Source organism: Etheostoma spectabile, unplaced genomic scaffold (assembly GCF_008692095.1).
Source record: "Etheostoma spectabile isolate EspeVRDwgs_2016 unplaced genomic scaffold, UIUC_Espe_1.0 scaffold00003985, whole genome shotgun sequence".
Taxonomy (NCBI): Eukaryota; Metazoa; Chordata; class Actinopteri; order Perciformes; family Percidae; genus Etheostoma; species Etheostoma spectabile.
The window spans coordinates 1-60019 of NW_022603096.1; the positions used below are offsets into that span (position 1 = coordinate 1).

The 60019-nt window shown below is 39.4% G+C and overlaps 2 long non-coding RNA genes and 1 pseudogene across 2 annotated transcripts; 1 reads left to right on the plus strand and 2 right to left on the minus strand.

Annotated features, from left to right (window-relative positions):
* The first annotated feature begins 7949 nt into the window (after window positions 1-7949).
* On the plus strand, window positions 7950-49979 carry LOC116676891 (disks large-associated protein 4-like; annotated as a pseudogene).
* LOC116676892 (uncharacterized) lies at window positions 18925-29790 on the minus strand. Its single transcript, XR_004328846.1, has 3 exons — window positions 29601-29790; window positions 19603-19691; window positions 18925-19081 (listed from the first exon to the last, which is right to left on the minus strand). It is a non-coding gene; the product is annotated as an uncharacterized LOC116676892 (long non-coding RNA).
* Window positions 31604-32456, minus strand: LOC116676893 (uncharacterized). Its single transcript, XR_004328847.1, has 3 exons — window positions 32321-32456; window positions 32123-32209; window positions 31604-31689 (listed from the first exon to the last, which is right to left on the minus strand). It is a non-coding gene; the product is annotated as an uncharacterized LOC116676893 (long non-coding RNA).
* Window positions 49980-60019: the final 10040 nt, after the last annotated feature.

A 60019-nucleotide genomic window follows, 5' to 3' on the forward strand; every position in this document is an offset into this window, starting at 1 on the left:
AGCAGCAGCCCCAGATAATGAAAGACAGGCAGAGAGAGAGAGAGGTGTTCCTTCTCTGTTCATGTGTTTGTCATAGGATGCATATTTATGTGTACTTTTGTCCATTTGTTTGTTTTTGTGTATTTTTCTTTAATCAAAGTGTCCATCCGCAAACTTTGATTAAAGAAGTGTGTTAAAGAAGTGTGTTGAAGTAATGTGTGTGTGTTTATGTGTGTGTGTGTGTGAGTGTGAGTGTACGCGCATATTAGCTGAAGGCAGCGCATCTCTCTCTTGAGCCAGCTCCTACAGAGCTAGCGTGCTGCGTTCACAGTTGGCCTGCATTTTACCAGCAGTCTCCGTTTACACCGTCTGCCACTCGACTGTCCACTGCTGAAACATATATGGATTCTCTGGCTTATGTACAACTGAGGGAGTCACACTGCAACATTTATGACATAACATATTTATGTAATACTTATCGTTCAAACTTATATAGAATACAACATACGAGGTGAGTTTCAATATGCAACACACAGAGCAATCCTGTCTCAGAAGGCCAAATAGGAGATCCAGCAGTTGATCTATGTGTGTTTGTAGTATGTTAAATGAACAGCTGAGCCATTTGTAGTATACCTTTTGAGGCTCTGTCTTTTAAAAGCAGCCCACACCTAAACTATACAAACAGTTGAAGTGCATATTGACTCCAGAATGAGATTTGGTAAGCTTGAGTACAAAAGACCAGGGACTGATCTTTCAAAACAAATTTAGTCTAATTAAGTGGTCTCTCTTATTGATTTGGGAAACTAATTGACTGGTCCCTTTTAATTCTGAGAAATAAAATGAACTGTCAACAAGCAGTTTCCCTCATTCTAAGCTTCCTTATCCAATAATAAGGCCAAGAAAAAAAGGTTAGGCTAGTAGGATACAAATTGTGTAGCCTCTGTGAGACTGTAAGATTTACAGACAGATATTGCATCCTCTCTTAATAATAATATTAAAATATTACAGTTGAAGTTACTGCATTGTAAAAGAATGAAGTAATGTGGGTAAAACCAAAATCCTTCACTAATACACCAATGTGGTTATAAATTTGTAAAATGTTATAGTTTAAAATTAAAATAAAGTGATTAAAAAGATAAATCAAAGCCACAAGAGTACCACAAACAATTTGTCAATCATTTAATATCAGTTTTAATCAAAATATATACAAAATATCTGCATTCTATAAATTATAGAATGTGGTCCAGCCCTACTTGTTATGATGTGATACTATTAATAAAATTGAATTGAATTGAATTCCTTAAAGAGTTAATATGTCCTTATCATATTGACACAGGTTAGAATCAAGATAAACACACTTTCAAATTTAAAAATGTCTGTGAATATACAAAAAAATAATTTCTTGATTCATCTGCAGAGGAATTAGACGCCTAGACTAATTAGACTGGCCAACTCAAAATATAAATTAGCTCCTTAGTTACTATTTTTCTACATTAGTTTCTGACCTTGGGTTGTCAGAAAGCTCAAGCACGGTTTGAAATTCAACCGCTGATGAAGAACTGGGTCAACTGAGAGATATATCAAGGGCAGACTTGACACAAGGTTAAAGCAATTATATTCTATATTCAATACTTCTGTCTAGAGGATGTGGCAACATTGATGCATCTGCTGGAATCCAATTTAACCCAAAATACTTGTTTTAGAATAGAAAACTCTGCCTAAAGCAACATGCCACCTTTGAAGTTGTCCATTTGTGAACGGATTACTGTAACATAAAATCTTTAAATATGTATCAGGAGGTCTAAAAGCAAAATGAAAGAAATTTGCAGTTGTCTAAGTACAATATACATAATTGGATATATTTATTTAGATTAGTATTGTATTTATTTGATGATGCATAATGAGTTATAAGGTCAGGGGCCATCAAGAATTATGTTTGGGATACATTACGGTGATGATACTTGAGGAAGCTAGAGAGTAACGAATACTGGTGCTGTTCAATTACTGTATTTGTATAAGTATTGTGTGGTTTGATTCAATATCTAATAAAAAGACAAAGAGAATGCCCAATTGATTGGCTGTAGACATAATGGTTTATTTGGAACTTTTGAAACCAAAGGGCATCTCATTTAAGTTGTAACGGTGGGCGAGAGCAGAAACTTGGCTTCCACAGAAAGAGTTTTGTTTTCTACTTATGCTTGTCTGTGACTTTTTAGCCCTGAGAAGGGCCTGTGCTTGTTGTTACTCCATCCCCTCGCTCATACCATGGAGGAAGTTCAAAGAACGAAAACCAAAATAGTAAGTAGTGTGATCTGCTGCAGAGCACAGGAGTTATGTGCTTTCAGTGACGTGTGATAGCTAGTAGGCTCCAGAAAGTTACAATCAATTTTTTTTTTGTCACTAACTTAACACAAACTGTCTCAGAACCTCTGCCAACAGAAACTTAAATTAAGTGATTCTTACAGTATCTCCCGTTGCTTTATACTATATGAAAACCTTCTGCTTCAGTTTGTTAAATCCCTGCAGCCTTCTAATGGCAGCAGAACACATATGTTGACAAGTCTGCAGCCCCTGATTTGAGAATTACGCACGGCCGTTCACTGTGTTTACCTCAATAAAATCACATGCTAATGACACCAGACTGCTATAAATTAACCCCAAGCCTCTCTATACACATCAGATTGGTGTGTTATAACATATTTTTTTATGCGGGCGGCATTGTATTACAGCAACTTATTAATCCTGTGTGCCATTACATCTGTTCCAAATTCCTTTTTCAGCTAAATTGGTGTTTCATGTTTTATTCTTGAAATGCATAAAGATGCAAACGCTGTTGTGTCAAATTCTACAAATTGATATGACCATTTATGATGTGATATATATATTCATTTATGATCTGAAATATTCCGATTGATGCAATCACACAAACAGCTTCATCAAAATTCACTATATAAATAGTATTAGTAGTAGTATATACAGTATATGTCTGCAGATTTGTGATGCTGTGTGTTCCTGAAAAAGTGTCTTTCCATTTGTTGAGTTATCAACATCATGTGTTGCTTTGATTGGCACAGCTGTTTCATAGCAATAAGACCAATGATGAGACTGGATGAGGGTGTATTTATTAATTCCGCCACCCTCCGCTCTATACTCCACCGCACACAGCCCTTTTGCACTTTGCACTGCTGCACCGACATAAACCAAAATAGGAGCGCTTAGAGGAGCGCTTAGAAATGCTCGCACAGTGCACCCAAGACGTACTTTGCACTTGTTGCACTTGCGAGATGGGGTCCAAAGAGTAAAAGAGAGTGTGTGTAAGAACATTTTGAATATACTGTAGCTCATCTGGGAGATTAAACATGCCGAGGAATTTCAGACTGCATTCCTCAGAATTCAAGATCATGGAAAAGTTGGAGAAAAGAAAGACAATACCACTTATAAATCACAGTGAACAATGCGGCAGCTGTTCACTCAAAGATGTAAAATGCTTTTAAAGAAATGGAAAAAATATTTTTGTGAATAGCTTCCCAGGAAATCAGCAGCAAACTGATTCTAGCTTGTGACAATCTTGTTCTGATCACCAAATGATTAGAACAGATCCTGCTTTTTATGAAATAACAAATGCTCTATTTAAAGCTGGTTGCAAACTGATATTACCAAAACTATCTTTATTTCAAGGTCAAAGGGATTCAAAAGGATCAATTTTAATTAATAATTAATGATCATGTTGGTATACTTTTTGTTGTCATACTGTACACTGTCTTTCTCTCTCAAACACACACACACACACACACATACACACACTCTCGCACAAATTCCATTATTGCAGTGACCACATATAATCCAGTTGCCATATCCGCTTCCAGCTACCGGGTCATTAGCATAATTATAACATGCAGATAATTTTGGAATGAGTGTGTAATTCTGTCCAAAAGAGTTGTCACACTGCCTAACTTGTGGGATCTTCAGTCACACTCAAGTTGCTTCCCATCTGCTCACTGAATAATACAAATTGTATAAGTAGGAAAAGTTCTTGTCCTCATCTTCATGAAATGGCCCAACAGATTTCTAAAAGGACTCTTGTGTCTGTTGGTCTTTTCACCAGCCTTTACCTCCTTACCTGAATATAATGTTTTCAACATTTATGTTGCTGTGAGCAAAATTTACTTTCTGTAGTTAGAGCCTTTGAATAATCAACATTTGCTTGGTTATGCACCTGGACATAGTGACTCTTTAGGTCATGCAGTAACTGGATTTCATGGTTGGTGGTATTACAATGATACTTTGTTGTGTCTCATGTACTTATCACAGTCTTATGTAGGCAGATAGCCCCAAACTGCTTATTTTAAATTATTGTTATTTTATTATATTAAGTCCAACTATAAGGAAAATTAGTATTATACTAGTGGTATCTAGTGAAAAGTTTACTTAGTGAGTTGTGAGTGGGAGAATTTAAGACAAATGGGGTGGGGGGGGGACATATATGTAAGGATAATATATCCTCATATAATGCGTGTTCCGAAGCACAGAGGTACCAACCGCAAGCATGCTTGTGTTTTACCTAACAAAACAATGATAACCTGGTTGGTTCACAGCGACAGAGTTTAGTAACTAATCAGCTACAGTCTAATTTTTTAAATAAAACTCAAATCACCCACAGACTCTTTCAACTGACTGTTTTACCTTTGTTTAAGAACATGCAATCTACTTTGCATGGATTCAGAACAGATAAAAAACATTGGCACACGTTTGTCATGTAAATCAAAAGGAAGGAGGAATTTAGTGCACATCCGAGAAATGAGGAGTTGCTCAACATTTCAATGTATGATATACAGTAGGATCAATAAACCTTGTGGTTTTTTAAAGCAAAACCAAAAGGGCATGTCCTGAACAGAATATTGATTTAAAAGTATACAAGTAAAGGATTAACAATACTCTACTTCCATGCTTGTGTCTCTGTGAGGCTGTACCTAAAATTGAATGGAAATCAATTGAATATTTGTTAAATTTATTACAGCTACAATGTATTGCAAAAAGTTGAATGGACTGCAATAGTTAAGTACCAGTGATGTTGCCAAGTGCACGTCCTGTGTCTCCCAGGAAACGTGATTCCCAAGATCAATCTCTATTGTATTGCGAATCTTTATCAAAGCTCCTTCATTGAACTATATGTTGCTGAAATGTTTGCTAGATAAATGTTCTTTTAACTACTCTTGCACGGCTGAAAGTGGTAAACTTCTGCTGTGGTAAAAACTAATCCTCAATCAATGCATTTAATTTAGCTGCAAATTCTGAAACATCTAATCTAATGTAATTGTTTGTCAATTCAGACCAATTTCTATCACTGAGAAAGAGATTTTCCACAACCAGTCATTCATATTGCATTCCCTAAATGAAGAGCCCAATCAGCAGATCCCTCTGGCCTGATGCCTCAATCTGTTTCCCAATCTCATTTCTAATTTATCTTACTCGCCCCAACCAACCCAGTGCAGTGAAGTGCAGTTTTACATTAGTCCTTTTAATCTACAGTAGGCGATGAAGCGAGAGAAAAGGGGTTTGGCATGAAACCCATTCCCAATTCAATTCCCAAAACTCCATAAAGTGCACTTCATTTGTCTGCAATTCAACTCCATCTGTGCTGTGTGAATGAGTTTAAACTGTTAGAGTTTCTGCTCTCCCAGGAAGTGTAAAGCACCCTGATGTAGCTTCATGCATATACACCTGCAGTCTTACTCCCTTTAAATATTTATATTATAATGAATGTGAGATACATACTGTATATAAATACGGTATATATAGTATATACCGTATATATATGTAATATACAGTATATACAGTATATATATATATATGATTACTACTAACAGGTGATGTTGGACTGGGTTCTTGTTCTTGTCATTCTTCTTCTTGAAGCTGACATAAGATGACCTTTAACCCTGTTAAGAGGTGTTTGTATGTGTGTTTGTGTGCACTTTTTCTTGACATTTTATTGCTAAAGGTCACAACATTTTTGAGTTTGTGTTTGTTGATTATTTCCCAAAAATCAAAGTCAACCACTTTAGTGAAACCGTTTTTTTTATACAATGGTTGTTTATATTCAGGGCAGAATGGTGAGTCTAGACCATTTTGAATGGTCTGGTAAAAAACATGACAGTTTGTACTTCCTCCAACTCTAAAGCTGGCTGATGAGCAGCCGGTTCTTCCTGCAGTATGTTATTAAAGCCAACCAAAGGGACAGCTTTACATTTTACAGCCATCACTGGATCCTGGTTTCATTTTAGTTTTGTACTTTATTTACATTTGCCAATTCTGTTAGCAGTCTGGTTAGACTTAGTTTTGATTTCCCCTTTCATTTTTCCTTTTGCCTTCATGGTTGCTCTATTTAACATGTCCATCAGTTTAATATTGCAGCGCCACAAAATCTCTGAGACAAGAGGACCGGATGGATGGTTGAGTCAAAAACAGTGCATTTTCTCTCCTACCAGATATCGTTTTCTGGTTGTTTTTTATCTTTCTCTTAACCTTAGCCAATTAGTTTTATTGGCCCAAACCTAACCAAACCTTAACCATAGAGGTAGCAGATTTAGAGATTGCAGAGAACTGTTTATTGTAACGGTTTTAGAAGGCACAGGCAAACATCGTCATCTGCCGATGGGGAGTGCAAGATTGAAAAACACTCATACTGAATGGGTGATTTCTGAAGACGGGGAAAAACGATCCATTTAGTGGTTTAGGTTGAAGCACTTGATGCCCCAGCACCCTGTTTATTTTACTGACTTTTTGACCAAACATCCAGCATATTTCAATCCAGCGAATTTCTTTATCCTCATCCCAAAATGTGTGTAGAATTAGAAACACCCCTACTGTTTATCTTTGTTTCATGTGCATATTAAAACAGGAACAGTTCCTATGTGGACATTGTTTTTGTTCTTTTGCATTGAATACGTCTGTTGTTTATGTGCCATCTACTCTCCTTAATATTTTGTATGTTTGCCACCATCAAAGACTACCAACAGATGAATTCCCAAAATATCAAAGAGAATATCCAACAGTTTTCTTGATGTGAGTTGGATATGTGTATAGGAATAAAACAGTAAAACACTGAACACAGCAGCATTTTAATTTTAACATAAAAGGCGTCTTCTCACTGACTTTCCGAGGAAGAGAGGAATCCATAATGCAAAAAAAGAGCACCAGGATGCAGTTTGATGTACAGCATGACCTCAAAAAATCTTTCTCCCACAGATTTAAGATGGCACTTGTCAAAGTATGGGCCTTTTGTAGTTGAGAAGCTTGAAGTACTTCTATTGAAATCATAAAAAGAAAGTGTGTTTTGACAAGGGTGGATTGCACACTTACCATGCAAAAATATATAACAAACAAGCATATACTCACACACAAATAAATACTGAAGATGTCTAAAGACACACCGACACACACATACAGTCTTGTGTCCGAGCACTGATTTAACTCTTCCGTGTGGACTCTGTAGTGTTATCGGACACATGGTAAGTGTACGACTGACAGAGAAGAGCCCTGATCTAACATTGTCATAGCTCCTGTAACACTCTTGGTGTTATAAAAGCGACTGGAATAAGAATGAGTAGGAGACTGCTGTGATTGAAATGTGCTAAAGCGAGTCTGTGCCTTTGTACTATCCTCCAAGGTGTGGAAGAGGAGGAAGAGACAGAGAAAGTGGGACAGAGAAGTGTAAAGTAGACAACAAGATGAAGCTGCTTGCTGATACTTTGCTGGCCTGAGCCTAAACACAAGTTGCCCTCAAGCACTGGTTCCCAATCTGATCATTTTAACCCAATTTGCAATGCTGCATGGCAAAGCCTCACCCTCAGCTATGTGTGGGTGTGTGTCTGTAGCAAAAGATGCTCAGGTTTTCCTTTTGGTTAACAAGTAAAGTATGACACGCTTGTACGGGTTTGTAACACACACAGATGCTGACACAGTTTTCCTCGTATCTTTTTCAGGAATCCTTCTCCAATTCAGATCGAGGCTTCTGAGAAATGAGCTGCAGATGTAAGTCCTTTGCCTGACCTCAGCACTCAACTGTGATGTTGCTTTTAAATTAATTGAACCGACTGAAACACTCATGCAATCACAGTGCCGTAGCCTTGGACCCTTAACCTTTAACTCTGTGCCCCTCGCTAACCATCAGGGACAGGAATCACCACTGACTTTGTTTATTAGCATCCATCCATCCATCCATCTTCATCCGCTTATCCGCTTTGTTTATTAGCAGTTAATTGCTATTCCCTCCAAACACACTATAATCAAAGGACAACTCACTGAAGGACAAGCTAGTCAAATTCAGATTTCAAACACAACCATTCCTTCAGTATTATGAGACAAAGTTTCTATTTCTGATTTCAGTTTGTCATCCCCAGCACAAGGAAGGCTTAAGGCACTATTAATAATGGATGAGGATGTGAGACTTTCCTGCAGGTTTTTTAGAAGCTTCTGTGCATGTATTTAAAACCCAGCAGGAACGGCTCTCTGTGCAACTGGAAACCTGGCTTTCAAGCAGTTCTCAAGGCAGGCTCGTCGGTCAGTGTGGCTTACAGCAAAGATAAGAAGCTGCAGCTTTCAGAGAATCACTGGGGTTAAGATTGTGGGATGTTAGGAACAAGTGTTCAGGAATTTTATAGTGCTTTCACATACAGTAATATGACATTACAGTGGGGGTCAACATTTTGGGCACCCCAGGTAAAACAAAAATTATTATTGTGCATAAAAAAGCCAAGAAAAGATGGAAAAATCTCCAAAAGGCATCAAATGACAGATTAGACATTCGTATAATATGAAACAAAAAGTTAGATTTTATTTCCATCATTTACACTTTCAAAAAAACAAAAAAATGTCGTCTGCAAAAGTTTGGGCACCCTGCAAAGTTAATACCTTGTACTGCCCCCTTTGGCAAGTATCACAGCTTGTAAACACTTCTTGTAGCCAGCCAAGATTCTTTCAATTCTTGTTTGAGGTATCTTCGCCCATTCTTCCTTCCAAAAGTCTTCCAGTTCTTTGAGATTTCTGGGCTGTCTGTCACGCACTCCTCTTTTAAGGTCTATCCATAGATTTTAAATAAGGTTGAGGTCAGGAGATTGTGAAGGCCATGGCAAAACCTTCAGTTTATGCCTCTTGTTGCAATCCATCGTGGATTTTTAGGTGTGTTTAGGATCATTATCCATTTGTAGAAGCCATCCTCTCTTTAACTTCAGCTTTTTCACAGATGGCATCAAGTTAGCGTCCAAAATTTGCTGAAATTTTATTGAACCCATTTTTCCTTCTACTCGTGAAATGTTCCCTGTGCCACTGGCTGCAATACAACCCCAAGGCATGATTGATTCACCCTCATGCTTAAGATTTGGGCAGAGGTTCTTTTCCTTAAATTCTGTGCCCTTTCTTCTCCTAAATGTACCTTTGCTCATTCCGGCCAAAAAAATCGATTTTAACCTCATCGGTCCACAGAAAGTGTTTCCACAATGCATCAGGCTTGTCTATATGTTCATTTGCAAACTTCACACGCTGATTTTTGTGGTGAGGACGTAGAAGAGGTTTTCTTCTGATGACTCTTCCATGAAGACCATATCTGTACAAGTATCTCTTTATAGTGGAATGGTGTAGCACAACTCCAGTGTCTCCCAGGTCTTTCTGGATGGATTGTGCAGTCAAACGTGGCTTTTGACTTGCTTTGCTCACAATCCTGTGAGTTGTTCTGTCTGAGATTTTTCTTGGTCTTCCAGAACTTGCTTTAACTTCCACTGTTCCTGATGATTGATAATTACATTCCGAACAGAGGCTATTGGCATCTGAAAACGCTTTGCTATCTTCTAATAGCCTTCTCCTGCTTTGTGAGCGTCAACTATTTTCAGTTTCAGTTTTCTAGACAACTGCTTAGAAGAAGCCATGTTGTTGATTGTTGGGGCAAGGTCAGATGAGTCGGGGCATTTAAAACCTAAGATTGACATCACCTGGTTTTTCCAGACGATGATTGAGAACAATCCATGACACGGTCAGGTCTCAGCTTTCCAAAGGGAGGTTAGCATGCTGTAAACTCTGCAGGGTGCCCAAATGTTTGCAGACACCATTTTTTTGTTTTCTGTTATTTTGAAAGTGTAAATGATGGACATAAAATCTAACTTTTTGTGACATATTATACAAATGTCTAATCTGTCATTTGATGCCTTTTGGAGATTTTTCCATCTTTTCTTGCCTTCTTTATGCCCATTAATACAACTTTTTTCCTGGGGGACCCAAATTTTTGAGCCCTACAGTACATTATTTGACATGGTGAGTGTGTCTCCTAACTTTCCTATTTACATAAGTAGCAGACGCAGAGCATAACATGAGCGTCATCTGGAGTTTCAATGAGTCCAATATTCACTGTCAACCTGTTTTGGTCTCCCCTTACTTCTGAGGGAAATGTCTGACTCTTTAGGTGGTTACAGCTCCACTATGTTCACCAGCTAGTTGCTTACTGTATATGTCTGCTGTTAAGTGCTGGGCATGTAGCGTTCAGTAGGTTTATCAGAGCTTATTTGCTGAAAAGAATTGAGACTGAATCAAACCTGTAAAACCAAAATATGTACCGTAAAGTTGCTAAAACGTTATTTAGAACTGAGGACAATTTGGCTTACATAATTATTTCTTAAACAAATTAAAAGATTGGCCTTTCAGAAATAATATTTCAGTTAGTGACCAATGCCAATCCACTTGTTGTTGTTGTCTACTGGATCAACCTGCCTTTTTCAGACACTCATGTAGAACATTCTTGTTTTGTAGATGAAACAGGTTGCAATATTCTTTCAACACTGGTGATTTTTTTCATTTGTTTCAAGAATTTACAATTTATAGGTAGTCACAGAATTGACTTGAGAAGATTTTTAGTCCTGGTGTGGAGTCCTTGTACATTGTAACAACGTAATTACAATAAGAAAATAGGGGGGGACATGATAGTAATATTTCACAGATCATTGAACATTGTGTCCGTAGGATTATGTTATGTTTGTTATAGAGGTAGTGAATGTTATTTTTTGTTAGCAGTGAGCACAAGTTATAGAAATCCAAGCCATGAACATGTAGAGCTTCCTTTTGAAAGTGGCTTGGGAGGCCTTATGTATGGCTGTAATTTTAATGGAAATGCGGAACAATATTCATGCTACTGCACCAGTTTCAATTTAAGGATTATATCCACAAACATGACCACTTCTTATATGCGGCCACATATTCAATGTCAAGCCACTGTCCTTCATCAGTTCACAATTCACACACCTATAAATACAATGTTCTGTCTTTGTAGTGTCTCTCAAATATTTGCACCCACACCTCCTATATCACACGTACACTCATGCACTCTGAGGTATGCATTTGCATACAAATATAGTTTTTGACATTCACAAAGGCGCGTACATATGTGCCAGTTTTCTGCAGAAATGGGAATCTGTCTAGCCAGCTATGTTGCTGTGGTTAGGAGATAACAGAAGCCTCCAATTACGGGACTCCCCTCAATCCTTCCCACAAGGCCCCTGATGGGAGTCTCCCTTGTGAGGAGGATGAGAGGGTGTAGCTGACATCACACTCACAATGGGCCATGCTATACGTGTTAAAATAGGATCTGGACGTTGCATTTGACACTGTCTTTTGTACAGTAACCATAGCCAAACTGTGCACCGTAGGTTGATAACTAATTAATCGTACAACTTTCTCTATGGCAGATTAATCTGTGCTTTCCTTTTTAGGTCAAAGTAAGACATGTAGCATTTGCCAGTGAAAAATCAGATCAATAATAGCATTGCAGAGGAAAGACAGAAAGGATACAAATACAATATTGAAACACTGTGATCAAAGCAGAGCTCACTCTGTGAATGAGAATGTAGGTTGGAGAGCAGGGCTGCAAAGGACAGCTGTGATTGATGCATTACTCTCTCTGAGCTATCTGCAGACAAAGAGAGGGAGAATGTGGCAATTTCCCTGAATCACAGTGTACATCTTAATTAGTCTCTTCCCTCCTTCCCTTCTCTCGTTTCTTTATGCACTTGCATTATGAAGTGCTCATCCTGTGCTTTTAAAAAGCCTCTTCTGTGTGCAGAAAGTAGCTGGCAGGGAAACACTTTTTAGTCTGACTAGGATAGCATAGAAGTGCTCTTACTATTCTACGCTTGGAACATAAACTGTGTATCCTTTCTAAACAATAATGAAATGCTTCATTCCATTTGCGGATGCCTTTAATATGCGATGCACAAACATTTATGTTGTTTTACCATTTGTTATTTATGATGTCTAAAAAGCATAGATGAATCGTTGTTTTCCCAGAGATGAGATGAGCTGTTACCTCTGAAATCTGTTTATTGTCAGAAGTTCTAATATACCAGGGTGAAACAAACCGCCTACTCACAATTTAGAAGAAGAAATAACAAAATAAAAAATTACTATGTCAAGGTCAACATCCTCTCTGTCTCCAAAGTCCTATCAGCAAAGAAAATCCACATTCCCTGCTTCAGTGCAGTTTAACAAACTAATAAGTCTCAGTGGTGATATTAAAACCTCAGTGGGAAGGAAACCACATGGGAGCCAGTTGATTAAGCAGACTTATAATGTAGTGAAACCTACACAGCCTTCAATATACAGTGGCTTGAGAATGTTTACACACCCATGCTAAAGTTGATTAAAAAACGGAATAAAAAAACATCTTTTGGAAATTGATCTTAATGCCTTAATTAAAAAAACTTGGGAAAATCCAACCTTTTAAGGACACCAATTGTCTTTGTGAATGCATAATGTATTCTAAATAAATAAATGTTCTTCCTTAAAATACAGGGGGCATAAAATACATACCCCTATGTTAAATTCCCATAGAAGCAGGCACTATTTTATTTTTAAAGGCCAGTTATTTCATGGATTAGCATCCTGATAAAGTTCCCTTGGCCTTTGGAATTAAAATAGCCCCACACTTTGAACTTTCCATAAGATCATCTCTCAGTGCAAATCAAACCAGCTATTAAGATAACTAAAATCAAACCATGTCAATCTCTAGGTAGGGTGAAGAGTATGTGATGGTATGGGGTTAGTTTAATTCCAACTGGCCTTTAAAAATATGCCTGCCTCTATGAGAATTTAACATAGGGGTGTGTATACGTATGCCCCCTGTAGGTAGAACATTTATTTATTTACAATACAGTATTCATTCATAAAGAACATTGGTGTCCTTAAAAGGTTGGCTTGTCCAAACAATCAATTTCCAAAACATTTTTTTTTTTTAATCAAGTTTAGCATGGGTGTGTAAATCAGATCAGAATCAGAATCAGAAATACTTTATTGATCCCCGAAGGGAAACTCTGTGTTGTAGTTGCACAATATTATAAATAGAGTAGAAATACAAGAAATAAAGAAATATAAGGAATTGGATACGTACGGTATTTACATAAAGGAATGTTATTATACATTATTTACATAATTCACATAATTAAGGATTTGAAAAAACTTAGTAAACTTTCTCAAACCACTGTATGAATCACATTATGTAAAATTACAACAGAACAATAGTCATTTATTTTATTGTTCACAGCTGTTAGTTAGTTGTAAATCCAAAAATTGTTGAGTTGGGTAAAATCTCAGCCCTGGGGTAGTGTGTTAGATTCACAATTCCAAGGGTAGTAGAACATGAGAAGAAAAAAGTAAGAGGCCTCGTGTTTTTTACGTAATGGCAGAATGTACTTTGTTCTGGTTTGTATGGCTCTCATGAGCTAAAGGTATTTTGAAACACCATGCAAAGAACTTGAATGGAGAAATGTAAATATATGCCCCACTAACAGAATGGGGAAAAACAATATTTTACTCCTCACATCATGGCCAGGTACTTTTACAATAAATGTAATATTTAACAATCAAAAGAAAAAACACAACTGTCATTGACAGTCTGAACAATGAAACTGAGGAGAAGATTTTTCTAGGTTTGATACTGAACCACAAAAACACCAATCACAGTATTTTATGGTGTCTGAAAGCTGTGTGGTGAATACTTCAGCTACAACAATAATACTGCAGAACCACAGACTCTGGAAAAGTGCACGTAAACTAGCCAGACTACATGTAGTATAATATATTCCATGAGAGCTGAGGGCTGTAGCTTACGTCTCCTAAATGTCAGTGCTCTGTGTGATATGAAATCATATATACACACCATGTCTGCCTATCCAGCTGGCTTTATGACCATTGTCATGGCAACAACTCATCCTTGTTCCGTTGACTGGTTGACAGACAGCCATTAGAGTATTATTTTGACATCATGTGGGGGATTGTGGGGGACTGTGAGGCATGAATGCACGGTTGACCCACTTGGCATCCAGGGGGGACCCTTGTCCTTTCTCCCCCATCACACGATCACCCCTCACATCTCAACAGGAAGTGACTTGACTTTTCACCATTTCCTTTCTCAGAAGGAAGTCTCATTGCACTGCTTCTGCTTCCTTTGTGTGTGCGTGCGTGCGTGCGTGCGTGCGTGCGTGCGTGCATGCGTGCATGCGTGCCTGCTTGTGTGTGTGTGTGTGTGTGTGTGTGTGTGTGTGTGTGTGTGTGTTTGTGTGTGTGTGATGGAGGGCGTTTCAAGGAATGTCAAGGCTGTGTGGATGTGTGGACCAGCTATTGTGTGTGAGGTCAAGGGCATTTTGAAGTGGGTGAGGTTTAAGGCTTATCCTGGTGGGATTTGTGTGTGCTGTGGGTGGCTGCTCGTAGCCCATGCACATACAATGCAACATCTCACAGACCACACAGGACCTCATTGAGCTGAAGTTTAGGAATAGGATTTGAGAGGTTTCAGGTCTTACCAAAGTTTACTCAATATAAAAAAACATCATCCTCTTCATACCCCTTCATTTAACTTTTGTCTTGTATTTTGGAGGTCAACCTCAGTTCAATGAAGAAAGACTTTCATTTAGAGTGAAGAAATACATGTTTTCCATATGTGAAGACTAGAGTTGAGATTTGGATGATAGGATGTGGAGAAGGACTTTGGATTAACACAGTGGAAGGAACCTTGGGCACTGGGTGTGATAAAGAGAGGAGGTGAATGGGGTGCAAGAGGGTTGTATTGGTTCAACAACTCAGCAGCTGAGAGGGGAATAGTTTAAAAGTTTGACAGCAGCAATATGATTGGCTTAGAGAGATTGTGGCAAAACTAGTTTGGTTTAACTCAGAGGGAACGCCCATAGTCAGCAGATAAAGTAGAAGCAGGAGCGACAGAACGAAATTTGTGACTGAATGAGAGCGTAAAGGGAGTCTTTCTGATTGAACTTCCACTAAATTTCACAAAAGACTGAATTCTGCTCTAAAATTCAAATTTTAATGCTCATTGATGTTATCTTTATTGTTTGCAATAGAATGTTATTACGAAGAGTGACTTATTTGATGTGGTGGCTTCAGTATACTAGATCAGGTATTTTAGTCTTTAAAGTGGATCAATACTGTGTGTGGGTCATGGTGTACTTCTCTGTGTGAGAGCATTGTGTGTTTGAATGATGTCCTTGCATTTGTAAAAAAAAAAAAAAAAAAACTCAAAAGCCCACAACCCTATCCCCCAACTGTGCCTTGCTATGTGCAGGACCCAGCAAGAGACACCCACTACTATGTCATTCCCAAATAAAAAAATCACTCTCTTAAAAAGTTGTGCTAAACCATGTCTGGTCACCATGTGTCCAGCTTAAAACTGGGTTCAGATTGCTTATATTATCCTTTCCACTGTGGTGCTGATTCAAGAAGCTAATCTCAATAAACAATCGAGTACTGACTGTCAAGTTACCGTTTAAAAACTATAGATGTTTTTCATTTAGTGTTTCACTCTGTTTACATCATCCCTGATCATGCAATATAAAAAAAAAACCTGTACGATTAGAAATAGAAGTAACAAGGTGAATCCAACTCACTTTGCATCATTATCAGACCTTATTGTTAATCCTCGCAAAGTGACAATAATCTCCGAACCTGAGCCTAAAACAGCACATCATAAGCTTGACTTTACGTTTTTCACTAAAACATGGTAATGTAATTGACTGTGTAATTATTTCTGGTGATTTTGATATTTGTGTTGATAACCCAAATGATAGGAATGCTCAAGAGATTACCACTATCCTTGAAAACTTTGGGCTCTCTCGGTATGTAAAAGAGCTCTTAAAATCTCCAATGTTATGGTCTTTGATGTTGCCCTTTCAGATCATTTCTGTGTTTTGTATGACTGTCAAAGTGGAAATTCACATTAGGTCTGAAAAAATCAAAAAATGATACATTAGTAAACATACAGTAGGAGCGTAGCATATTCTCAGGCAATTGCCATGATACCCTCCTCTCTGTCAACGTCAGTCAATGATCTTCTGGGCAATTTTTATTATAAAATCTTAAATGTCGATGAAATTGCACCAGTTAGAGTTATAGTCACTTCTCCAAAAGACACCGTGGAGGAATAAAAAACAGTGTGTTGGACAGCTGAGCGCATAATGGCTGAAAATGCAGTAATCAAAAAAGTAATAAAAAAGTAAATCATTCCTGTCTCAGATCAATAACTCAGAGAATAATAACACACTTACTTTGTTTGCCACTGTGGATAAACTTACCAAACTACAAGTATCAATTCTTCCTGAACGCATGCAATGACTTTGCTTCTTTTTTTACTGAAAAATCTAAAGATCCTCACTTAAGATAAATAATATGTCTCTCAGCAATTCTAGAACTAATCTGGTAAAGATGACTGATTTTGAAGTAGCAAATTGAAAAACCTTTACACCTTATATTCTTCACGTGCTTCCTTGATTCACTGCCCTCTTTTTTTAAATTCATTTTTAGTTGCCTGGTAACAGAGGCATCACAGCTAGTAAACAGCTCACTGATTTCAGGGGGCTTCCCCAAAGCCCTAAAAACTCCAGTGATCAAGCAAATTAAAAAAGAAAAACGCTAATCTGGATTTATCTGTACTAAACAACTACAGGCCCATATCAAATTTTCCATTTATTAGTACAATTATTGACAAGTTTTCTTTAAACAACTCAGAAACTGGGTGCCTCCCTAGGGGAGGTTTTTCCAGGCAGGTCCAGCTGGGAGGAGGCCTCAGGGAAGACCCAGGACTAGGTGGATAGATTACATCTCCAACCTGGCCTCGGGATCCCCCAGTCGGAGCTGGTTGATGTGGCTCGGGAAAGGGAAGTTTGGGGTCCCCTACTGGAGCTGCTGCCCCCGCGACCCACTACCGGATAAGCGGATGAAGATGGATGGATGGATGGAACTCAGCAACTTTCTGGCAATTAACAACTATGTTGATATTTTCCAGTTTGGATTTAGGCCCCACCACAGTACCAAGACTGCTCTTGTGAAGGTTTTTTTAATTGGGTCAAATCCTACCTTCAAGACAGAAACCATTTTGTATCAATTGGTAGCTGTACATCAGAGTATTTCCCAACAAGTGGAGTGTGGAGTTTCAATCCACAAGGGTCTATTTCTCAGTCTACTGTAATTTAATCTTTACAAGTTTGCGTTGAAGTTTTACAAAAACGTAAGGTTTTACATACATGTACGCAGATGACATCCGCTTATCCATTGTTTATCAATAAATCACTGAACAGTTTATGTCCAAGATATTTAACAAATCTCCTGATCCTAACCTCACTGACCTCCTAGGTCAGCTGTTTTTACATTACTCGCTGTTCCCAGAGTCAAAACTAAACATGCCAAAGCTGCCTTTAGTTTCTATGCTGCTCAAATGTGCAAAAATATGAGCCAAATACTTATTATTATTGATTTTAATTAATCTTCTTTTTATTTTCTCTGTGCAATTGATTGTTTCTTTTGTTTGTGTTTTATTTTGATTTACTCTGTGTAATCTGTAAAGCACATTGGGTTGCCTTTGGGCATGAAATGTGCCATATCAATACAATTGCCTTGCCTTGCCTACTCTTGGTTATTGCAGAATAAATACTTAATTGAAAGGGTCACATTTATTTCAGGTCAATTCAGTTGCATACAATACCCCTAACAACAAAGCATATATGTACATGTAAATAGTTATTAGTTGCTGTAATCAAATCTACTGTGTATACCCTCCTTGAACATTGTTTAAGGCAAAATACCAAATCCACATTCCTCATTTTGTGCAAAAATGCGTTCCAAAATTCTGCTGAAGCTAATATGAGGTTTTAATAGTCTGAATTATCTCTCCTCCAGCTCAGCAAGAAAACACTGTCTGTGGGGAAACACAAAGAGGGAATTTCATGCTCTGTGACTTTGGAAGATACCCACTTGATTTGACTGGCTCATGCTTTTAAATACTTGAAATGCTTGGAAATGTATTTGTTATGGATTTTGTTCCCCAATTCTTACATGGGAGTCATAAAGGGATCATTTTATGGCCGGTATGAAAAGGAGGAATGATTCAGATGAAAAATAATGACCATACTTTATAGACATGTGAGTATTGTATTAGGACAGACTTGAAAATATGTAAATCCTTTAAAGTTCTACTGCTTTTGAAACCTTTCTGAACATTGTATACTGTGGGCATGATATTTATCTGTGACTATTGTGGAGATAAATGGAAAAATATAATATCTGATCATTGACCTCAGCCATATATATTTTATTTTATTGACCTCTTGTCTCTTGACTTTCTCCCCTCCAGGTAGATTAGAGGTCAGAAACAGTGATAGAATAGCAACTGTAAAACTGTGCCCACAAATCAGTTCATATATCTTCAGAGACAAACGTTTATCAATACACAGCCTTGAAGTTTCTAACCCCTGTCAACATTTTACAATGACCACAACTACAAATTCATGAATACTCTGTACACTAGAAGAGCTTTATTTCTTAAATGCAAAACACTCTCAAGATCTCCAGGTGACTCCTAAATGTATCACTGTTTTTCATACTAGGCTTTTCTCATCCAGAAAAAATCCATACCCATTTAATGTACTCACTTCACACACAGACAAATAGTTTTTGAGGTCATGGAAAGTTCCATCACCATCATAAGCAATGAAGTGGTGCCACTGTCTTTCGCTGACTTCCTTTCTGGCTCACAGTCTTCAGAGATGGGCTAAAATGAGTGGGTCATCTATCACAGCAGAGGGGAGAGCGGTAAATTTATAGCTGTGAAAATAGGCCAGAGCACAGCACTGATGGAATAGATAGAGTGTAATTAGGACAAGGTTAGCATGCTCCACACACAAGCATGCATGCGTACCCATATACACTATTATTAATTATGTGACGCACATACATACATACAAGTGACTGTGTGTGTGTGTGTGTGTGTGTGTGTGTGTGTGTGTGTGTGTGTGTGTGTGGTGTGTGTGTGTGTGTGTGTGTGTGTGTGTGTGTGTCTTTGCTCGCAAACACTCAGAGGCACTCAGTGACTGAGAAATTATTCAATTACAGTACATTCACTTGAACAGAGCGCCATAACTTATATCAAAACAAATCTCTCAATCAGTCGCGGGCAATTATTTTTGCACATGCATATGCCTCACATAATCACACTCATTTACACCCTCACACCTTTTCTGGGATAAACACATGCATTCAACACTCACACACTTCCTATATGCAAAAAGACAGAACTCTCTTAACACTAACCTCTCTTGCTCTTCCTGCTCGATGCCATGTTTCTCCCTACTTGCTGATTTCTGTTTCTCATCTTCCTTTGCATCTTCAAATTTCTTCACCTTCTCCCCAATGCTCAGTTTACAAAACATTTACTCATTTTCACACTTTCTCAGTCCTGTTAGATTGCTTTCATTTTCACTGCTGTCAAAACCCACACCTTTCTCCCCATAGCTCTTCCCTCACTTCCTTCTGTCCCTTCCTCCTCACCAGCAGCCTGTAAGCATCTGCCTCCCTTGTTACATGTAACGCACACACTGCCTTTAGACACAGCACACTAACACACACACACAGAGCTGCCCCCTGTCTATAGAGCAGTGCTGTAAGCCTATAGAGCAGATGGGCTCAGGGCTGACTGACTGAGCTGTGCTCTGACAAACTGCTTCTCCGTACAGTGTTGCTCAGATGAGGGGATGATGTCTTTTGCACGGTCTCTAATCTAAATCTGGCCGCCCACAGATTTGCCAATCTAGAAACTGGCAACCGGTCGAAAAAATCTGGCAACTCAAGGGCTATAACACAGACGGCCAAGAGACGGTTTGATCCAGTATCTAGCAATCAATTTGACTGTTTCCAGGATGGCACAGTTTAGGTCTGTAAATTAAAATATTGGATAAAAACTGTTTCATGGCAGGAAATCTGTTAACTGAGTAAATATTGTTGGAAATAAAATTGATGAAATCTTCATTCAGTGCTATAGGTAAATATTGACAGACAGGACTTTCACACAAGGTTAATAGAGGGAAGCCTGACTGGATAAAGACTGACAGATAGTCCCTAGAATGATGAAGTACCGGGCTATATATATTCAACATGAAAGCCCCATAGGGTTTAAACTTTTTGGCTCTTTAAAGATTAAACATTGATCCCACTATTTTTATTTGGGCACTATTTACATCTTTTTTAATTAATTTCAACAATTTTCATCCCAAAACATTCATCCCTCCGTCTGTACCACTCATGTAATATTTCAATTAAAGACAAAAAAAGGATTTTAAATGTAGAACTTTTACTTGCAACAGTTTGTCTTTACATTAATGTAAAATGTTTCAGATGTGGCAAAATGCCAGGCTCAAAAAATGCTCACCAGATTTATGAGCATCTTTAAAAAAGATATTGGGGCTTCAGAGACAATAGTTTCAGGTGGCTCTAGAACTTTTTTGTTTTTAATCATTAAATATAAGTTGACACCAACACAGACCTTTTCATCACATCTCCATTGCATTCTGTCAGATTTGTAATCCCCACCCCAGATTCCCACATTAAAAATGTTAGAGAGTGATGGAACTTGGCAGAAACAGCTTGTATTGAGTGTGATCGCCCTCTTCTGGTCAGTAGCATGAACTGCCTGGGGCTCTGAGGTTGCGGTGGCTGAGAGAATGAGTAAGGTCATGAATTTGACATGGTGCCAAACGCCCCTTTTCCCACTGGGGCAGCAGATGGCAGCTCCCCAGTGCACAAGGCGGGGAGATGCTACCACCAGACGCTCCAAGCAGGGTGTAAAAACACACAAACACAGAGACATTAACATTCTTGTGTGCACTGTTTTCTATGAGCATTGTCTGTACACAGACTGAGGTGCACTTTTCAATCTGAGCTACTGAATGCAGAAACTTTACCTAAATTATTTACTTGTCTTCCCTGAGTGTAAACATGTCTAACCTACTGTATATTGTTATACTTTGCAGTGATAATGTAGCAGGTTTGAGTTAACTGGCACCAGTGGTTATACATGATCTATACATATTTGATTTTCACATTCTTTTTGCCCTGCTTAATGAAAACCATATAACCTGCAATGATTTTCAGGCATTTTCAGTCACACTGGTGAGATCCAGCTTGTCATATTATTCAACACTTTTATTGATAGGGCATTTTTTTAACCTAGGTGTTTAAAAAAAAAAAAAAGCTGCTGTCTATTTGCCCAGTGGACACATTGAATCTTGCCATTTTTCCAATTTTAACAAAGGGACCAATAGCTTCAGCTTTTTATGAATAATGTTAGAACGCAATATACTGCATATGCTTGCTTATATAACATGCTCTGTCTGTGAAAATATGAACAGCCTTTTTTTTCTATTTTTGGATAGATCTCAAAATTTGTTCTGGAATGTCATGTAGATCTAGATGAAATTAGAAATAATAAGTCAGTAATTCATACTGTATGAATAAGTTCAATAATGTTTTCACAGGATTTGAAGGCAAATTTGGATACTATTACAACATAACACTGGGTATGCCTTTAAGGACCTATGAATCAGCATCTTAATTAGCTCATAATTGCTGCTTTTTTAAAGCCATTAAATAAAAAAAGTCAACCACGTAATAATGTAGAGTCTACAATATATTTTCTGCTAAAAGTCCGTTATTGGAGTACTGGAGATCCAGGTCATTTCTAGGTCATGTCCAATAAATTTAAAAAGTCACACACAAAGTCTCTTATACCTTAATCCTATTAGTGTTACAATTATAATTATCTGCACTTGTTGAGCATTAACCAAATAAAACTAACATTTTGTAAATGTGCTAAAGCGTTCAAAACGTTTGACTGGCAGTGTACAGTTTACAGTCCTGCCTATGTTAATAATGCGACTATCACTGTCATTTCAAGGCGTACTGGTTGACACATTGAGGAGGGTATGCTAAGCTCAGCTGAGTGGCGTGTCACAACGGGACATGAAGTAGTTAGCTAATGTGGTGTAAAAGGATTTAGAGGATTGGACCCTATCAGCAGAGATGGCACTCAGAATGGCTCTGTTAATAACACTAAATGAGTCTGTGCCTGCAGCATGCTAATAATAGTGGCATGAAATCCAGGCATATAATTTATATGGAGATTTTGTTGTTGCAAATACTTAATTGCTAGAAGTGTGTTAAAGTAATGTGTGTGTGTGTGTGTGTGTGTGTGTGTGTGTGTGTGTGTGTGTGTGTGTGTGCACATATCATGTATAGGCAAAGTAACACAATTCATTTAAATGCCTTCTCTGAAACATAATCAACTCACATTGTGCTGTGTAGTGAGCTGACTTATTCACTTATTGTCTGTCTGACAATAACTTGCAATTATCTCATTGTCTCATTGTTTTCCAGGTCTCTGAAGGTGAACTTGTTTACAAATCAGTCTATGTTATAGATTCAAATAGCCTTTTAACAGGAGTACAAAGCAGATTTTTGTTGTTGTTTTTCAGACAGGGCCAGGCTGACATAAAATAAGTTTTTTTGTGGACTGTTTCACATTTGATTTTCAACTTTCAGAAAGCCATTGACTGCAAGGTTGACACTTCAAATAACTTACCAGGAAAAATATAAGTTAGGAAAAAAAGAGCAATACTGTCCCCTTCCTAGATTCTGTTGTTTTGTAGTTCACATTTGTGATATTTTTGCAGTAAGAGTACCTGACCAGAAACAAAGTGGCGAAGTCATGGTTAGAGCGCCGGCCCAAAGGACGTCCTATAGCAAAAATTACAAGTCTGCCATTGTGCAAAGCAGCTGTAATATAAAGCTATGAATTTAAGATGTGTTGGCTTGCCTAGCTGACTTCCTTTGGACAAATTAAGAATAAATGTACCCTGCTGCAGATGAGATTGAGTTTTTAACCACTTCTTCACATCTGCTGGAACTCTGCATGCGCCTTAATGGCAGATATATAAAAAACTATATCAAAAGATTTATCATATCTTTTTTTCTGTCCAATCTAAATCTAATATGCTTGCATGCTATCATACACTAAAACCACTATTTATCAATCTTTGATAGAAATGTGTGGTATAGCGTTATTAAATATCCACTGAACCATGTATGGAATGATCTGAATATTAGACATTTGAGTTATTAGGGATGATTTATATATGTCATTCAGCTTCAGCTGCCAAGACTATAATAAAACATTAGATTTGTGATTGCTAGGAAAATAAATGGACCAGAATTCTTTCACATGCTGTAGTAAAAGAAATATTTTTTGGGGGGATTTCACAAAACCTGTAAGGCAAGGCAAGGCGAGGCAGCTTTATTTGTATAGCACATTTCAGCAACAGGGCAATTCAAAGTGCTTTACACAAAATCAGTAAAACAGATAAAACACAATTATCCTCAAAAAAATTTTAGTGCTACCTTTTGTGATCACCCTAAGTGTCACTACCCTTCACGAATCTATTTTTAGAGACGTTACCTTTCATCTCTTTGGACTCTTGTTCACACTAATAGAGATGTAGACCCAAAGCAGAACAGTAGTCTATTAAACTGCATTCCCTTAACAACACCAACAGAGATAAGGAAGCGGCATGCATACTGTTGAGTTTTGAATAGACTTTCAATAACAGTATTTGCATTGGCAGGCTGGGTTTCTTTAGTCTAGCAGGAGTGGAAAAAATAAATCACAAATTAATTTACTTTACTTCATTCATACATACAGAGTAGAAAGAGTTTTTCTTAAATGTAAGCATTCTTTTGCTCAAAATGTAAGCATGAAAGAAACCAGATTGAATGGCAGCTCCCTGGCATTCTTTTACAAACAAATTCAATTTTCTTTGTTAGTGATTATTTCACACTGCATTAGGAGCCATCATGAATATACTGTACATGTTAATGCGTAAATACCATAAAAGTCTGTATCACCTTGGCTTTTATCATCTTTCATTTTCCATGAATAAAATATCATCCTTACCAGGCAGGGCATTGGCACAGCTTGGTTAGTAGGACAAGGAGGTGGAGCTGCCAACTCCTGTAACCCACCCCATGCTGGTCAAATCCTCTTTACTGGTTTCACTATAACAGTCTGCCCGCCATCCTTGGCTCGCCGTGCAATGATAGGACAGGAGCTTGGTGACCAGTGCCAGGGATACCCACTGGAGGTGGGAGGATGATAGAGAATGAAGAGTGGGGAAGAGAGAGAAAGGGAAACAGATGGAATAATGGGCAGAGAAAGGGTCCTCCCAGAGATTTGGTTGTTCTGTATGCAGCCCGACCAATAAAGGATTTTTATGGCCAATACCAATACAAATCTTTGGTTATTTAAAAATCTGATATTCCGATATATTGGCAGATATATGTATTTTTTAAATCCTGAAACTTAAAGACAACAAAAACACAATAACAAAAAAAAAACAGTTTTGCCAACAGGAACGTTGTAGAGTGCCCTATGGTGGGCAAGCTTTCCAACGCCAACACTCATAACATTGTTGACCATCCGTTTTTATTTTATTTTTTAAATATTAATTTATCAGAATCCAATATTTGTCGTAATAAATTATTCTGAAGAATGAACTTTGTTTTAAAATATTCCAAAGTTCAGGAAATGCCTAATAACAGTCGGGCTCTAGTTCTGTATCACAACTAAACTGTAGGATATGCTGAGAGGCAGCAGGCCTATTACTTAGACTTTCTTTTAACTTTTTTGCTGTTGTCTTTTATGAACGGGCACAGGATTCAATATCCAGTGCTACACCAACACAATTTAATTTGTTGATTGGTGCACATGAATGAAAATGTTTGTGCTGTGTGAATTAATGTTCTTCTAATCTTTTTCAGAATGTAATTAGACCGAAAATATGAGATATTTGTTTACTGACTGCTGGCATATACTGTAGCCCCACAAAGCTGTGGCGGTGTTTGGAGTTACAGATGACTGCCAGCTATTGTTATTTTTCCAATAATGTATGCCGTGACCCACTGTCTACAGCTCAACATTGTTCCACACATTGTTTTTCCATCCACTTGCAACATTTGAACACAGATGTTCACTGTGGGAGGCAATGGAAAGCTGGCTCATTCACAACACAGCATTCACTCACAGCTACAGTTTGCAGTCTGGTTTGGCACATAAGTGGGCGTGTTTGCGTGGCTGAGCAGATAGGCAGATAGTGCCCATGAGTGTTTCTTACACTACTATTTTGTTCACTAGTATAGTAATCAGTTCTAAACTTCTCTTTTGTGTTGTGTCTTTCTCTCCTGTTTTTATCTGTTTTCTAGGAATCACCTTCACGGTCATCAGTCATCTCTACTTGGCCTGGGGGTCTTCTAGAAGGTCGGACCTCCTTGCCACCATGAAAGGGTTGGGGACCAACCGTAACAGACACCCGCCTGACTCCTGTGAACCTTCCTCAGGCCATCCAGAGGCCCTCTACTCTCAGAAGACCAGCACCATCCCACGCAGCCCTTACCTGCTAAGCCCCACAATGGAACACTATGGCACCATGGACCCCCACCTCTATCCTTCAGCCAACCCAGGCTCCCTTCCACCAGACTGCATGCTGCCCCTCAACAATCAGCTGTCCAACAGCAGCACCTTCCCCAGGATTCACTACAACTCCTACGACCAGTCTGACTTCTCCCCACCTGGAGACAGCATCGGGGGGATAAGTACAGGGACCATGGGCACGTCCATGTCAATGGGCATGGGCATGGGCATGGGCATGGCAGGGCTGAGTGGACGAACACCTATGATTACGAGTGGCTCAGCAACTATATCACATCATATGACCAAGAACCAGGCACCATCCAGTCTGCTGGAGTTTGATAAGCAGCTACCTGGAGGCCGTGATGGATTCAGCACATTGCAGTTTCATCGAACGTCTGCTGTTGCTGCCGACAAGCAGCGCACAGACAGTCCTGGTCGTATCCGTTACATGCTGCACTCAGTACAGAAGCTCTTTGCAAAGTCCCAGTCACTGGAGAGCCACAACATGAAAGGAAATGTCAATGGACGCTCCACTGGTAGTGGTGGAGGCTCATCTGGCACTGAAGACGGAGGGAAGCAGAATCGCAGAGCTAAAAGTAAAGATCGGGGTACAAAAGCAGAGGCAACTGCCAAGCGACGACCACGCTCCAACATGTCAGGTTATTGGAGTTCAGATGATTTGGACAGCAGTGATTTAAGCAGCTACCATAACACCATGGCCATGATGACTCTGGGGCGTCCAACTGGCCATGACAGCCAAGGGGGCCAGACCAGATACATACACAGTGGCTACAACACTATCAGCTCCTCCAAAAGCAGCAATGACATGAAGTATCAAGCAAATACTGGGCCTGTGGGTGGAGTAGGTGATAGACTAGGTGGAGCAGGAAGAATGGTAATAAATGATAATGACTATATGAAAGGAGGGTCCTGGTCCACAATGACAATGGGTCAGCCGAGACAGGTGATCCAGAAGGGCTCTGCTACTCTGGACAGATCCCTGCTCAAGTCCAAATCCTGCCAGCCTGAACTAACCTGCAACTACCTACAGGTTGGACGAAGGGTGAGTAGGCCTGAAGTGAATATAGCAATAAAAAATGACATTGATAGTAAAAAGACTAATTATATCCACTTAACGCTGTCTTTAGGGTGATTGGAGTAGCACATTAGGCCGCAGCGGGGGTGCCAATGAAATTCCATGTCGGCGGATGCGAAGTGGTAGCTATGTGAAGGCCATGGGAGACATGGAGGACAGCGACGACTCAGAGGGAAGCCCCAAACCCTCGCCAAAAACCACCGCTCGTCGCCAGAGCTACCTCAGGGCTACGCAGCAGTCTCTGAGCGACCAGCTACCCCAACGCAAGTAAGACTACAGACTGAGACACATTGCTGTGCTTTATTATGCATATTAGTATTCAACAGGAGGGTAAACAACCTTGTGTTAAAGGTACAATGTGTGATTCAAAGATAAACCAAAGTAGCCAATGATAAAGATTGGGAACATTGGTTTGCAACCTATTATCAAGCAATTAACATCAGACTTTTATGAATCTGAGAGATTAATGTTTTCTTACGCTGTTAAAAGTTTGTTTACATCATTATGGTTTGAAAGAACAGCTATAAAACAAGCCAATAATGATAATATATTTCAGTAATGGTCAGTTGATAAATTCACAAATATTTAATTGTTTTCTATATAACTTAAAGGCCTGATAACCTCTATGTGAATATACTTTAAAAAAGTGCCTTTTAAAAATGGGTGGCCACAAAAACTGTTGATTTTCAGAGTCTACCCAGATGCTCCTAAGAACACAGTTAAAAACATTGATTGGCACAACCTCTCAACAATCAAAAGAAAATACATAAGCCAATATGTTTATACAGAGGGGAAACTACCCAGCCTTACCATAACAGTATGGAGGAAAATACAAATGCATACAACATGCACACGCAAATACACACAGTCCACGCTGCGCTTACTCACGCATAGAATGAAGTGGTGTCAGACTCCCTGTTGTCCCCCACATGCCAGCCTTACTACCATTCTACCTTATCATCCTACTACCTACATCAGCTGTTACCTTCCTTTTGTTGGACCCACAAAGCCATATAGCTAAAAGGATACAGACCACATTAGGTAGTTTACACTGACTTTTGTTTTCAATCAACCAGTAAATCTCTCTTCGACTGACTGGCATCACGCCTCACTTGTCTTAAAATTACATGCTTTCTGAAGCAGACATATTGTACAATATGTGATGAAGACGCAGTGGGACATAGCTGAGTTGACTGTACCTTTTTGTAAAATGACAGAAATGCCTTCACATTCTTTTATTTGTATCTAAGGCAATGATCAGCAAATGTAAGCAATACAAAACTGTCATGTTTTGTGATGTCTACTCAGATTTCAGAGCTCAAAGTATTTTGCACATTTGCAGAGCAATCACATTGTCTTTAAGTTGCAAAAGGTTTTGTCAGCAGTTTCATCTGCTGTCAAACATAAAATAGTTTCTATCTAAAATAACTGTCTGCAGGGATTTTTTTATAAAGACAAAACTCTTTTAATTTATTAATCAATATATTTTTGTCTTTTGTCTTAGATGTTTTTAGAGTTTGTACAGTTAGTATTGGTAAATTGAACTACGCTTTAAATTTTCAGTAGGACAAATGTATATTATAATTGACTTTTGATATTAACCAAGGTAGCTCTAGATATTGAAAATGTCAAGACATTTGTCACAATACCTTATATAAAACAGATCATATTTTAGTTGTCAATGTGGTCCTTAAATTTGGAGCTTGCAGTTTCAAAATATCAGTGCCGCACTACTGTATATGCAAACACTTTCACAGTGGTTATATTTCTGGTTGGATCAGAGATCGAGTGTTGATGTAACACTATTCAACCAAAAGAAGCAGACATCATCCTGAGAAACCCAGTCAGGGGCCTTCTTGAACTATATACCTCCACATAAATTCAATATTTCAGATCCCTTTAAAGTCTATGTTTACAAATTTAAGGATTTATTCTTCCCTTAAGCATGCTTGAATGTCTAACCCTACTCCCCCTGCCAATGCCTGACCATCCAACCCCACTCTCTTCCAATCTGCTCCACCCTGATTGGCGTGAGCAGCAGAACTCTGGATTACACCTTGTTGCAAGGGGAGCTAGATGCCCTGTGGTCTCCACTCCACAGTGTGCCCTCTCTGCACCAGCTGGGCAGGTCAATGAGCAGGTCAGTGACAGGTCCATAAGCCACATCCTAGGAGTGTGGTGCAAAACGCTTTTGTTTAATTGGACAATCAATGACTTTGCACTGCCGCACTGCAATGCCTGTAAAGTCAGTGGCAACTCCAAATGCCAAATTCATGCCCTGCTGCCAACAACTGCCAACCTCCCTTAAGCCTATAAATACCATCTGCCTGGTGCTTTTAGGTGAAAAGTAGCTGAGCTTGACACTATTCGAATGGGGGAATAAGGGGACAACTGTGTCCAAAAACCATGACATGGCAGCTTGCTGTCATGTGACTATCACTGTGTGCCAACAAAGAATAATTAAAAACACGACTTTGGAGCTCCTGTTTGATCAAACTTAAAGCTGTTCTTTGTCTTTGGCACCATGATGACACAGAAACCTGTGTACATGTGTCACCTACATCACTGGCTTTGCATGCTCAGATGCTGAAATGACTGATGCCAAAATTAGATTTAAATTTGAGTAGATATTTGTCTTCACGATGACTCATAAATGAATGTGGAAATGAAATAGGTAACTTGAATGACAACCTTATCTACCTTTTATCTCTCTTTCAATTCCTGGTTTTGCTGATCGTTCATTTTCTTCCCTGATCCATGTTCCCTTCTGCCTCCCTGTCATCGTATAACAAAAAACGTCAACTGTTTTTCCATAGTTTCCCTGAATATGTCCGGACATCGCCTTTAATTTCCTCTTTATATTTCATACCCTTAACACATCTCCTTTTTTTTGTTTTTCTTCTCATTTTACTTCTCTTTCCAGCTGTCTTCCATCTCTCAGAGAGCTCTCCAATAATCGCAGCCTGGACAACCTGGACTGCATTGGGGGTACAATCTCGTCTTTGCCACGCTGGGATGATGATGACTTCAGCCAGGCCTGCAGCACCTTGGGCAGACGTAGCTGCTTGGGACAGGTCAGTGCTTGTCTGGAAAGGAAAGATAGTGATTGCATTTAATGTGAGCTATCAGAGGCCAAATAATGAATCTGTTCCTCTAGTGTCCGTTTGTGTCTCCTTTTCTCTCATTGGTGAAGCAAAAAATGTTCTAATGAGTTATGAATACATACGCATGTACTTGCTCAAAATTTACACGACTTAGCTCCAAGTAAACACTCTAAGATCCCTTTGTGTGGCTTGAGCCACACAAACTAATTTCAGAAATATAATTTGCATTTTCACAGATACAGCTTGAATGACAGTCATAAAATGAGCTTCCTGTGAACAAAGAATCTCTTTTTTCCAACTGTATTGCATATTAATTTGACAAATGAATGACAACAGTAGTTTTAAGTCTAATTCATCTACTTACATAAGAGCTATTAGCTTGCCACTGACAAGGTCACCAAGATGATGAACAACTACGCAGAGGGGCTGTGATCTTTTTCAATGAACTAGTCAAATGAGGGAGTGCAGGCTATTAGTACAGGTTTACACCCAATCTCTTGAGATGTCACCACATCACAACAAATGTGTCCCATATATGAATGTATTCCTTTAATTTGCATGCATGGCAGCATACCAAACACATTTAATTTGCAATACAATGTAGACTTGTTAGGGTCAAGTTGTATAATTTTGGAATGCTTTGTAAAATAAATTGTATTCACAATAGGTAGCTAAATCAGAACAACCATACATAGCCTACCATTTTACATGCCTCCAAAATGTGTCTAGGTGTAAATTATGCACTTTGTTTTCTTTTTCTCTGCCTCTTCTGCACTCACCCCCTTAGATGCTTCTGTCACCAATCCGTGAACCATCAAAATAACTTTGCAACACATTTTAACTCCTACTCAGGCTGTTTCTGTCAATCAACAAAAAACGAAAACTCATGTTCTGCAAAGCTGGTTCTTACTAAAGAAGTAATTAAGAAAAAAAAGAACTAAGGAGGCTCAGGAAAAAAAACATGTAGTTGCTGTATAAACACATGTCTCCTGCCTAAGCATTTCTTTTGTTATCTGTACATTTAAAGTTCTTATATAGCTGGCCATGTAAGAAATGGCAAGAAAAGAAAATGCATTTTACAGATGAATGACAGCCCATCAAGAAACCCAGCATGAAGGGACGCAGGAGGAGTAATATTGGTTTCACTGAGTTGAAAAGCACTGTGCTCGCACTACTTAGAACTAATTGTATCTTATTGCCACACATTTAAACTTTGACCCTTTGGTGCCATTTTATTGCATCCTATCAGATGTGTCTCACAAATGGAGAATGCCCTTTACAGAAACCGTCTGCGGGCGGCTGGGTCGTTACTGGTCACCTTCAGCGCTAGAAGAAGTTTCTATCAAAATTATCCCACTCATGCAGTACTGTTCTACTTGCATAACTACTGTCACTGTCTTTGCTAATCTTCCTCCAGCTACGGGACCTGGAAATGAGTCATCATTATGAGGACCGCAGCTCAGAGTCCACATTCAGAGATTCTCGTTCCCACTCTCAGGACAACCCAGAGCCTCTAGATTTGCCCATGCCAACATGCTTCCGATCCCGCAGCCACAGCTATCTGAGAGCCATCCAGGCTGGCTGTTCCCAAGATGATGACACAGCATCCATAGACTCAGGCTGCTCACCGCCTCCAATTGACACCACCGTTCGCACCTACAGCACCAACACTGGTGAGTCACTGGCTGAAAAACAGATGATAAATGTGCTGCAAATTCATTCATTTGACTTCATAAACAATATAAAAGGGGAAAATGGTTTCTTGGTGTTCTTACCATGATGAAGTGTTGTGTGTTGCCAAACTATGGCCTGAATGCTTTCTTTATTATATACACAATATGCATAGTGCATATCTGTTTGGGTTATTTATTTGGTTATTAAACTTTGATGATTTTTGTGAAGTTGTGACACTTTTTCAAGAGCGACTCAAACACATGAGTCATAATCTTTGGATTAATAGGTAATTCCCATATTTAAATGCTCCTTTGTCCTGGGTGGGATACTAGTCCACCAAAGTGCACACACCATAATTTTTTAGCTCAAATGCAGCCTCTTTTGTCCATGCTAGACGGCCTTTCTGCACAGTGGAAGACATGGAAAGAACAGTTTGGCACTTACCTGATAGCCACTGGCTTGGACAGAGCCCCAAAGGAGAAACAGCTTGCAATTTTTCTTCAACGTTTGGAGACAGACAGACAACGCATCCTACCCACACACACAGGTAACAATTAAAACCAGCCCTTGCACCCTAAAAAGATATCTATCAATTACTACTTCAAGGACTACCAAAGAAATTCAAATAAAAATTAAACTCACTATCAAGTCAAACTGATCCTAAAAAATGCGATATTGGGCAGTAGAGCTTTGGTTGTCATTGAAATAATTACAGGTCACAGCAGCACAAGAAAAAACACGGGGCAACCTGCTTGTTGCCTTGACGTTATGCTTGGGTTATTACCATTGAGTATCCACATGTGACGCTCTTTCCCATAGTCTTCTAATAGACCATAGAGCATGTGCTGCCTTCAGGCTAGTAGAATTGTTTAGTTTCCATTCTGATATTGCTGAAGATCTAACCTAATAGTCTAGATCAGATTTTATTTCTCTGAATTATTTTGATGATATTGTTTTGTTTTATGTTGTGCAATAATAATGCATGTTGATGGTTTATTATTGTGCTTTGACAAAGAGCACTGAGCTTTTTTTGCAACACGTGATAAAAAATAAAACTGTTTCTCCAAAAGTGACTCTATTACAGTATCCACGTTTTTATTTAACTGCGTATCAAAAGCACCGTAATCGTGGATGTAGGCTTTTAAATTAATGGGTTAAATCTATGTTTAAACTGTGCACCGAGGCGCCCCTAAAGGCATCAGTAGACACGCCTCCCTCGGGCTCAGACACAAACAAAGGCAACACAACCCGGCTTTCCTTCTCACAGCCTTGACAGACAGAATGGCAGCTCCGGTAACAGCTAGCATAAGACTATAACTTAAGTCACAGACACCGCTTTGTTGAATAATTTGTCTGAGCCTGACAGCAGGGTAAGTATTTTAACAGTTTTTAACGGATATAGTGCTCAGTGTGTTTCCCGTTAACTTACCCACGTTATCGTTACCTAGTAACCTAACTTGATTGTGTGGCGACTGGACGCTCGTTAACCGTTTACCATTACCACAGAAACGTGTTACGCAGGTTACGTTAACTACTTTACTCTGGGTTTGTCGTTAGTTTACATTAGCACATCCGACGGTAAATGACGTGAAAGCCACGGATAACATCACTGTGTGGGTGTGATGTTGACTAAAAACTTCAGCAGGTGCTATTGAACATTAACTTTTTGTTACTTTTAAAGTAAAAACCGCTCAGGGTATTCATTCTGTGTCTATCTAGCGTTATGTCATTGATACCGACATTATTAACAGCATGGAGTTATCTATGTAACCTAAATTTGCTTCTCTGCAGAAGCTAAATTTAGAGGGAATTGATCATTTGTCTGAAATATTAAAGTATTGGAAGAAGTATTTGGTGAATGAAGAGTAAGATGCAAACAATTGGAAACCATTAAGCACAGCTAAAACGGTGTGTAGGGAATTGGGAGAATCATCTCTCCAAACTCTGGGATTGTCTGTCTGTCTCCACAACTGCCTCCAAGGGTCTGGCATCCTATCTGTTTGATACACCTTTTTACTGTATTATTATTAAGTATTTATGTGTGCTCTGTTGCTGACATTGGAAAAGCATGTTCCCACTATGTGTGTCAGCACTGTGCTGCACTCATGGCTGTGATGCTCCACCATGGGAGTTAAGTGGGGTGCTGTTGAAACTGTATGAGGACTAGTTACTGTATACGTACTGTAGTTGTTTGGATGGCCTATTGCCACCTCATAAAAGCTGCTTCTTTTTGGTTTCTGACATGGAAAATTGGCTTTCACGGGTGATTATTTGAGGGCTGCCCCAATTTGGTCCCACATGGTGTCCTGTCCTGTGTAGCCTATTGCAACATGGATTAAATCCCTTTGAGGTTACATTTAGACTTTACAGTTTTGTAGCTGTGCTGTTGTTGAAAGCATTAAATGTGATATTTAATTGGACTAATGGCTTTGGTGACGAAGTTGTGAACATAGTCTCCGGCAAGTTGTCTGTGTCTTGTGGCTGTTAATTGATCTAACAATACAGTTGGTCAACTGGCAGGCAGCAGGCAACTTGGCAAGCAATACTAAACCGTTAAATAGAGCATCACAAGCCACCCTTTGTCTTTCATTGTTCCTGATTAGTGTCCACCTCCAACTGACCACAGAGCAGCAACACCTCAACCAATGAGCTTAAAATGTTGTTGTTGCTGGTGAATAGTTCAACATGCTTTAGAACACTGGAGAAAGCGGGACCAAAGCTGTCATCCTGAGTGTCTCATCTGCTCCACAGTTATTTAGGTTGACCATCTTTGGAGTGGCTTACATAAGAAAGACGGAGGCAGATTGGATCAGGGGTCGTCAGTGAAATGTTGCATTCTGTAATGTGCCCAATGAGGGAATGAATCCATTAAAATTCAAGATATGTTAAAGATAAACAATTAAGACCCAATTCTGGTCCCTGAACTATGGCTAAACCCTCGTTTTACTTTCAGTGTCTCAGTTTGCTTCTTTGCAACATTGATTCCTTATAATATAACAGCAATTCTGTAATAATTAGGCAAAATTAGTTTTAAACCTGATCTTGGATTTCGAGGTCTAAAAAAATAACCAACAGTGATGTCATTGTGAGAAATATTTAGGTTATTATTTATCCCCAATCTTTTCATGGCAACCATAAATATGATTTCAATAGTGAGGAGACTCCCAATTTTGGGGTTCTAGAGCATAAAAGGTTGACCAAAGTTTCTTATTTTTGTGGTTTTTCTTTCCGTTTGTGAGTATTTAACCAAGATATAAAGCGTGTAGAAAGCCGTCATGGGGTTGTTCGCAAAGTGTATTCAACTGTTGTAGCTTCATACAGCTAATTGTTTTCCAGCCTCGAAAATCACATCTTGAGCAAGGGCTCGTAGTGGACAACAGAACCACTGTTCAGATGGCATTCAAAAAAACAGCAGTGCTCAGTGCCCACTCCAGATTCCACTCAAACATTTTTGGCACAAAGCATCTGCTTGTCACTGTTGTTAAATTCCCTTCTGTAGAGCAACCAATACATTCTACTGAGCAGCTCCTCTACACCAATTCAGCTTTTTTTAAAAGCTACAGTGTTTGCCTTCTTGTCAATTTTGTTATCTGTGGTACTGAGAGTTTACATTAAGGAACGTCTTTGTCAGCACTGGTTCTGTTGCCAGTAACTGGTATCCATGTGTTTTATGCTTGCATAGCTGTAAATGTTTGTGTGGCTTTCTGTTAAATAAGCATATACAGGAAATGGGTAGTTAAAATATGTGCCACTTACACTATCCATCTGTGGGAACTTTCTGCCATGGGTGCATTTTCTGGCTTTCAACAAGCATTTATCAGGAATCAGCCAGATTCAGTTTTCTACGCTATAATTTTTTTTGCTACACTATGGAATTAGTAAAGTTTATTACAACCTTTATTTTTTCAGTTTCACTGCTGAGAACTAGGATGATGAACCAGTAGCTTTTTTTTCATAGTTCAGTTTGAACAGGGGATAATGTGGTTAAACTCTAAACTTGTTCAAAACCTGTCTGATCACTTATGTGGTTGTATGCCATTGTTAAGCTGTGACTAGACAAATCATCAACCATTTTTAAAACAAAATGACAATCCTAATATTCAGCAGGTATAATTAACATGTTCCCAATCTTAGGTTAGTTTTGTTAGTACTTATACATACTTATAATTCCTAATTTGTAGTAAAGTTCAACTGAGGATAATTGGATTGTCATTAGTTTTAGTCTAGGTGGTTTAGTCATACACTACAAATGTATTGGTCAATTTTGACCCACTGATTGAGGTATTTGAAAAGTCTGTTTGGTAAGTCTGAATGTCTGTACCAAAATCCATGGCAATCCATCCAATAGTTATAGAGATATGTCAATCTTGACCAAAGTGGTGGAACGACTGATATTGTCATCACTAGAGATCCCCCTTGCATAGCTCAATTTGTCAGTGCTCTCTGTTGGGGGAACTATGCAGACTACACTTTCAAAATTAAAACACATTATCTTTGGCATTTCTAATTGCAGTTTCTTGTTATCTATTGGCCAATATATACAGCATTGATATATTTGTCATATGCTAAAATGGGCTGATATTGGCCTGGCCCATTTATTGTGTCCAGCTCAACTACTTTATCTCCTGTCTAATCTCAGAGGCAGCTGTCAGTTATGATTTTAGGGCTTGTTTTGGTGGGTAAAGCAGATTCTGTGATATTAAGACTTAGGGGTGAATTCTGTTCAAAATGACGAAAGTATGATGTGACGCTCAGAGAACTGCAGGGCAGGTGTCCAAAAACACTTCCATGCCCTCATACACCCAGTTAGTGACAGCTATCCTGCAGACTGGGATGCAGTGGTGCCAGCATCACATAGCTGCAGTGACAACAGTGACAACTTCATTCTGCCCAGCATCCATCTCTGTCATGAGAGGGACCATGGACAGTAAGGAGCTGTCTCAGCAGGTTCTCCTGGTGGAAAAGGATGGTGGTCAGAGGCCGGTGGCTAATCCATGGCTAGTGGCATGTACTGTTTAAGCTTTGATGGATGCTAAATTGCAGATTTATGAAAATAGATTGATAAGACTGGATTTCTGTCTCTCAGCATAACAAGAGTGTATATGGTGAATATCAGGGACAGCTTTTTGACTGGGTTGATTGTTTGAGCTGAGGGTGTGTTTAACAATCAAAGCATCATGGTGAGCGAGTGATAGTGTGTCTGTCTCAGTCAGATCTCTTTTTGTGATGTTCATGTGTGGGAATTGAAGGCACAGCCAAGGTCTGGAGATGGTCCAATTTGGGTGTGGTTTGGTGTCATCTCTGTTGTTTACAGATGGTGTCAGTGCTTTGGCTTCATTGAAATGTAACCTTAAGTGCATTGGAACGGTTTGCTGTTTGTATCTCAGCTAGGACTGAGGCTAGCATTGACTAATCCGAGCTCTATCCTGGAATAAGTCTGGTGTAGAGTGTTGGAGGTACAGGTATGTTTAAGGTAAGATAAAGATAACAAGTATAGAAAGTTGGACACTGACCAATAGCATATCCAGTCTGCAATTGGCTCCCCAGTACCTACACGAGAGAATGGTTTGACTGAATCCGTTCCATTGTCAATCTGGGTTGTATAGGTTTTTGTTGTTTAAAAAAAAAAAAAGTAAATAAATAGCTATCAAAATGAAAGTCTAAACTATGCTGACTTACTGACAGACTGCATGATGTTTTGTTTTTTCTAAATAATGGGGGTGAACCCATACAAAGCACACAGAAGCTCTGAGAGGCAGACCAGGGGGACATTGGAGTCAGGAGTGGTGCAGTGGTTCAAGCTGAGCCAATGGCATAGCTGACTGACAGCAGCAACTCTCTGGTTGTTGTGTGAGATCATTTGAGTTTCTCAATAGGTGAGGTGGTTGCATACTCATTAGAGATAAAGCTAAGTAGTGGATTACAATGAACAACAACCCTTTTGTTTGAGTGTTTTCTCAGCAGCTCACATATTTGCTGCAAGGCTTTTTCAAAATCCTTGACGACCAAGGCATTCATTGCAGCAACACTAAGCATAAACTATGTTTGTTTCATGCGGTGTCTCACCGAGTCATTACATGCTGTCGTGTAGTATCCTTTTGGATGTCACTGTGTTACAATTTATGAGAGTTTGACTCCTATGCACCTCACTGTCTGTCTGTCTGTCTGTCTGTCTGTCTGTCTGTCTGTCTGTCTGTCTGTCTGTCTGTCTGTCTGTCTGTCTGTCTGTCTGTCTGACTGACTGACTGCGTTTAGTAAACAATAGCTGAACTTTACAGAAAAGTATGGGCCCACTTACTAGAGTCAGTAAAATGGACAATAGATTTTAAATTTGTCACTTGTATACAGATTATGGTTCTGTGTACGTGACATCCCAAAGCACACATGTAATTTCATTGGAAAATCTTTTAATTGAATTAATATCCCTTACAGTAGTCTCTCTCTATAAATGCTTCTGCCACAGTTTCCTTTTGGTGGAATCATATTTGGTGTGTAATATAAGGCTATGAAGGTATTAGTAGTCCCACCGAATATGGTGTGGTCTGCAACACAAGCTGTTTCTAAGCAAAAATGTCAAAGCAGCAAAAACTCTGTATTCACAAATGAAATTATTATTACATATAATAACAGACTGATGGAGCAGCTTGTTCTAACAAAACTGCTTTTATTTCAACAAACTTTATTTCTCTCTGCTCAGCCTCAATATACTGTCTGTCCCTCTCTGTAGTCTGTACTAACGCCTCCATGGTCCTGTACAAGTTCCATTAGCTTTCCACTTTTTTTTCCAATCTGGTGTCAAATAAAGCATCTTTTTAACAGACCATATACAGTAGTAGCCACAGGGTTCATAATTTTTCAAGAAAAATTCTATGTTTAGATTAGGTTATGGCAGCCCAGCCATATGGTCTCTTGATTGAAGGCATCAGACTCGTTGAATTTTCCGAAGAAGCAACAGAAGAGCATTTGAGTCTTTTATATAATCTGTCTGTTACTTTTTATCTGCATTTTGAAACCATAGATGAATGAAATCTGTAAATACAATGTCTTAACTACGCACGATTGTAATTTTTGAACTATTTTAGTTTAGTTTTTTTATTTGTAGCCCATAAGCTTTATCTATTTTGATATGTTTGTCACTGGGGGAAATCGTGCTCACACATTTATTCCGACTCTCACTGTTGTACTTCAGAATGTAAGGGAACTTATGTATTGACCTCATCACAGACAATTGATTTGGTTGATGGATAAGATAAGTGGCTCTACTGGTAGTGAAATAATGTAGTCGGACAGGGGACAGAGCAATAAAAGGAAATATTTGACTGAGGTTTTTTCCGCAAAACAAGTCAGCTTTTATGTCGAATGCTGGACTCACGCTGTGTGGATTTCGTGTAAGCCCACATAAAAGTTTCCACTGTAAGGAGCTTGGCTTAAAATTTGTAACCCTGTATATATGCTGCCATGTGACCATGGAACTAAGCACTGTCAAATAATCCAACATTGACCAAGCTTACATAGTGTCTACTGTTTTTTGTATAGTTTTGTCAATTGCAATAAGTTTTTGGTGGCTTTTCATTTGACATTGGTGTCAAACTCCTTCCTGTATATCAGACCAGGCATTTTTCTAACAATCATTAAATCGATGAGAGAATGAGAGTGAATATCTCTCATAAGATCCTGATACAATAGGCAGACGGCAAAGAACTGGCGATAAAAGCCGACTGTGGCATCACCTAAATATTTCCCTTGATTACACCGCAAAGACTACGGGCGACAACCATACCATTCTATCATCTCCTTTTATAGCTGGAAGGCATACATGGTTTGGCATTAGGAAGTGTTGCAGATAAATGTCCTCCTCCAACATCTCAACCATATTCTGTCTTCAGAGTCAGATGGTCTAGAAATTGCTTTACTGATTTGTGTGTGTGGTTACCTGTTTGTCCAATGTCCTGTCTGATTTGATTTTCCACTTTACAGGATGCATCCCTGTACCAAATGACATGGACATGCTCCGAAAACTTGTTAGTCAACTCTTTGAATGATGCTGATGTACAGCCTTTGAGCTGTTTTCAGTACATTTACCTCTGTCCTTTATAAACAATCTTTCCTTATTTCTCTCTTTCTTTCTCATGTATTTTTCCTCTTGTTTCCTCTTCCCCTTCAGTTTCTTCATGCAGAACCACCAGTAAGAAGGCTGCTCCTCCGCCAGTACCGCCCCGTACAACCTCCAAGCCCTACATCTCTGTGACAGTACAGAGCAGCACAGAGTCTGCCCAAGACAACTACCTAGACCAGCAGGATCGGAGGTCAGAGGTCAACAGCCAGTCAAGCCACGCACACAGCAACTCCTCCGACAGCCTTGACAGCACCCGTGCCAACAGTCTGGCACGGGGTATTCCCGACCTCCACACATCATCCCCACTCCCATCGCTATCCCCAGAGAGCCAATCGTGCCCACCACCACTAATGCTTCCACTGAGACAAGTGACTCAGTAGTCCAGCATGAATCACTGAAATCAGGATTAAACAAAGGAAATCTAGTGGCAGAGGAGCCCCTAGTGGCGCCAGTACCCCGGCGGAAACTCTCCTCCATTGGCATACAGGTAGGCAACAGGACTGTTGCACTGTCCAGGGCTGGTACAGTTGAATCAGTGTTGTTACCACATATTGCATGACTTGGTAGAGTTCTCATTTCTGATTATTCATCAACAGCCCGTTGCTAATTATAACAGACCATTGCCATGCACAGAGTTCTGATTATAGACTTTGGCGGACCATTTTAAAATCGAAATGGTTTTAAATCAATATTTGTGCCGGAGCTCATACCGCTGATCTGCAGATCACAATGGGAGGGAGAGAATGGAGCGGTAAAGCGCTAATGGCAACGGTGCAAACAGAATGTTAGTTAGCTCCATGGTTAGCTCACTCACCGGGATGACCCGGCTTCCGCGGAAGAAGAAGTTAACCTACTAATTTTTTCTATTTTTATTGCCACTCTTCATTCTAACCCCAACCGGCCCGTCAGACACCGCCTACCAAGAGCCTGGGTCTGACCGAGGTTTCTGCCTAAAAGGAAGTTTTTCCTCGCCACTGTCGCACTGTTGCTTGCTCTGGAGGAAACTATTAGAACTGTTGGTTCCTTGTAAATTCTGGAGTGTGGTCTATCTGTAAAGTGTCTTGAGATAACTCTTGTTATGAATTGATACTATAAATAAAATTGAATTGAATTAACCGCCCCGATCGGGAAACACAGGTGTTATTAGGCTACTCCTACAGAGGTTACCCAACCTCTGTAGGAGTAGCCGCGTAATAATCAGCATAATGTGGATCGAGCCTTACTTAATGCATACAAACACAGTCAAGATAGAGCCTAGTCAAGACTTCTGAAGTGTAGCTTGTTCTGCCCATTGAGCTTGAATCCAGGAAAAAAAATATTTTTCCTATTAACAGTAATCCTCTGTGGTTTATGGCTATGTCTGAGGGTGCCACCTCAATCCCAAAAATGTGCTTGCAAGCTAAAGGTTTCATTAGGGTAAACATCCCTCTATCATTAGAGCTGGCTGTACACTGTGGTGAGAAGGCCTTTTTGCGTTCCCCCTCAACATTAACTTTCTGTTCTGTATGTGCTTTTATAAAAGACATTTTCTCTCATTTTGCTCCAAATTCATAAGCAATCTGTTTTACTTGTTGTTTGATATGAAGCTCAACTTGCCAAATATTCTAGATTTTGGTGACCCTGTGCATTAACAGAACTCAGTCAGGGTAACAATCATGACACTAAATAAACCATGCACAAAATAATAAAGATTTTCTTTGACTTGTTCAGATGAAAGATTAAAAATCCTGCATAACTCTACTTCAAACTAGCTAGAATTAGAGGTCCATGAAATCATTCATGCCAAGATTTTTGTTTCAGTTATTGTTCATAATTTTTACTTGGTTGGTGATTATGCTTTTTCATTTCACTATTTATTTGTTCTAAGGTCGACTGTATTCAGGAAGTTCCACGAGAGGAGACCCCGCCATTGGCCAAATTTCAGTCAATCGGAGTACAGGTGGAGGACGGGTGGCAGTAAGTCCTCTTCCTGTCCTTGTAACAACGTGAGGAATTTATATTATAGCCACACACATCGCTCTGACTATTCTTTCCCTTTACAGAAGCCATGTACATGTGAAAGCAACATGAATGTTTTTGTCTGAAAACTATCCTTGTGTGTTTTGGTGGTAGGGTTGTAACGGTACGTGTATTCGTCCCGAACCATTTTGGTTCAGGACGTTCAGATTGGCATGCAAATGCGTCATTGGTTCAGTACTCCCTGTGACCCAAACAAGTCAAAAATGTCTATTTATGTTGACTACTCACACACATGGAATAGAAAGTACCAAAAGTTTGGAAGCAAACTAGTTGTTGTGTCAGCTGTAGCATTCTAGTCGACGTCAAGTCAAGACAAGCACAACTGTATGTTGACATTGTTCAGCTTAAGTCGGGTCTGTCTGGGAAACACTTAAAACTTCCGTTTACAACAACATCGCCCAAATGTGTTGAATAGCGGAGAAAGAAAAAACTGACTGGAAGGCAAGTAATGCTACTAATGCTATATATCGCTGCAGATATGCAACCATACTCAGTTATACAGCTTGAGTGCATTTTCTTCAGGTCCTTGTCCCTGCCTTGTATAAAAGAGTGCAAACTGCAGCCCAGTTCAGGAATTATTAGCAGGTCTGAGTCTTATGTTGGAGCATTACTGACACAAGTGTTATTTATTTTTTATTTTGACTATATGCCAGCATTTGAGTGCCTTACCTGTTACATTCATTATGGCCCATGAGCCACTGTACTTCAAATAAATTAAATGAATAAATAATAATTAAATGCATTATTTTTATTTTATTTTTTTCTGCACTTTATTTTCCCCATTGACTGAAAACATACCAAACCGTGACCCCAAAACCAAGGTAAACATCAAACCGTAAATTTTGTTACCGTTACACCCCTAATTGGTGGTGTTGGATTCCTGGCGTGAACTATTGTTGTTTTATCAATGTTGTATACACATTTGTGCTATGTGACAATCCCTAAGCTGCTTACCCACTTCTTTTCCAGTCTTCTGCTGTTCTTGTCCTCCTCTAAGATTGGCTTAAGATTTTAGTCAAGCGCTCATAATATTTCATTATCTGACTGAATCGCAACTTGTAAGCATTTCCTGGGTAATATCAAGAAATGGAAATAATGTTGAGTCAGACCGCATTCATGTTCAGCCTATTCTTACATTTGTCATATGACAACAAGAACCTAGACTCCTACTGATAAGAAATCAGTTGATACCAGTCTGAGTGCACTGTTATCAAAGCCCAGTCTCTTATTGATCCTGTTTATTTATATGTTATTGATATATATATAGACCAGCAGAAAAGCCTTACTGTCGCACCTAAGCATTGTGTGTTTGTTTCAGTAATGAGACATTTTTCTTGAATTATTCAGTTATTATTTAGTTTTCTTTGTATTGTTGTGTACATAACTGTGAACAAAGAAAACAACACTGTTCAAATGGCAAAGGTCCATCTTTAACAGTCCCACCCTTTTGTTTCAGGCTTAGTCGCTCCAGTAGCATGGCCTCAAAACAAGAAACCGACTCAGACACACAAGACATCTCTGTCACCTCCCATATCAATAACGCCAAACACTTTGAGAAGAAAGTCATGGTCAATAGTGCCAGCCAATCCACAAGCTCCCCTCCTGGACAAGAATATTTAGACAACGGAGACACTACTTGTGTCAACTCTTCGCCTCCACCGCCCAGGCAGATCCTCAACCGCTCCACCACACGAAGTAGCTCTTCCTCCTTCTCAGAAAGTCTGGACCCAGCGCTGGACCCCTCGTCCCTTCCACCTCCAGACCCTTGGCTGGAGAGTGGCAATGGGAGTAACAGCAATTGTCCCCAGAGCGGAGGAGCGGGAACACTGTGCCGGAGAGATGGCCACTGGTTCCTAAAGCTGCTGCAGGCCGAGACGGGACGCATGGAAGGCTGGTGCCAGCAGATGGAGCAGGAGACCAAAGACAACCAGCTCTCAGAGGAGGGTAAGGATGCTAGGGTTCCAACCCTAGGTCTTTTTGTTAAATTGCCTTCAAGTTCATCTGGCCAGTGGTAACCATTGCACAATCCAATCCTTTTTGTTCCCTTGCCTAATGCTCATGCAAGGAAGACTTGGTTATGACATAACCAAAAGTATTTTCAATTATAAAGAGATGTTTAGTTTGCTGCTAGAGCTACAGAAACAGTAATGGTGTTCTCTGTTTCTATTTCAATGATAGATCTAATTACACCCTAAAGGTTTACTCTTGGGTTAGCATAAATGTCCATCTTTTAAATTGAGAAAAATTATTTGGCCTGGAAATGGCAGAATAAAGCCAAGTCTACAGTCAAAGCATTGCCACAACATGTGCAAGACTTCTGAAATGATCCATGCATCCTGAGCCTCCTTCCAGAGGTCTGTTGCTGTCTAGTCTATTTCCACAACATTTTTTAGTTTTCTCTCGCAAGACTCAAACAACTTTTGAATGTTCTAGAAACGTTCCACCAAAACCAGTTCCTTCCTCGGTTTATTTTGCAATTGGGTTTTTTTTTTAAATGCCAATAAACTAGAGCACATTTTTCACCCATCCTGGAATGCTGTGTGGACCAGCCAGACCCTTCTCCGCAGCATATGGAAGAAGGTTTGTCAAAGTGAGACTAGTTGCTGTCTGACCTCACCATGTGGTTCAGAGCTCTCTCACAGGGATCTGCCTCAGGCCCTAGATCAATCACTCTATCAGACATACTCAGCATGGAGGAGATGAGGCGGTAATACCTGGGGTTGCCATACACAAGCAGGCCTGTAATCCCCAGAATTACACAAATCTACTCTGGAACTGATTAAACCTCCAGATAAGATTAGTGCTCCAACATCAGCAAGTGAGCACACACACACAAATATACACATTATGTACACGCATACAAACAAACAGTAGGAAGGCTTTGGATGTTCAGTTCATACCAAAAGCCCACCACTCTATGAACAAGGCTCTGTGTGTCTTTGTGAGCCCATATGCTTTTTTTTCTTCTTTTTTTTTTTCGAAATAAATGTGTGTGACTATTTTACAATAAAGTAGTCCATATCAAAATCTAATGCTAGAGCTGGGTCTCACAATTTTGTAAGGGCAGATGTTGGTCGTAGTTCTGACAGACAGCAGAGTACATCTATATAGCTATTTTTTTTTTATATATATATATATATATATATATATATATATATATATATATATATAAAGCTTAGCTTAAATGCCTTTTTAAAGAAGATACTATTGTCCAATACTTCATGACATCCTGTGGAGTTGGTTGGGCAAAGCTAAATGTCTAAACACCTGCGTTTGGTTAGCATCACACCAGAGTTATTGGTTTGATGCGTTACACTTGGTGTAGTTGAGGCTGTTGCTTTACCTTTGATAGAAGCGTAGGTTGTGGTGTACATCATGGCAGAGAAGACTGGGTTTGTGCCACCCATAGCAGGAATAACAGGATACCTCTAAGAGAAACGATTGTCACAAATGAATGTGTGTTGTCAAAATGGATCTGTGTTGCTTTTTGTTCTCTCTTCAGTGCTGGGGAAGGTTCGCAGTGCAGTAGGATGTGCCCAGCTCCTTATGTCCCAGAAGTTCCAACAGTTTCGGGATTGTGTGAACAAAACTTGGTGTGTATATGACCTTTCTGTGACGCTTCTACTCTAGAGGTCTGCACAAACATGAAACTGAGACCCACGTTTATTAAGGTCAAACCACCGCCAATGTTGTATTTTTGTTATTTTTATACAGTATTTTGCATGATATGCTTGCCTCGATACACGTAAAGGCTTTCACACAGATGAGAACTGACTAATCTGGGAACAGCAATGATACACAGCATATTAGGCCTACACAGAATAAGGCATGGTGGCCCACCAGCACAAAATGCAAGAAGCTTATAATAAGCCATTAAGCCATTCCTCTCTGGTGACGTGTTTTACTGGAAATGGTGTTATACACATTGTAGCCAACTACCAGCACAAAACACTATAGCATCTCAAATGAATAAGCCATCTGTGTAAACTTGTTGGTTGATATCAACTTCCCAATAATTGGCCAGATGATCATGACTGGTAAATTAAGAACTTATTTGTCAGCTTGAATGAACTTAACTGTTCAAAAGAAATCCAGAACAGTACATGCAAAACATTTAACGTAACATGCTATAGTTGCAACATCTACAGATACAATTTAGCAATATACAATGTCATAATGGTCTTAAAAAGCTGCCAGATTGGGAAGAGAAACATTTCTAAATAGATCATAATTTAAGGTAGTCAAACCGAGCCCAAAGCTGTACATAACAAAATGGGTTCGGATTAATACAATCCAGACATGTAGCCTGATACTTTTGTCAGGGCCCATTATGTTTTTGTCAGGTAGCAAAAAACACCACAAGACATACAGTATCAATTCAATTCATTTTTATATTGATAGTATCAAATCATAAAAAACGTTATCTCGAGACACTTTACAGATAGAGTAGGTCTAGATCACAATCTATAATTTACAAAGCCCCAACAATTCTAGTAATTACGCATATATCGCAGGAGGATTCGGAAAGCAACGTTAACTGTGTACTCTCAGCCACTGTTAAATGTAAATGTAAATGTAAATGTGCTGTATTTATATAGCGCTTTTCCAGTCTTAACAACTGCTGTCATTAATACAGTCCTATTTACACAATAGAAGTTTCGCTGTAAAGAAATTATTTAGCCTTTAGTTAAAGGTGCTCTAAGCGATGTCACATGTGTTTTAGGCTACAACATTTGTTGTCACATACATTAAACATCTCCTCACTATCCGCGAGCTGCCTGTCTCCAGAACACACTGTAAAAAAACCACTGTCTCTGTAGACAGTGTGCTATGATTAAACATTTTGTAATAATATTTTGGGCAATGCATATTGGGTAGCTCTCCAGTAGATGTGAACAATAGCGTGGAGCCTGCACAAACAAAAGCCCGTCTGCCTGGAGCTTTACGAACTGTGGCTGTGTGCGAAGGAAAAAAAGTCAGAGCAGGATTAACTTGATATTTGTTTGCCAATCTGTTTTTGCACAAACAATAAACATAGAGGCAGCTGTTTGTAAACAAGTGAGGTTTTTAAGTCTGTTGTTAGTCTTAATCTTTATGTGAGACTGGATCCTGATTGATTGTAATTTTTTGTTGTAATGTCCCTTTTGTATTTCTCAGTCTCAACGTGCAGGCTTATTTCACTTGGCCATGTGAAGCATTTATAACTTTTTTTAGGTTCATGTTTTTGAAAAGGACAAAGTTATGTTGTGATTCTTTATTTTGGTCAGGAATTCAGCTAGACAAAAGAATTGAGCTGTAAAATGGCTCCCTCTAGTGATGACTAATGACGGCTACAGAATGTAAGTATTTGCAGTTCAGAGATATTATACAGTAATAAGCTGCCCAGGGGCGCTGTGATGGTCTGGGGATGTGAGGCACCAATCATGAACTGCAACTTCCCTGTTTTGAGTCTGGCCCGGGGAATTTTGTCTCATGTTGTTCCTTGTCTCTCTCTACTCGTTTCCTGCCGTTTCTACTGTCAAAAGGCAAAAAACAGAGACATTACAGCAGAACCACCATCACTCTAATCTCACCTAGTGGGGTGGGCCACCATGCCTTATTCTGACTGTGTCCTCTCTCCTCACCTTTCTTTGATTGTTCTTTCATTTGCATTCCCCTCTTCCTCTTTTGGTCAGAATGTGAATGCCAACCCGCGGGCCACAGCTCAGGACCTGGCAGGTTTCTGGGACCTGCTGCAGCTCTCCATTGAGGACATCAGCCTCAAGTTCGATGAGCTCTACCATCTCAAGTCTAATGACTGGCAGCCAATGCCGTCTGCGGCTGCCCAGTCGCCCCCTGAGCGGAAGGTACTTCCCACCCCTGCTGCCCAGTGCCCTGGCTGGGGTAGGAAAGCCGCCGAAACCGGCCTCTCTCCTCCCACCACCACCACACCACCATTTCTCCCACTCTTTTTTTTACCTTCTTCCCCCTGCGTGGGATGAACTCGAATAGGGCCTCCCTGTTAAATACAAAGGGCGCAGAGGGATCCCCTTAGGCATGCATGAAACAATTCATCTCAAAGAGGGCTGTTGTTGGTGTGTTTTTAAATGTAAAGCCCTGCTTTGAGCATGCCTGTGTTACTTACTGATGTGCTGGTTGCAGTGGAGCATGGCAAATATATATAATGCACTGGCTCATATGACGGAATGTTTTGGCTTGTGTTTGTGTGTCTGTCATTGTTTCACTCTGGTTTGTCTTTATATATTTATGTGTTTCGAGTTTATGTAGCTGTAGCTGAGCTGCTCTTGCTTTACAGTATGTTGTTTTGCAATGCTAATGCATTGACTTTGTGTCTTGTGATCCCTTTTTATTGTGCTTAAAGACTGATCCAATCTGGCCATCAATTCATGTTACCATTTCATGTCTTCAAAAATTGTCATATTAATGGCTGTTTTTTCTTAATGTTTGTTCCTGTTTTTCCAGTTGTCTATTTGTCAGTGTTTTTCTGTTTATCACCCAAAACCACTAAATGCTATTTACCACTTTGGTAACACTTTATAACAACATCATTAATAAATTGAATATTAATAGTTAATTAAACTTAATAGTTATTAGTTATTTTACTGTTAATAAAAAATTTAAGTTAGCGTCATTAATTTAGTATAATGTAAAATTTAGAGAGATAGTTTACTTTGTTAGTTTAATCATTAATTATTGTTTAAACTATCTATTAGCAGCATATGGATGGCTTATTATAAAGTTGCAACCAAAACTTATAATAATTAATGATTAACAACTGGTTTCTAAACCATCAAGTGACATTATTTTGGCCCTCTTAAATCTTTTTTTTTTTTTTTTTTTTTTTTTTGGTGACCGATTTAAAAGATGATTATTTGATTAATTGTGCACTGATAATAGCTATCCAAATGTTTATAAATGTTTTACAAGTCCAAGCTTTACAAGTATTTATTAACCAGTCACAAGGTATTATAATCAGTTGCAACTTTGTAATAGCCATGCAAATCATGTTTATTTCTTAAAGCTTTAAAAAATTTGGTAACCACTAACAAATACTTATTCTATATGATGTAATGATTTGTGCCATAATAACCTTTTAAAATATATATTTTTTTTAAATACTAATAATTAGGAAACATTAATTCATCAGTGATTTCATTGCAAAATATCTATTAACTTAAGTTTATTTAACTATCGGTTTACTATTTATTAGTGATGCTTATTATAAAGTGTTCCCCAAGCGGTAGTGAAAACAATCGGCAGTGTCATGTCTGTCCAAGTCCTGTCTGCCAAACCGGCCTAGACTAATAGAATGTCTTGAAGACAGTATCCATGTTACACTCTTTCACTGTCTTGTATCTGTTTTCTCCTCCTTTCGCACTTTGCTCTCTCCCTCTCTCCTCCTCTGTCTCCATGTTTCATCACTCGAACACTGCAGGACGGGGAGAAGGAGGCCGCTCCAGCGTCAAAGAAGCCCGGTAAGGGACGACCATTGCTGGGCCGTGAGAAGAGTGCAGACTCCTCATCCACCTCTTCATCGGCCTCAGCAGAGAAGCAGAGACACGAGGCACGCAAGCGTCTACTGGCTGCTAAAAAGGCTGCCTCGTTTCGCCAGAACTCGGCCACAGAGAGCGCGGACAGCATCGAAATCTATGTCCCGAGGCCCAGACTCGCCTCTGAGAGAGACACTGAGAGAGAAGGAAATTTGATTGGATCAAAGGACAGAGAGGTGTCACTTAAATACCTGGGGGGGGGGGGGGACTTTTGCAATGCAAATGAGCTACTACTGCTGAATAAATATGGTTAGATGGGGGAGAAGACATCAAATTCCCAGAGATTGGGGTGGGAGTAGACTTGGGCATTTTTCACACACTCATACAGTTGTAGGCTGGTCCTGGTGGCATCAAAACACTTATTTAACAAAACATAAAATGAAAAATTTAACTTTTGTAGACTCAACAGACTATGAAGCAGGAAACTCCTCATTTGAGGCTGCCATTGAAAACCTCAGCTGATAAACTTTATCATTTCTTGTATTACTCCTGATATAAAATTGCTATTGAAAGTATTGTTATTATGACATTATATCCTAAAGTATCTATACAAAGACTGTTTTAAACATTCCTCTTTCTTGGCTATAAGATCTATTAAGTGGACAGAAGGCAAACATTAAAGTGCCCATATTATGAAAACAAACACACTTTTTCTGGGATTTGGTGTGTTATTTTGTGTCTCTGGTGCTTCCACATGCATACAAACTTGGGAAAAAAACTATCCATGCTGTTTTGAGTGAGATACAGGTTTCTGAATGTCTTCTACCGTCAGTCTCCGGGTGAGCTGTTCAAAATCTGCCAAGCTAGCTCCTTCTAAATGGCAACACACTGCTACAACACACACTAGTTTACCATAATCTACAAAAGAACCACTTACATGTCCCTGTTCTGCAGGTTTTTCACTAGTGCGCCCTCGTTTAGAAGCAGTCTCCCAACTAATCCTGCCTTGTACCGACTAAAGTTGAAGAAAGAGTTTCTAGCTGATGTGATCTTACCTAGCTACTGCACATGTGCAACTCCCAACAAAGATAGTAAGAAGGGGGACGTCTCACACTGTAGCTAAAATCAGAATCAGACACCTAAACACACAGGGTGAAAACAGGATCTGCAGCAATGTGCAGTAAAACAAAATATGGTGTTTTTTGAAAATGAAACTATGTAAACCTATTCTGGTACAACCTCAAAATACAATTAGGAACCTAAAAAAAGGGCATAATATGGGCGCTTTAATGTTTTTCTATCTCCCATTGTCGTCCTCTCTTCCCAGATCATTGGCCATCTTGTAGCTTTGCACAACACCGCCTTGTAGCCACAAGCACTGCATTCACAAACTACAAACTCACACCTATGTATGTCTTCCTTGTATTTATTTGTTTACCCATCCTTTGTTTTGTATAACAATCCATTAAGATCTAGTTATTAGGAATATTTTTGGTATGATGAAATGAAAGTCCGATGTGAAGGGGTATTTATATAGTAACTAAAAATGAGGTGTCCTACAAAATGTTTTTGTGTCAAAAGATTTTAAACACTGGTGAGAATCTTTAAAGTTTAGTTTCTTAATTATTTTAATGAGAATGGATCATATTAATGATGACAGCATGAGGATATTTCAGTCAGAATGTCAGTCAGCCACAATGTTACTGAATATAATTTTCTTGGGAAGAAAAACTCAACTCTTTTTAATCTCTTGCTTCTCCCTGTCCCATTGACTTTGCTTTTCATGTTAGTGCTCTAACTGCAGATGTGTGGATATTTCAGTCAGGATTTTTGTTCCATTTGTTTAATGCTTTAAGTCCTTTTATTAACCTCACTTAGCATTCAACTTTTACATCTCGAATGGATCTTGGGCTTTTATTGAAGTAGCCTAGCAGCAAGCTGGATAATATTACGTTATTGTTTGTGGAGACACACATCAAGACATGTCTTGCTGTCATTTTATGCCATGTTTCTGTAATTATTTTTGATTTATTTTTCCTCCCATCACTCAACAAAATCAATCTTAGTTCTTTGAAACCATTATTGTTTTCCCTCATTGAACATCATTCAAAGTAGTACCTGCACTTTTTATTCAAAGAAACAATATTTAATTAAAGCATTACATACGTTAGTCAATGTGTTTTCATCATTTATTAAATGTTACTTGTTTTTGTTTTTTCATGGAAGACTGAATAAACCAAAGATGGATTCACCGTTTCAAATTCATCTGACAAATTGAAAAGTCAGAAGCAGGGAGCTCAACAGTAACCGTGCTTACTGTGAAAATAGAGTGGAGTGTAGCCACAGCACTGCATGTCTCACAGGTTTAACATTTAGCTTCAACAGCAGGACCCCTCCCCTTCTCCTCCTGGGAACTGACATTATGACATGTTTGATTTCTGACCTCTAGAGGGCAACGGTGGTTAATTTTCAATCCAAGATACAGTCCATTGTAGTATGTTGTATGCATGCAATGCAAAGGGAATTCATATAAGACAATGTTCAGTCCTGCCCTGTTTTGTATTAAGAGGATCCATTGCGGGGATTACACATATTTGCTGACTCCTCTTTTGTTTGAAGCCAGTTCCCAAAACAAAGAGGCCTCTTGGTTTATGAGTCATTCACATAGACACACTTTAGGATTTCCCTCTAGAAGTACACATCCAACCACAAAGTTAACCCTGACATGCTTACATCAACCACAGTTGCTTGCCTTGGTCTCTTCCGAATGCTAAGCAAATCTAACTTCCCCTTCCTAATTAGTTATGTAAACTATTACAATATCATTGCTTTGGCTGCCGCAATGCCTCTTTCACACCAACTGTGATCCAAAAAACGCAGCCTGAGTCTTTGAATTGGAAAAGCCTGATGACCACCATTCTCTCTCTATCTTGACAAGAGCTTTCTCTTGATGGCGGGCCTTTGTTTGCCTGTTGTGTTTGCCGGCTGGGGATGACTCACCATAGAAATGGCTCAGGGGTGTCAATAGTCAGTTCCCTGGTGGCTGTCATTGCGCCCCCCCTCTCCTCCTATTTTTAGTGGGGTGGATAGCATCGTTAGCACCTGAAGGCCTTTTGTGTGACTTGAACTCAGTCGTTGGCTTGATTTATTTTTGACTGCCAGGAAAAAGTTGTGTCAGACAAGATGTTTTAAGGTGTCTACCATTTTTCAGACAGATTTTTATTGACACATATGTATTATCTCTCTCATGGATAATGAATATTCAGTCATAAGAAATAACACGCCTCAAGAGGAAGATTCTTGTGAAAAAAGTTTAGCTTGAAGGCAATAAATATTGCAACAATTAGATTTAAATCTTTTTCACATATGCAACCACTACCAGAATATTTGATTTCATTTTAACATTTAAAACAATTTCATAACATTTCATTTCCTCTTTTTCCATTTTACACATTTAGGCCCAAACCCTGCTGTCACCCTTCCTCACACCAAACCACCGAAGGTCTGCTTTGAACACATCAAACACAATGTGGCATCTTAAGTACGCTGAGGGAAGGAGGGCATGAACACAGAGAAAGTTGGGAAAAGAAATACTTTTCCAGCTCGCTTAAACTTGGAAGTTTAAAATGCCAAGAGATGTCAGTGACCTACTTAAAGAGAGCTCATCTCATACATTTAAACAAGGCTTGCCTTCAATACACAGATATTACTGGGGCACACCTAGGTCTATTTCCTGGGAAGGGTTATCCATGATCCAAACAGTTGCACTGTGGGGGGTTTGTTGCTGTAAAACCATTGATTAGAGGGTGATAATGGCCCTCCATAAGAAGGATTTCGCCAAAGTCAAAACTGTCATTCTATCAGCATTTGCTTAAGCAGCGGTCTGTTTTGGTCAAGCTTGTATTCAGCTGCGTTCTTTAGTGTGCCTCCTACCACCACAATAGTGAAGTTGGTAGAATATCTTATCATCCATAAATGCGGAGAAAAAAATGTAATTTTAATCAAGAAATAAGAAAACATTATTTACAATGTGGCTGTGGTCGAAATTGTACTATATGTTCTGTAATACTAATGTACCTTTTGGCTTTTACTTTCTTCCTCTAAAAATGGTTTTCCATCACACATTATATATTATATATTACACATTATAGCTACCCTTTAAGATTGTTTTATGTATTGCATTCCAGTACTGAGGGAAAAAAGATTTGATGAGTTGAGGATATAAGGGAAGAGAGACATTTTAATCCCATGAAGAAAATGGGCCTATACCTCAGCTGAGATAAAGAGAATACTCCTATACAGTATTCCAAATGCCTGCTTTCAATAAAGCCAACTCATTAGCATCTGTGCTTTGTTCCACTGAGTCAGGCATGACACTGGGAAAGGGGTGAGGGGCAGAGTTCTTACCACAAGAGATATGATATATCAAAAAGTGTTTGTAAAAATACTAGAACAAACAAGCACATATTTTAAAGACTAGGAGGTTTTCAGAATTACTCTATAGGCTGTGTGTATGTCAGGGTTTGTGGGGTTTAATATAAAAGGGTTGGATTGTTTGAGACAAAGTTGTGAGTGAGAGGTGTTGTTCATAAAATGAGATTTACCTAGATTCTTGTCCCTCTGGTAACATTTAAAGCATATGTGCAATACTGAGTAAAAGGGTTATTTCATATTATAAATTAAAACTAATATCTTGCATTTCTCCCGCTGCTGTTCTTCTGTAAATAGACCAGACTGAAATCTTCATCTTTTACAATGCTGTAGATCTATTTATACTATTTCAAGGTTGTTCAAATGTATAATAGAGAGATGTAACATTCAATAAAATGCACACAATACTTTCTCAAAAAGTCCATCATGGCTGTATTTGCTTATTGTTTTGAAGATGTTTGCTGACCTTTAGGACAAGATGATTCAGTGTGTGGCTGTCAATTTTATTTCAAAGACTATTTCAGAGATACAACAATGCATAGGCTATTGTTTGTTATTGTTTTCAAAAACCTGCTGGTTTCTAATTATCAGTTCAAATCTGTCAATCCTATGCACATTTTTGCGTTTGCTTTGCCCTCATCTTTTCAGACGGTAACGTAAAGTAACACTGTTTGATGACACTCAAGTTGCTTACTATCTTATTATCTTAATACATCCATGCTTTTTACAGGTAGATTGCAGTTTCGTATGATGCATCATGCGTTAAAATCTGAACTCTCCCGCTCATTTGGCCTGAGAATCTCCAAGACTTTGAGGAATCAAAAAGCTTTCATCACACATTAGCCTCACACGCCTAGAGACAAAACAACTGTAGAATGTGAGTGTACTTTTCACATCAGTTAATTACTTTATTCAGTGTGAGTCGAAATAACTTGGTTATTGTGTTATGTAGCCAATAGTCAATACGTTTACCATCGACGCTTATGATTTATGTAACAAGAACAATTTGCTCAACGTTACGTAAACGCTGGCAACGTAGCTGCCGCACCATACAAAAATAAAGACGACCACAAAGGTTATGAAAGATAACTACGGCTCTGTTTATATATGCCTATGTCGACGTAAAACTGGGGTTTCAACCGCGTCGAGACAACAACATTTTGTTTCAATGACTGCGCTATACTCTGAATGAAATGGTTCTCCCGTCAGTCACGTAGCCTGTCTGTTGTCTAGCGGAGCGCTGTGATTGGCTAATGGCTGCCCAACAGGCGCAATAGAGGTCTATGATTGCTGACAGCTGTTGATAAGGCGGGATCATTTCAGCTGCGACTGTCAAGATTGGCAAAGAGCTGGCGCTGCTGCGTGCAGGTAAAAGGAACAAGCCACACAAAACAGAAACATTTATCTTGGCAGAAAGCGAGGAGTGCGATGGATACGGACTCTGCAGTGAACCTTTTCGTGCGGCAGAACCCCGAAAGCGAGGTATTTAAGTCGATGAGAAAGCGCAACACCTTCAGCTTCTGAAGAAAGTACCGTTGTGTCAACCGTCGTTGGCTCCCGCGGGGCACGCATTGTATAGCAGGCAACTTGGACAGCTGCGTGTTTTTCAGGCAAACCATCAACAAAGAATGAAAGCAGTCAAACGAGGTGAGCGGCACTCGCGTCGTGTTTTTTACCGTGCCATACACGTTTATAACCCACAAAGTGTCTGTCTGTGAGCCAGTGTCTTTGCTGTTGGTTTTGTCTGGTATGCAGGCTTTTTGTTGCGGGCAAATGTAGCGTGTGTTTGTGCTCAAATTTGGAGGGACAGCTAGCCAGCTAGTTATCTCTGGAGGCGCATGGTGTCCATCTGGCGGCGTAACATGCGGGACGCTGTGCTTTCCTGCCTGTCTCCTTTGTGCCCTCCATGATAATTTACCTAGTAGCTCCTCGTTTGTCTTGTTTTGAATGTACATTTAGCATCATTCGAGGGTTTTAGTGTGTATCTTTTAGCAGGCTAACGTAATGACTGTATAATCGAGCTTGTATAAGTTGATGTTTGGCGTGTAACGTTGACTGGCGTTATAACGGTCAGATTCAAATTCTTTCTTTCTGGTGTGAGTGTGTTGTGATGTTAGTTCACTGTTGAGTTTTCAACTTTGCCCCGAGGACTATTTGGCCCAATTTTTAAAGAATATTAAATACTACAGCACCACATTTCCAGGGGCACAGATTTAACTTGTAGGTAGTGGAGCCATTTGGTAAACAAAGCTGGGTCGGTTTGGCTGCCTGTGAGATGTTGCTTATGTGACACAACGTTAGTGCACTAAGCTAATATGTTGAATATTGAACTCCACATTGAGTTTGCGTTAAAAGCCCATGGCAAATCTTTAAATGTGTCAAATGATTCCGTGACGTTAAGGGAATGCACACAATTTCTGTCTCATTAGAAGTAGGATAACTTGAAATGTCTGTCAAGCATGAATGTGGCCAATGAATGGGAGACTGGTTTGAATCATTTAATTGGACCACAAAACTTACCATCAGGACAAATCGTGACCTATATATGTTAAGGTTCCAATCAATGAATAATCCACTATGTCCAGGCCTGCTGTAACATATTTAGGTGCCAGTGGAAGCTCATTTACTGAAATTGGAACTGAAAATCCTCTGAATTTGTTTTTGTAACCCCCCCCCCCCCCACACACACACACACGCACACACACACAAGCACACACACACAACTTTTCTTACTTGGTTTAGGACTTCCCTCGTTGTTGAGGAATGCAGAATTCAAAAGATTTGTCATCTACTCTAGCCGTCTTGAGCCAAAGTGGCATGAGGGGAAAACAACCTCTTTTGCATGGTCAATAGGTTCCTGGGCCACTGGCTACTGTGATGTTGATATGCACACAATCTTCTTTGTGAAGACAGGCGCTGCCCTGGGGTCAGGTTTCAGCCAGCCCCAGAGAAAGACATTTACTGCATTCTTCTGTGTCCCACCCCTGGGATCACCATGCTCCATTTTGAGGGAGACTCTCTCCTCTCAGTGGCCAACCATAGACTGAATATAAAAATAAATCCCACATTAAAGTTTAAACCTCTAAGCGGTTTGCATGTTCAGACCATGACGCTTTTGTGATTCTCACTTTAAATTAGGAGGTTAAAGAAACTTGAGGTTTGTGCACTTGTTCCACTGCTCAGAGCCAAATCGGTGCCGACTACTTTTGGCTAGTCTGGTAGCATGGCTCCTAGTATTGTGAAGGAGTACTTTACATTTTTCATTTCTTTTTTTTTTGTCATCAACGGGATCAAACTCTTTTCTGCAGAAGCTCAGGCAAATATGAGTATAGCAGTTCACTAAATACAGTTTCTCCCCCCCCCCCCACCCCCACTTCACTATGGCAAAGTAAGAACACACAACTTATACCAAATGATCGGCAGATTTTATGTAAACACGTTGGAAGACTGAATAATGGTGAACGTGACTTAACAACTGTGTTGCTTCTTCTTCAGCTCTAGAAGAAGAGCATCGCCTGGAGCATGAACACTCCTCGCTGTCGGCTCGGACGTCTCGTACAGTGATGATGGCTCCCCGCTCGACCTGTCAGGAGGGGCTCTTTTGGGAAGCGCCGTCGCCGTGGCAACCTGCCCAAGGAGGCAGTGCAGATTCTGGGAGCTGGCTGTACGACCACCGTTCATGCCTATCCGTCAGAACAGGAGAAAACCAGTCTGTCAGGCCAGACCCGACCTCTCTGTGCTGCAGGTGAGGAGTACATTTTTATTTTAGTTTCTTTTCCATGAAACACTCTGCTCTTACCAGAGGAAATTACACTTGTGGTACACTGTGCATTCTGGATTTATTTCTGATTTGTGATAAACATTTTCATTGGTCTCCACTGTCCTTTCATTGCCTATGATATGTACATATAAATCTAAACTTGCAGGTTTCACTAAAAAAAAATATATTTTTGACATTGTAACAGCAGCAGGCTGTATTGGTGCTCATTAAAGAAGAATTGGGTCAATTTCAACATGTAAGTTATAAAATGTGTTTTTAGAGCCTCTAAACGTGTTCAAAATGTCATTACAAGTGCCTACCCATGTGCAAGGATTCCTTCCCAGGAAGGGACAGTGAATCTGACTGCTGTAGATGGGAAAGTTGTGCTAATTCAGCTCTGTTTAGTTCCTTGTGTTGATACTGCACGGAGTACTTCGGGACCATTTACAAACTACAACAACGAAAAGGGATAAAAACATATTTTCAAAATAAGCATATGCTTATTTTTCAAAAGTAAGTGCTGTAGTACAACTAACAAAAGACAAGTTCTAATTGAGGTAAGTTTTGAGATACTGCCTTATTTAATCATTAAATGATAGCATACATATTTTTTGTAAAATCTCTTTTCTGTTTGTAGATGGTCTTGAAGCATTCTAACTGCCATCTAAACACAACTGAATTAGCAGAAACTTTGAACACATTTTTCACATCTACTGTGGAATCAGGTTACAGCCAGTGTCTACATAGTCATTACTAAGGACATAACAACGACAAATCACTTTCTTGTGGAAAACATTTTTTTTGTGTGTGGATTAACAACTGTTGCCTTTCTGTCACACCTACTGCAGTCAGGTTCACTGTGAAGAAATCCCTCACATGGGTAGGCACTTGTAATGACATTTTCAACGGGCTAAAAAACCTGTTGGTGGCTAACTCCAGCAAGAGGATAACATGGTGTATAGGCAGCCGATTGTTTTTGTTTTTTTTCTCTCTCTCTCTCTCTCTCTCTCTCTCTCTCTCTACGACAGAACTCGAAATTTACAAACCGAGCTTAATGTTGAAATTGACCAGAATTCTCCTTTTTTTTTTTTTTTTTTTTTTTTTTTTTTTTTTTTTTCTCCAAGGTTGCCTTGACACTGAATATCAATTTTACTGTTTGTAATGCCCATATGCAGATCAAATCGCTCATGTTGTCTTGTAGCACAAAAGGCTGACCGAGATCTGCACATCAGACTCAGTATAAAGTTTAAGGCTTCACACACCAAGGTGTACAGGCATAATAACTTTAACATTGTTCTTACTCTTGTGGTATTAGCTTATTTTGATAAGTTTTACCAAAATGTGTCACCAGCATCTCAGTAAACAGTGAACAAGTAAAGCAAAACGACAATCAGATGGGACCACCACACTGAGAATTAGACTTTCTGAGCTTTCCCTTTTTGCTACATTGCCATCAGTAGTAGACATTTCCCCTTTGCCTCTAATCACAAGGGCTGCCAAAATTAAGGCTTGCTGCAGTAGTTGGTGTTATGTGGTGTCGGACATGTGCCAATTACATTCCGTGTTTTTTGTGGTCTTTTTGCTTTTTATAGAAGGAAACCCCATTTAGTTAATTTTCGCATTATCAGTGCTGCAAATGTCAGCTCAAATGGATTGTATTAAGAAAGTCAACTATTAATGGAAATTGGTGGGGCTCTGGCAATCACTGTCTTGGTAGAGCTGACGTTGGCTAATCCAAAGGATGGATTGGTGTTTATTGCCAGACTTTGTTACGACAAACAGACGAGGCAGAGCTCTGACGCTGTCTGAATAGCCAAATTGTAACCTCAAATTTATATAAGTCTATGCATAGCATGGTATGTGAAGTAGTGAAGGAAGCAGGGGGTGCTTCACCTCCTTCTCAACCAGTCGGCCGCCGCCAAATGAGCTGCGCAGCAAAAGCTTGATCAGAGAGGCCAGACTCAAATTCACTGTTCACTTAGAGGGAATAACTACACATGGCTATACACTGGTAATTACATTTTGGGCATGTTTAGAGGCTAAAAACGAGTTTAAAACTTGCCCTGTTTAACTCTGTTGGGTGCAAAATTCTAGCAGGAAGATAACATGGCGTAGACCTACACTACAGATTATTTTCATTGGTCTCACTACGACTATGACAAATAAAGTTACATGTTAAAATCAACCAGACTTCTCCTTTAACTTGTGGGAAGGCTTCCTCACCTTGGCATCCCTAGTCCAAACAGTCAGCATTAGAAAAGACCTTAAAAATCAACATGAGACAGAGAGTTTCTAATGTAGTCAGTTCACTGGAATTCCTTTTGGCTGGCTTCTCTGTGGCTCAGCATATTTGAGCTCAGACCTCATTATTGCCAGTGTTTGAGGGCTCTCATATCTGTCTGTCTCCCCTTGTGTGGGAGGCGTACCACTAGAGGGGCCCTAAGTAAGGCTTCATGCAAATGTAGATGTGTAGGTGGTGGTTTAAAATCACAGGCCTCATATCATCTTTTAGATCTTGAATGTGA